The sequence below is a fragment of the Tachyglossus aculeatus genome, assembly GCF_015852505.1.
Source record: "Tachyglossus aculeatus isolate mTacAcu1 chromosome Y4 unlocalized genomic scaffold, mTacAcu1.pri scaffold_167_arrow_ctg1, whole genome shotgun sequence".
Classification (NCBI taxonomy): Eukaryota; Metazoa; Chordata; class Mammalia; order Monotremata; family Tachyglossidae; genus Tachyglossus; species Tachyglossus aculeatus.
The window spans coordinates 47,667-119,585 of NW_024044836.1; the positions used below are offsets into that span (position 1 = coordinate 47,667).

Below are 71,919 nucleotides of genomic sequence, written 5' to 3' on the forward strand. Positions count from 1 at the left end.
GGAATTGGTAGGCACGTTCTCTGCCCGCAAAGAGCTTACCGTCTAGGGGGGAAGACAGACATTAATATAAGAAACAAGTTATGAATACGTACATAATTGCTGTGGAGCCGAGGGAGGGGTGACTAAAGTGTACAAAGCCAAGTGCAAGGGTGACACAGACGGGATTGGCAGAAGAGGGAAAAAATTGCTTAGTGAAGGAAGGCCACCTGGAGGATAGGTGCCTTCATGGTCTTGGATAGGTCTTGAAGGTGGGGAGAGTGATCGACAATCAGATATGAAGAGGAAGGGAGTTCCAGGCCAGAGGCAGGGCGTGGGCGAGAGATCGGCAGCGAAATAGATGAGATCGTGGTAGGGTGAGGAGGTTGGCATTAGAGCAGCAAAGTGTAAGGCCCTCCCTTCTACTTAGAGTGGATAAGGACCACGCCCGACTTAACAATTTTGTACCTGTCTTGAGACAGGCATTAATATGAATACATAAACGGCAGGTATGTTCATAAGTGCTGGGAGACTGGGAGGGGAGATGAATAAAGGGACTAATAATAATAATGGCATTTGTTAAGCGCTTACTTTATGCAAAGCACTGTTCTAAGCGCTGGGGGTGGTTACAAGGTGATCAGGTTGTTCCACGTGGGGCTCACAGTCTTCATCCCCATTTTACAGATGAGGTAACTGAGGCACAGAAGTTAAGTGACTTGCCCAAAGTCACAGAGCGGACAATTGGCGGAGCTGGGATTTGAACTCATGATCTCTGACCCCCAAGCCCATGCTCTGAGCCACGCTGCTTCTCTGGGAACACATCAGGGCGATGCAGAGGGAGTGGCAGAAGGGGAAGGCTTAGTCAGGGAAGGCCTCTTGGAGGAGATGTGTCTTCAGTGATGTGTCCTGATCTCTCCCTGCTCTCTCTTCCTCTCCGTAGTCTCGCATTTCCTCTTGCCTTCAGGAGAACCTCGACTTGGATGTCCTCCTATCACCTCAAACTGAACATGGTTCCAGAACAGGACTCCTTATCTTCCCACCCAGACCCTGTCCTCCCCGTGACTTTCCCATCTCTGTAGCAGCGTGGCTCAGTGGAAAGAGACTGGACTTTGGAGTCAGAGGCCATGGGTTCAAATCCCAGCTCCACCAATTGTCAGCTGTGTGACTTTGGGCAAGTCACTTAACTCCTCTGGGCCTCAGTTACCTCATCTGTAAAATGGGGATTAAGACTGTGAGCCCCCCGTGGGACAACCTGATCACCTTGTAACCTCCCCAGCGCTTAGAACAGTGCTTTGCACACAGTAAGTGCTTAATAAATGTCATTATTATTATTATTATTATTATTATTATTTAGTATTATCATTATGGCACCACCTTCCTTCCCAACTCACAAGCCCATATCCTTGGAGTTATCCTGGGCAGCTCTCTGTCATTCAATCTACATATTCAATCCCACACTAAATCCTGTCGGTCCCATCTTCACGACATCGCTAAAATTCACCCTTTCCTCTCCATCCAAACTGCTGCCACATTCATCCAGTCACTTATCCCATCCCTCCTTGGTTACTATATCAGTCTCCTTGCTGACCTCCCAGTCCCCTGTCTCTCCCCAATCCAGTCCAAACTTCACTCTTGCTGCCCGGATCATTTTTCTCCCAAAGCGTTCAGGACATATCACTCCACTCCTCGAAACACTGCAATGGTTGCCCAACCACCTCCGCATCACAGCAAAACTCCAACCACCGGCTTCAAAGCACTCCTTTGCCTTGAGCCCTCCTGCCTCACCTTGTTACTCTCCTACTACAACCCAGCTGGCCCACTTCGCTCCTCCAGTGCTAACCTTCTCACTGTAGCTCATCTCGTCTACCTTGCCACCAACCTCTCGCCCACGTCCTGCCCCTGCCTTGGAATGCCCTCCCTCCTCAAATCCCTCAGACAGTGACTCCCCCACTTCCCTATCCGCTCTTCAAAGCCTTACTGAAGGCTTATCTCCTCCAAGAGGCCCTTCTGACTAAGCCCCCCCTTTCCTCTTCTTCCACTCCCTTCTTCGTCGCCCTGACTTGATCCCTTTATTCATCTGCCCTCCCAGCTCTGCTGCACTTGTGCACATATATGTTGCCAATTTGTACTTCCCAAGCGCTTAGTACAGTGCTCTGCACACAGTAAGCGCTCAATAAATACGATTGATGATGATGATGATATCTGCAATGTATCGGTTTATATTAGACTGTACTCGTTTACTCTAGACTGTAAGCTCGTTTTGGGCAGGGACTGTGACTACTGATTATTATGTTGTACTTCCCCGAGCGCTAAGCAGAGTGCTCTGCACACAGTAAGCGCTCAATAGATTCGATTGATTGAATGAGTGAGTGAGGGAAGGAGGGAGTGAGGAAGTGAGGGAGGGAGGGAGGGAATGACTGACTGAGTGAGAGAATGAGTGAATGAATGAACCAATGAAGGACTTCCTCACCGAGCCCCACCCTGAGACTTCTGTCCTCATGGACACAGGGGCACAGATCTCTGTGACCTCAAAGGGGGATCTCAAAGGGGACAATTTCAGTCAGTGGGGTCAGTGGAGGGACGGCTAAATATCCCCTGTTGCGTCTGGTGCTCTCCCTCCCTGGAGGGGCCTACCCCTCTGTCTCAGCTGTGGGCCTCCTGTCCCTTCTGGGTACGGATATTTTGAGCCACACCCGCTTAGAGAACTCCATGGGAAAGTGGATTTCCGCCCAGGGCAGAGGGTAAGAAGCGGAGTGGGGGTCGAGGCTGTTGGCCGGTGTTTTTACTCCAGACCGCCCCCGCGCTTCCCCCATCCCGGATCACCCACAGTAGACAGTGTACAGGATCCCACCGGCTGCCAGGGGGACAGTCACAGAGCTCTTGAGGGACCGTCAGGCCCGGGGAGTTATTCGTGCCGCTCAGTCGCCGTACAACTCCCTCGAGTGGCCCGTACAAGAGTCCAGTGGCGCCTGGCACCTAACGGTAGGCTTCCAGTCCCTAGGCAACCGTGTGGGACCCCGTCATACTTCTAGTTCCCTCCGTGCTAGTTGTCTGGCAGAAATTAGAGGCTCTTCCTTTGCCATGGATGGCTGCCAGCTATCTGAAGGACACGTTTTTCATGGTTTCCCTGCAACCAGAGGACCAGGATCAATTTTCCTCTACTCGGGAGGGCTGTCGTTAAGCTTTTACACGGCTGCCCAGGGTTACAAGCTTAGCTCCACGGTGGCTCATGCAGCCTTGGCTCGGGAATTGGACCAAGTCCCTTTGTCCCCGGGACTGGTTTTGTTTCAGTGCATTGATGACATCTTGATAGGCGGGCCAACTGAAACCGAGGTCAGCGAGACCCTGGCCCGGGCTACTGCCCTTCTGGAAGTCCCTGGTCTGGTACACCCCCCGCCCTTCACTGCCCTCTCCCCCCGCAAGGAAAAGATACAGTGTGCCGCCCAACGGGTCACCTTCCTAGGGATCACCTGGAAGGGAGGACGGGAGGTGGTCCCCGAGGCGAACCTGGGCACCTTGAGGTCACTGTCCAGCGCTGTCAATGAGGACGAGCTCCACTCCTGTTTGGGAATTCTGGGTTTCTGGAGGCACTAGGTCCCAGGGTTTGTATTACTCGCCTAACCCCTGTATTCACTGGTGAAAACGAGTGCCCAGGGGGGATGGGTGCCAACCTAGGAGACCACATTCCGGGAACTGGTAGAGGGCTTGCAACTTGCATCCCAGACGTTGGGACCCGTTGACCCAAGACAGCCGCTAAATCGCTAAAATCCTCCCTTCAAATAGGGGTGACCGCGTCGGGATGGCAATTCGTTCTGTGGCGGGGTGGCCACCAAGGCCGCCCACCTCTGTGCAGCTCGGGTCCTCGGGGTGGAAAGCCTTCATAAGTTCGGTACTCTCCTTGGGAGAAATCACTGTGTCCCAAGGTGACCCGGGGGTACCGGCCATCTCAAGGTCAAATGCTATCTCCTGACCAGGGATATCTCGTGGATATCCCTGATGACTCCTCTGCCGCCCGCCTTCTATCTCTCCTCGACGCTGCCAACCTCTTGCTCCACCCCACCTCACCCACTCACCAACTTGGTCATACCCTCGACCTCGTCATCTCCTATCGCTGCCCTGTGTCCACCCTCACCAACTCTGAAATCCCTCTCTCTGATCATAATCTTCTCACCTGCCTCCTCACTCACACTCCTGTCCCCGGAAAATCCGTATTAGTCCCTCACAGAGATCTCCGCTCTCTTGAGACCATCCATCTTTCTGAGTGCCTCATACCCCACCTCGCCTCCCTCTCCTCTCTACCCAGTCTTGATGATCAGATTACTGCTCTCAACTCTACCCTTTCTCCTCAGGTAGACTCACTCGCTCCCCTTTCCCTTCGCCGCTCTCGTACCACTAACCCACAGCCCTGGATCACTGCCACTGTCCACCTCCTTCGCTCTTACGCTCGAGCTGCCGAACGCTGCTGGCGAAACACTAAACACCATGCCAACCTCGTTCACTTCAAGTTTATCCTTTCCCGCCTTAACTCAGTCCTCACCTCTGCCAGACAAAACTATTTCTCCTCCCTTATTGACACCCAGGCCATCATCCTCGTCAGCTCTTCCGTACATTCAACTCCCTTCTCAGGCACCCGGTTCCTCCCCCCCACACCACCTCCTTCCCTCACCCCCAACAATCTGGCCTCCTACTTCATTAATAAAATTAAATCCATCAGGTCCGACCTCCCCAAAGTCTTTCCCCCTCCCCCCCCACCCCTTCTCCAAACCCCCGGCTCTCAACACTCTCTGCCATCCTTCCCAGCAGTATCCTCAGAGGAGCTCTCCTCCCTCCTCTCAAGTGCTACTCCGGCCACCTGTGCTTCTGACCCCATTCCCTCTCATCTCATGAAATCTCTCGCTCCATCCCTTCTCCCCTCCTTAACTTCCATCTTCAACCGCTCACTCTCCACTGGTTCCTTCCCCACTGCCTTCAAACATGCCCATGTCTCTCCCATCCTAAAGAAAACCCTCTCTTGACCCCACCTCACCTTCTAGTTATCGCCCCATCTTCCTCCTACCATTCCTTTCCAAAGTTCTTGAACGAGTTGTCTACACGCGCTGCCTTGAATTCCTCAACACCACCTCTCTCCTCGACCCCCTCCAGTCTGGCTTCCGTCCCCTACATGCCACAAAACTGACCTCTCAAAGATCACCAATGACCATCTGCTGGCCAAATCCAACGGCTCATACTCTATCCTAATCCTCCTCCACCTCTCAGCTGCCTTCGACACTGTGGACCACCCCCTTCTCCTCAACACGCTATCCGGCCTTGGCTTCACAGACTCCGTCCTCTCTTGGGTCTCCTCTTATCTCTCCGGTCGTTCATTCTCAGTCTCTTTTGAAGACTCCTCCTCCCCCTCCCATCCCCTTACTGTGGGCGTTCCCCAAGGTTCAGTGCTTGGTCCCCTTCTGTTCTCGATCGACACTCACTCCCTTGGTGACCTCATTCGCTCCCACGGCTTCAACTATCATCTCTGCGCTGATGACATCCAGATCTACATCTCTGCCCCTGCTCTCTCCCCCTCTCTCCAGGCTCGCATCTCCTCCTGCCTTCAGGACATCTCCATCTGGATGTCTGCCCGCCACCTAAAACTCAACATGTCCAAGACTGAACTCCTTGTCTTCCCTCCCACACCCTGCCCTCTCCCTGACTTTCCCATCTCTGTTGACGGCACTACCATCCTTCCCGTCTCACAGGCCCGCAACCTTGGTGTCATCCTTGACTCCGCTCTCTCATTCACCCCTCACATCCAAGCCGTCACCAAAACCTGCCGGTCTCAGCCCCGCAACGTTGCCAAGATCCGCCCTTTCCTCTCCATCCAAACCGCTACCCTGCTCGTTCAAGCTCTCATCCTATCCCGTCTGGACTACTGTATCAGCCTTCTCTCTGATCTCCCATCCTCGTGTCTCTCCCCACTTCAATCCATACTTCACGCTGCTGCCCGGATCGTCTCTGTCCAGAAACGTTCTGGGAATGTTACTCCCCTCCTCAAAAATCTCCAGTGGCTACCAATCAATCTGTGCACCAGGCAGAAACTCCTCACCCTGGGCTTCAAGGCTCTCCATCACCTCGCCCCCTCCTACCTCACCTCCCTTCTCTCTTTCTACAGCCCACCCCACACCCACTGCTCCTCTGCCACTAATCTCCTCACCGTGCCTCGTTCTCTCCTGTCCCGCCGTCGACCCCCGGCCCACATCATCCCCCGGGCCTGGAATGTCCTCCCTCTGCCCATCCACCAAGCTAGCTCTCTTCCTCCCTTCAAAGCCCTACTGAGAGCTCACCTCCTCCTGGAGGCCTTCCCAGACTGAGCCTTCTCCTTCCTCTCCCCCCCGCCCCCCCTCTCCAACCCGCCCCATCTTACCCCCTCCCCTTCCCCACAGCACCTGTATATATGTATACATATATACATATATGTATACATATGTATACATATGTATCTATATGTATAGATATATATATCTATGTACATATTTATTACTCTATTTATTTATTTATTTATTTATTTTACTTGTAGATATCTATTCTATTTATTTTATTTTGTTAGTATGTTTGGTTTTGTTCTCTGTCTCCCCCTTTTAGCCTGTGAGCCCACTGTTGGGTAGGGACTGTCTCTATACGTTGCCATCTTGTACTTCCCAAGCGCTTAGTACAGTGCTCTGCACACAGTAAGCACTCAATAAGTACCATTGATTGATTGATTGATTGATTGGCCACCTGAGCCAGCAGGCGGAACTCGGAAGTTGAGGGTGGGATACCGCCCCCACAACCAAAACTGCTAGATTGACAGCCCGAGCCGGGAATGCAGACGGTGTCCCTCACCCCCGTGCCAATCAAATTAGGTATGGAGGAGGGGGGAGGGCAGAGATTGGATAAACTGAAGCCGGAAGCTGGGATGGCCTAGGAGCACAGGTGATAAATGCCTGTCACCTCTGACGCTGACCCTCGGGGGCAGAACACCAGGACAGGCGGCAGCAGGAGGAGCAGCCGCCGCCGCCGCCGCAGTGGCCCACGTGTCTTTCTCTGCCCAAAAGGCCAGATGCCCGCTCTGCAACCAGAACCAACACACTGAGGCAAGGGCCGCGGGACGGGTGAGTGCCTCGTGGGTGGGACCCAGGTGCCTCGCTGCGGATGGGAATCATAAGTGGATTCCTCCTGCGTAGGGAGAGCACATGCTGAGAGCTAGCTGCCCACCACATGTGCGGGTAGTGGAATGGATTCATCCCGTGTGGGAAAGTAAGGGGATTCTTCCCGTGTGGGAAAGTAAGTGGCTTCGTTCCCGAGTGGGAAGTGCCCGTGGGTGAGAGCTAGCTGCCTCACCCACGTGCGATGAAGGTAGGATTGGGTTCCTCCCGTTAGGGAAGCTCGAATATTGCTAATTGATTACATTCCTCTTGAAAGGGAAGCTCAATCCATTGCGCCTAAACAACTGAGTAATTCAATTTGCCTCGTGGGATAAATTTTATATAAAACTCAGGCTTTCCGTCCCCGGCCTCTCTCTCTCTCTCTTTCTCGCCGCACAGATTACTGAACGAACCTCATCCTGGGATGACGGGTGACACACTGGTAGGGGTATTCGAGGCTCTGCAGGCTATGGAGAAGATCACGTGAAAGCGGCCCATCGAGATGCGCTTACCGCTGCTCATCCTAAATGAGTAGGGAATCTATGCCCCCTCCGCAGGGAGTCACTAATTCCTTCACTCTCCAGAAAATAATTAACGTATGTCGCCCATCTGGGTTGGAGGAAATAGCAGAGACAGTTCTGGGCCCTCCGTCCATTCTCAGACTCATTGTGACTCAGGTCATTGAGACATTCTCAGTCTCCTTCATGAGTTCCTCCTCTACCTCCATTCTCCCCTCGACCCCTCCCTCTCCCCCGCCCCTCCTTCCCCCTCCCCCCCCCCACCCCCGCCAACTGTGGGGATCCCTCAATGCTCGGTTCTCCACCTCCTTCTATTCTCCAATCTGCACTCAATCCCTTGGAGAACTTATTCGCCCCGATGGTTTTGTGGAAGCATAATGGTCAAGGTCCTGCATTTGCCCCGTCACTCCGAATCGTTTCAGCTCTAGGCCTGACTCTGGTTACCAAGGCATTCCAGTTCACAACACAGCTTCACTTCCTTCTCTAGGGGTTGCTGAAAACAAGATGAGGCTACTCCTTTAGTGGGGTTGAGTGGGTTTAAGCCACTCAACCACATGAGAACAAGGTGGAAAACCGTGCCCCAGGAGTGCTGTTGCCCATCCTGATGTATTTGTCCTGTGTTGCACTTCGATTCAATTAGATGCTGTACTGTAGGACAGAAGCTCTGGTTTACTCAGAACCGAGCTGGCCTTGACAAGCAGGAGAATCTCTGCCACTCAACTGCATCTCGCTACTAGTGTTGGGAGAAGGCAGAAGGGAAGGAAGAAGAGAGGGAGGAGGAGGAGGAGGAGGAGGAGGAGGAGGAGAAGGAGGAGGAGGAGGAGGAGGAGGAGGAGGAGGAGGAAAAGAGGAGGAGGAAAAGAGGACCTGAAGTGGAATGTTGGATTGAAGTGAGGCCCTCACAGAGGGATGCATGGTGGTCGGCAGTGGGCAGTTCTGTGGTGCAATTCCAGCTGACCTTGTTTTGGAAGTGGGCAGGAGCAGAGGCCTGGCGAAGTTTAGGTCATCCTGGGTTGGTAGGGGGAAATTGCCCGGTTGCCCCAGAAGCTTTATTTTCCTTCCTCTGGGCACTCAGTTCAGAACATAATATTCACTTGCTCCTTGGGTGGTGGGTGATTTCGGCACATCATCTGGGCCCTGCAGGAGAAGCAGGAAGAGGAAAAGGAGGAGAAGGGGGTGAAGAAAGAGAAGAAGAGGAGGAGGAAGAGGAGTTGTGAGGGGGAGGAGGAGGAGGAAGGAGAAGGTGGATTTGAATGCAGTCGAGGTGGAGACAGAAGAGAAGGAGGAAGAGGAGAAGGAAGATGAGCAATGCAGGAGCAGGAAGCTGTATTAAGCGATTGGGAAAGTACAAAAGAACTGGTAGGGTCAATCCCTGACCACGAGGACCTTTCAGCCTGCAATAGGGCGAAGGGGGGTAGGGGAGGAGGCGGGAGGTGGTGGCGGGGGGTTGACGGGGAGACACGCACTGAAATAAATTAACAGATGATAGGGAAATGAGTAGAGTATAAAGTTACACACCCAAGTACCGTGGATCTGGGGAGAGAATCGAAGTGTTTAAGGGGTACACAGCCGAGGGCATAGTCGACCCGGAGGCGATGGCAGCTGGGGTTAACGAGGGCTTGCTCAGGCAAGGCCTCCTGGAGGAGATGTGATTTTAAGAGAGTTTTGAAGGTGGGGAGAATGGAGGACTGTCAGGCACGAAGTAGGAGAGAGTTTCTGGCCCGAGGAAGGCTGTGGGCATAGGGTCAGGAGTGTGCTGGAACAGGTCGAGATGGAGGGGTTAGGTCCGCAGTAGAGGAGCGCAGTGTGAAGTTGGGGTTGTAGTAGGAGTTCAGTGCAGTAAGGTGGAGGTGGGGTGCCTTAAGGCTGATGGAAAGGAGTTTCTGTTTGATGGGGAGGAGGATGGAAAACGGTTGAAGGGTTCCTCATAAGTACACAGACAAAGAAGAACGTGCCCTCTTCACACATTATCTTCATCATAAATGCATGAAGGCCTGTCTGTCCTTATCCAAAGCCCTGACCACAAACACGTCCACGCAAACCAGGAGAACACAGCATTTTCTTTCGACCCATTAGTCACACCAGTAAAGAAGTGCATCTTCTCTGTACATCCATACCCCGAGCTTCTTGGCAAATAAATCCAGAGAGCACATTCAATCACTCAGTCACCTTGCCCCGTCCGTATCTTTCATTCATTCATTCAATCGTATTTACTGAGCGCTTACTGTGTGCAGAGCACTGTCCTAAGCACTTGGGAAGTACAAGTCGGCAACATATAGAGACGCTCCCTACCCCACAGTGGGCTCACAGTCGAGAAGGGGGAGGCAAACAACAAAACAAAACATGTAGGCAGATGTCAAAACCATCAGAATAAATAGAATTATAGCTATACGCACAGCATGGATAAAATAGAGTAGTAAATATGTACAAGTAAAATAAAGTGTTAAGTAGGTTTAAATATATGCAAGTGCTGAGAAGGGGATAGGCAGAGGGAGGAGAGAGGGCGATGGGGAGGGGAGGAGGAGAGGAAAAGGGGGGGCTCAGTCTGGGAAGGCCTCCTGGAGGAGGTGAGCTCTCAGTAGGCCTTCAAAGGGAGGAAGAGAGCTAGTTGGGCGGGTGTGTGGAGGGAGGGCATTCCAGGCCAGGGGTCGATGGCAGGACAGGCGAAAGTGAGGCACAGTGAGGAGGTTAGTGGCAGAGGAGCGGAAGGTGCAGGCTGGGCTGTAGAAGGAGAGAAGGGAGGTGAGGTGGGAGGGACCGAGGTGATGGAGGGCCTTGCAACGGCTCAGATGCCTTCGACACTGTGGACCATCGCCTTCTCCTGGAAACAGTACTTACCCTTGGTTTCACTAACACGACCCTCTTCTGGCTCTCCTCCAGCCTCTCTGACAGCTCCTTTTCATTCTCTTTCTCAGGATCCTCCTCTGTCTCCCATCCTCATCAGGCAGAAAGTCCTCACCCTCGGCTTCAAGGCTGTCCATCACCTCGCCCCCTCCTACCTCACCTCCCTTCTCTCCTTCTACAGCCCAGCCCGCACCCTCCGCTCCTCTGCCGCTGATCTCCTTACCGGGCCTCGTTCTCGCCTGTCCCGCCATCGACCCCCGGCCCACGTCATCTCCCTGGCCTGGAATGCCCTCCCTCCCCACATCCGCCAAGCTAGCTCTCTTCCTCTCTTCAAGGCCCTACTGAGAGCTCACCTCCTATCAGGAGGCCTTCCCAGACTGAGCCCCCTCCTTCCTCTCCTCCTCCTCCCCCTCTCCATCCCCCCGGCCTTACCTCCTTCCCTTCCCCACAGCACCTGTATATATGTATATATGCTTGTACGTATTTCTTACTCTATTTATTTATTTATTTATTTATTTTACTTGTACGTATCTATTCTATTTATTTCATTTTGTTAATATGTTTGGTTTTGTTCTCCGTCTCCCCCTTCTAGACTGTGAGCCCACTGTTGGGTAGGGACCGTATCTATATGTTGCCAACTTGTACTTCCCAAGCGCTTGGTACAGTGCTCTGCACACAGTAAGCGCTCAACAAATACGATTGATTGATTGATTGATTGATTGATTGAAGCCGAGAGTGAGGATTTTTTGCTTGATTTGTAAGTTGTCAGGCAACCACTGGAGATTTTGAGGAGGGAAGCGACATGCCCAGAGTGTTTCTGTGCAAAGATAATCCAGGCAGCAGAGTGAAGTATAGGCTGAAGCAGGGAGAGACAGGAGGATGGGAAATCAGAAAGGAGGCTGATGCAGTAATCCAGTCGGGCTAGGAAGAGAGATTGAACCAGCAATGCAACGGTTTGGATGGAGAGGAAATTGTGGATCTTGGCGATGGGGCGGATCTTTGTAATGTGAAAGGGGCAGGGGCATGGTCCAACCAGACCACCTGATTCAGAGGCTTGGGGTGCCAGCATCATCTGGGTAACGATGGGGACTTCAAGACCATAAAAACATTTGTCTCTGATGGATTGTTCTGTATAAAGGTTGGGATGATCTTTACTGATCATTGTAAACGGAGAGCCACAGAACACCTAGTGGGTAATAGAAGTAGAACATTAGAGTAGCAGCGTGGCTCAGTGGGAAGAGCATGGGCTCTGGAGTCAGAGGTCATTGGGTTCAAATCCCGGCTCTGCCAACTGTCAGCTGCGCAACTTTGGGCAAGTCACTTAACTTCTCTGGGCCTCAGTTATGTCATCTGTAAAATGGGGATTGAGATTGTGAGCCCCACGTGGGAAAACCTGATCACCTTTTATCCCCCGCAGTGCTTAGAACAGTGCTTTGTGCATAGTAAGCACTTAACAAATCCCATCATTATTAATAGAAGCAATATGTGTACCTGTTAGAAGCTCACATGTTGTCATTTTGGGCAAAGGTGTGGGGACTCTCCTCAGAAGAATAGCAATCTTCCTGACTTTCCTTCCCCTGGGCCTCCTGTGGGTCTCAGCTACAAAGGAGAGCCGAGGACAACTGATGGCAAAGGACATGATTAAAGTAAGCCCTGCATCCATTGCCATTCTATTGCTGCTGCAAGTGATTGCGGTGCTCTGTTCCTTGTTTCTTTGCCATTGGACAAATCACAAGATATGGATGTTTATGCGTGGGTGTACCCTTTGCAAAGAGGAAGACTTGTCAACAAGATTTAGGTGATTTAGGAAGTGAACACCATCACTTCGGCCCCTCTGTGATTGGCCAAGTACCAAGGATGGAGTGTAAGGGGGTTACCACGGAAGGATAGTGTGGAAGGAAGGATAGGGATACCTCTCATGCCCGTCCAAATATGACATTGGTTATAGGGCTGTCAAGAGCCCGATTGGGCCACAGAGTGGGGTGTCAGACTGGGAAGGTAGGCACTGACTTCATGCAAGAAAATGAAGGAGGAGGGCTTCATGACCCTCGAGGAGCATAACGCCTGTGCAGCTGACAATGGATTTGTTCTGCAAAATCAGGTGGCCTTGGACAAGCTCCTGGCCACCCAAGGGGGCACCCGCTCTGTCATAGGCAAAGAATGCTGTACATACATTCCCAGTAACACACACAACTTAACCAAAGTGGTCCCAGGTAGCTGGGGGCCTTGAGGAAGCCCAGAAGAACTCCAAGGCCAGGAGAGACTTCTGGGGATTTCTCTCTTCCTGGCTCCCCACTATGTAAGAATGATATGGGCATGTCTTGACTTTCCTCGCATAAGTCATGCACTGTTTTTCACTATATTGTTTTAAGTTAGCACTCTGCCTATTCTCAGAAAATTCGTGTGAATGTTCTCTTCCTAGAGCAACATGGGAGCTGACCTGTCGGATGCCTGTGGCCAGGGTGTGAAGTGTGAGACTGACCTGAGATATGTCCACAGCCGTCTGACCGGAGCTAGCCAAACTGACTCCATTGTGGAGAGGCCTGCCATCCCGTCTATCATCTGGGAATTGTTGCATGCTCTAAATTGTTTATGTATGGGTAACATAGGACTAATAGTTAGATTCCACAGCTTGAAGACATGGCCCAAGGCTGCACTTTAACAGGGACTAAACCTCTCACCCAAATTCCCGAAACCTTTCCCATCTACCATTTCCATGAAATATTGATATGTAGATTTCAGTCCATATAGAAGAAGCTCAATGCTATGGGTTACAGGCATGGCAGTGATGTGGTTTGTTTACCCGATTGGTCAGGGAATATGAACACTCAGCTTTTACATCAACGACCCCTCATAAAAGCCATATGCACCTGTGTAAGCAGCTGCTCCTTAAAACCAGAGGGGAGGCAAAGGCAGCCCGGAGAGAGAGAAAGGGGTTTAAGGATCTGTCCCTCCCTTTCTAGATTCTCTCCCCACTTCTAGACTATGAGCCAGTTGTTGGGTAGGGATTGTCTCTATTTGCTGCTGAATTGTACTGTCCAAGCGATTAGTACAGTGCTCTGCACACAGTAGGAGCTTAGTAAATACGAATGAACGAACGAACGAACGAACGAACGAACGAATGAATGAATGAATGAATGAATGAATGAATGAATGAATGAATGAATGAATGAATGAATGAATGAATAGAGGCTGGTGTATGCGCTCTAGGGGATGCAGTACCTTTTGTTCGAAGTTTGGGTATGTTTTGTGCATTAGATCCACAGTTGTTTTGTAGGCATATGCATTAAGGCCATAGTTTTTCATAGGTTTGCACATTAAAGCCATAGTTTCCGCAGCAAAACACAGTGAGTCCGTTTGTTTCATTCTTCTGCACCTGGATCTAGGTACCCACGGATGAACCCCTTCCTTCTGGGTGCATCTTGAAGGCAGGAGGCAATGTGAGACTGCCAAGAAAGAGAGATACCAGGGCAAGTCAAAGCAGCATGCCCTAGTTCAATCATATTTATTGAGCACTTACTGTGTACAAAACACTGTGCTAAGCATTTGGGAGAGTACAAAACAGCTTTTCTAGTGGGAAGCAGGAAAGGCCCCTCATCTCTCATCCGCTCCTGAATCCTGCCTGAACAATGGGCCATTCACATTCCATGTAGGTCTCCATTCGATACTGTATAACTTCTAGCAATATCTTGCTGGCATTTGAGATCAAGGAAATTGTATGATAATTGTCACATTTAGTTGAACCTCCTTTCTTTGGTATTGGAACATAAATTGAACTCTTCCAATCAGAGGGCTATTGAGTGGTCAGCCATATCTGTTGACATAATTTGGTAAGGACTTTAACTGATTCCTCTCCGACTGCCTGCAACGCCTCGGTAGGAGGCCTATCAAAGTCAGGTGCCTCTTTTTGGCAAGACAGGGCAAAGCTGATCTAACTTCGCTTTCCGTGTTGGCTCTAGTTCTTAAGGAACCTGTTCAAATACTTCTTGTATATTGCCATCCTTTTTGTACAGTTCCTGGGTGTGTTTCTTCCATCTCTGTTGATTTCCATTGGCATCATTTATCATCAGTCTATCTTTTCTTTTAACAAATCCAATCTGAGGATGATATGTTCCCCTAATTTCTCTAATCTTCTGAAGTAGTGATCTTGTCCATCCACATTTGTATTGATGCCCACCCTTTCACATGTGCTATTAGAGCAATCCTGTTTGTCATTCATTCATTCAATTGTATTTATTGCATGCTTACTGTGTGCAAAGCACTGTACTAAGCGCTTGGAAAGTACAACTCAGCAAAAAAGAGAGACAGTCCCTGCCCACAAATGATTTACAGTCTGGAGGAGGGGCAGAAAGATATCAAAACAAGTAATAATAATAATAATAACAACAATAATAATAGCATTTATTAAGCACTTACTATGTGCAAAGCACGGCTCTATACGCTGGGGAGGCTATAAGGTAATCAGGGTATCCCACAGGGGGCTCTCAGTCTCAATCCCCATTGTACAGATGAGGGAACTGAGGCCCAGAGAAGTTAAGTGACTTGCCCAAAGTCACACAGCTGACAACTGGCAGTGCTGGGATTCAAACCCATGATTTCTAACCCCAAAGCCTGTGCTTTTTCCACTGAGCCACGCTGCTTCTCTAGTAAGTAAACAGGCATCAATAGCATCAAGTTAAATAAAAGTAAATATAGATAAATACACATCGAAACAAGTAAACAGGCTTTAATATGAGTAAATAGACTTATAGATATGTACATATATAGACAAGGGCTGTGAGCAGGGAGGGGCATAGAGCAAAGGGAGTAAGTCGGGGCGGCGAGGGGAGGGAGAGCTGAGGAGAAGGGGGTTGGCCTCGTAGAGAGGTGAGCCTTCAGTAGGACTTTCAAGGTGGGGAGTGTGATTGCGTGGTGGATTTGGGGAGGGAGGGCATTCCAGGCCAGAGTTAGGAAGTGGGCCAGGGGTCGATGGCGGAGTGGGCAAAAAAGAGGTTCAGTGAGAAGGTTAGCGGCAGAGAACTGGAGTATGGGAGCTGGGCTCTAGAAGGATAGAAGGGAGGTGAGGTTGGAGGTTGCAAGGGGATGGAGTGCTTTGGAGCCAATAGTGAGGAGTGTTTGCTTGGTACAGAGGTTCACTCATTCACTCATTCACTCATTCAGTTGTACTTATTGCAAAGCACTGTACTAAGTGCTTGGAAAGTACTATTCAGCTACAGGTAGAGACAATCCCTGCCCACAACGGGTTTACAGTCCAGAAGAAGGGAGGCAGGTATCCAAGCAAGTAAACAGACATCAATAGTCTCAAAATAATTACTAGAATTATAGATATATACACATCAAAACAAGTAAACAGGCTTTAATATAAACAAGTAAAAATGTAGGTATGTACATATATGCACAGGGGCTGTGGGGCGGGAAGGGTATAGAGCAAAGGGAGGGAGTTGGGCGATGGGGAGGGGAGTGGGAGCTGAGGAAAAGGGGGGCTTAGTCCGGGAAAGCCTCTTGGAAGAGGTGAGCCTTCAGTAGGGCTTGGAAGGAGGGAAGTGTGATTGTTTGACAGATTTGAGGAAGGAGGGTATTCCAGGTCAGAGGTAGGATGTGGACCAGGGGTCAAGGGTGGGGCAGGTGAGAACGAGGCACAGTGAGAAGATTAGCACCAGAGGAGCAGAGTGTGTGGGCTGGGGTGTAGAAGGAGAGTAGGGAGGTGAGGTAGGAGGGGGCAAGGTGATGGAGAGCATTGGAACCAATAGTGAGGAGTTTTTGTTTGAGATGGAGGTTGATAGACAGCCACTGGAGATTTCTGAGGAGGTGGGTCACATGCCCAGAACATTTCCGTAGGAAGATAATCCGGGCAGCAGAGTGAAGTATAGATTGAAGTGAGGAGGTTGATAACCCCACTGGAGATTTCCTGGTAAAACATCAGAATTCTTGGCTCAGTCTTTTCATCAGATTCTTTTATCCTCTGATTTTTGCTTCCTTCCTTTTCCTGGCTACTTCCAGAGTTATGTTCCACATCCATTTTGGCTTCTTTTGCTTCCTGACCTTTTGCAAAACTGTGTCGCTTTCTTCCGGGATAACAGTTTTAATCTCCATCCACATTTTTTCTATTTCCCTGTCTGTAAGATTAAGTGCCTCAGATCGATTATTTACATGATCCTTAAATGCAGGGGCAGTATTCGTCAGGTCATACTTGGGCAGCTGTGAGGCATGATTGATCTTTCAAAGTTTTAGCCTGAGTTTACACATTAACAGCTTAAGATCTGTTCCGCAATCAGCAGGCCATGTTTTTGCTGCTGAAATAGAGCTCCTCCATCGAGTTTACACATTAACAGCTTAAGATCTGTTCCGCAATCAGCAGGCCATGTTTTTGCTGCTGAAATAGAGCTCCTCCATGCCTTTCTGTAAATAAAATAGTCTATTTGGTTTCTGTATCGTCTATCTGGTGAGGCCTAGGTATACAGTCTTTGTGTAGATTCATTAAAGAAAGTTTTGGCAGTAACAAAAAAATCATTCTCTTCACAGAAACCAGTAAGTTGGTCTCAAGCATGATTCCTATATCCAGAGCCATATTTTCCAACAACCTTCATTTCCATTCCATTAGCAATTCTGCCTTCGAATCTCCAGTGATAATCAACACATCTTCCTCGCAGCTTTTATCCGTCTCTCTCTGCACTTCATTGTATAACCTATCATCATCATCATCAATCGTATTTATTGAGCGCTTACTATGTGCAGAGCACTGTACTAAGCGCTTGGGAAGTACAAATTGGCAACCTATCAATTTCCTCTTGCTCTGCATCTGTTATTGGGGCATAAACCTGAAGTACTGACATTTGGAATAGGTTTTCTTCTGAATCTAATGGGTATCAATCAGTTATTGACAACATTATATCTGATTACTGTCCTGGTAATTCTCTTTGTCATAATTACCACTACACCGTTTCTTCATTTTTCAGCACGGGCAGAGGAATAGATGACATGCTCACTCAATAGGAAATGCCCCAAAACAGTCCAATTCAGTTGGCCTATTCCTAGGATGTCGCTGTTCAATCCGTCCATTTTATTCTTGATTATTTCCAGCTTTCCCTGGTTCCTGCTCCACACATTCCATCCTCCAGTATCTTTACAGCTTTGGATACTTGTTTCTCATATGGCAACATCAGCAGCCAGAGGGTCTGAACACTTTATTCCAGTCACATCGCAAGCACCCATGGTACTCTGAGGCAATCATCTGCTCATCCTCCCTAGCTTATTGAATGCCTTCTGATCTGAGGGGCTTATCTTCCAGCATTACATCTTTAGTCATTCAGGTGTGAGTATCCATAGAGCTTCTTTGTAAAAATACGAAGTGGTTTACCACTGACTTCTTCCATGCAGTGAACACTTGAGTCTCTGCTGTTGTCTTTGATCATCAATTTTGATCACTTGGATCATCTGTCGTTTGCTCTTTCCCATGCTGACAATGCCCAGCACAGGTGAATCACCTTTGTTTGACGCTTCAGGTTAGACTTTTCCATTATGGGTAATGCTAGTGAGACAATATCTTGCAATGGCGAGCTCTAAGCTTCAGTGGCACATGCAAACTCTACTACCATGGTAAGGTGTTGATTGATAGGAGAGCCATTGTTTGCTACCAGTTATAATACCTCCGCTCACGGCAGAGGACTTGTCACTGTTCCAGCCCATCAGACAGGCCATGGTCTGACGAGGAGTGATTCTGAAATGCCAGGGAAGCCTGGTGGGCAGCGACACAGTGCTGCATCTGTCCCAAATCAGTTCTGGTGTTGTTCTCATCTCCAGGAGACATGCGTGATTCTCAAGGTGGGTAAGATTTGGGGAGCACAGTATTTCATGAAACAGACCATGATAGAGGGCGACTATATTTTAGCATGCTTATTTGTGGGTGTTATTTATTCTGTGAATTGTCAAATAATAAAATAGCGGTTGTTTAAATAAGCGACTCGTCTGGACTTCTGTGCTCCTCTTCCTGGCCATATCCTGAACCCGTCTACCTGGTCAATGCACGGACCTCTGAGGGTGACAGCCCCCCGTGTGTTCAGCCTTATTAGCTTGTTTCTACTCCAGCACTTAGTTCAATGCCTGGCACATATAGTAAGTGCTGAACAAATACCACAGAGTTAAAAAAGCATAGGAGGAGAAATATTGTTATTGGGCAGTGGGGAGGACCAAATTGAAGCAGATAACAATTAATCACTCAATCAGTGGTATTTTTTGAGCACTTGCTAAGTGCCAAGCCCTGTGTGGGCAGAATGGCCTCTCTATTGCTGAATTGTACTTTCCAAGGGCTTAGTACAGTGCTGTACACAAAGTAAGCGCTCAATAAATATATTGATTGAATGAATGAATGAATGAATGAATGAATACCGCAGAAATGATGTCTATTTCTTCATCCCCCATGCTACTTAATGCAGTACCCCAAACACTGAACTGCCCAATCAGCACTACTGGTAGACAAAGGATTGTGAATATGTCACCAGTACACCCTATAGTTAGATATTGAGGGGATTCCTTTAGGTAACATCATGTGTGACATAGAGGGTTTCCATTTTCTACAGCATCTCACACAACATTTCATTTAAGCATGTGCAAAAATCTATCAGTTTGGGGATATTACTACCAGAGGTACTACTAATTACTACCAATTATTACCAATCTACAGATGAAATTTCCCTTCCCAGGTTAGTTACTATAGGACAAAGAGTGGACATATTAAATTTATTGTAGAACTAACTTAATACCCAACTTTGATTTTAAGAAGTCATATCTTTTCCCAAAAACATATGATGCATCTTTTACTGAAGTTGCTTATGTCCAAATTAGTTCCCAAAATATTCGTGATCAACCCTTTCCTAGAAAAAAAAAAAATCACTCTTCCAAAAAGAAGCATTTTCTGAAGTACTGTTCAGATTTGATAGATCTTCTTATTGTGGTGACTAAGGAATTTGACATGAAATTCTGTATCTTCTTCTCAGCTAGTGGATGATCTTTTCCTCCAACAGATTTTCAGGAGAGCAGTTTTTTTTTTCTAGGATAAAGCAATGAAAGCAACTCAATTTGTGATGACTGCCAAAATAATTTTGCAGATATAGCTACTTTGTCTCACACTACTCTGACCAAAGTTGTAATTCAAATGATAGTCATTTTTAATTCTCAAAATATATGAACATTCTGCGTCAGTCGTTTTCAGAAAAGATAACAGTGCACAACTACACAAATCCATTAATTAAATAGAAAATACATTTTTGTGTTTCCAAATCCTTAACGAGTCCATCAAATTTTTAACTATGCCAACTAAAATTTTGAAATAATCTTCGAATACCATGGCATTATCGAGAGCCCTATGTTAAAATATTGTTTTTCCAACTAGCCTCAAAATAGAAGACACCACCATTGTTCACATTTTTGAAATATGAACGTATTTTGGAAGTTCCTTTAAAATAACTCATTTTTAACCAGAACTGAAATTAGGGTAGACTTTTGTAATGACTAAAATCCATTATATTAGAAAGGACAAAGCAATACTTAGGGTACTTTTTTTCCTGGACAATGTCTTCGGAGGCACAAAATTAAAACTCTGAAAATAAAGTCACTGATAAATGAATGAATGAGTGAATAAATAAATAATAAATAAATAAACAGACAAACAAATAAATAAACACATAAATAAATGAGAGAGAAAGAGAGACCTGGCCCTTGGCTGAAAATAGGCAGGCTAGGGTATTGGCCAGAAAGTGGCCCTAGCCTAGAATGACATAGGGGTTAAGTGCCAATTGGTTTCTCAGGTACCCGAGTAATGGTTGCTGTTACAAACAACTCAGCTGGGAGATGTGGGCTTCATTTTTTAATACTTTAGACATCATATGTAATCTTGATGATCATGCACAGAGGTCAAATTAAAAACTTGAGCTACAAAAGTAAGGACAGTGGCCTCCGAAGCTATGAATGGATTATTCTGCTGGATTTAGGAGTACCTAGAGGAGACAAGGGAAAGCTGAATAATGCAGGTTAGAGTGTTACTCTGTTTCTTCAGTTGACTGGGTATTTTCCTTCAGTGAGTCCTAGTCTTCTTTTAACCTTCCTTTCCATCCCATACTCAACATTACCCTGTACCTACAACAAGCAGTCATGAAACTACTTCACTCCCAGAATTAGTAAGGCAAATTTACTATCTGGAGGATCCTCCTCCCCTGGCAACGAGGTTAGAATAGAAGTAGGAAGGAGGGAATGGACTTCAGAGCAACACAGGTGTAATTCACCCCCATGTCTTTTGAGTTTCCACAACTGGGCCGGTGCCATTCAGTACTGGGAAATTGAATGCACAGTGAGAGAAGCCGAACTGGATAAAGACAAATGGGGAGTAAAGATTAAGGAAAGGGCTACGAAGAAAATGAACCTTGGTTGTGCGGAGGATACTACCCCACTAGCAGAAAGTGAAGAAGATTTGAAGGGGTTATTATTAAAAGTTAAGGAGCACAGCATAAAGATGGGCCTGTATTTGAATGTCAAGGAAAAAAAAAAGATCATGACAATTGGAAGTTTTAACAGTTGAAAACAGCGGTTGGAGAGAAGATTGAAGTGGTTGAAATTCTTTTCCCTCCGGGGATCGATAGTCAATAACAAAAGAACTGGTAGTCAAGAATGTGAGCCCATTGGTGGGCAGGGACCCTCTCTATGTGTTGCCGATTTGTACTTCCCAAGCTCTTAGTACAGTGCTCTGCATGCAGTGAGCGCTCTATAAATACGATTGATTGAATGAATGAAATGAGCCGAAGATTAATGTTAGGAAGATTTGCTATGAAGAGGCTGGAAACAAATCATAAAATGTGCTGATGAAATGTGGCTTGCCACAAAAATACAAATTGTCAATTCTATGCGGTTTCTAGGGACAATGTATTGAGCCGAAAGCTGGACAGTGAAACAACAGACTAGAAAGAACATTGATTCTTTTGAAATCGAGTGTTGGAGAAGGCTTTTGCAAATACCGTGGACTGCCTAAAACACAAACAAATGGGTTCTGGAGCAAATTAAGCCAATGTGGTCTTTGGAAGGCCAAATGACTCATCTTAGATTAGCATAACTTGGGATACATCATCAGAAGGATTAATTTTCTGAAGAAGGAAGAGTCCAGGAAAAACGTGGAAGAGGCAGACCAGCAGCAAGATGGATAGAAACCATAACAGTGATAATGGAAGAACCCTTAACAAGGTTACAGATTATGGCAGAAAATAGGATTATCTGGAGAAAATATATCCCTAGAGTCGCTATGATCTGGAAACAACTTGACAGCATTTGATGATGATGATGATAATGATGATGATGATGATGATAATTAATAATAACAATGGTATTTGTTAAGTGCTCACTACGTGCCAAATAAGGTACTAAGTCGTGGAGTGGAAACAAGCAAAGAGGGTTGGACATGGTCCCTGTCCCATACAGGACTCACAGTGTTCATCCTCATTTTACAGATGAGATAACTGAGGCATAGAGAAGCAAAGTGACTTGCCCAAGGCCACACAGCCGATAAGTGCATGATGTGCATACAGCTATAATTCTATTTATTCTGATGGTTTTGACACCTGTCTACATGTTTTGTTTTGTTGTCTGTCTCCCCCTTCTAGGCTGCGAGCCCATTTTTGGGTCGGGACCATCTCTATATGTTGCCGACTTGTACTTCCCAAGCACTTAGTACAGTGCTCTGCGCACAGTAAGTGCTCAATAAATACGATTGAATGAATGAATGAAGTGGTGGAGCAGAATTAGAACCCATGACCTTCTGACTCCCAGGTCCATGCTCTATTTACTACATCATTGATGAGAATAATTACAGAAGAAATGAGATATTTGTTTGTTCCTAAATTTTTCCATTGCTTTTGCCAGAAGCCTTCATGATGGGCTGTGAGTGGGAGACACTGAGAAAGAGAAATACCCACCCAAATCTACACCTTGACCTCTGTTCTCTCTCTCTCTCTCTCTCTCTCTCTCTCTCTCTCTCTCTCTCTCTCTCTCTCTCTCTCTCTCTCTCTCTCTCTCTCTCTCTCTCTCTCTCTCTCTCTCTCTCCCTCCCTCCCTCCCTTCAGGATCATATCTCCTCTTGACTTCAGGACATCTCCACCTGGATGTCTGCCCGCCTTCCAAAACAACATGTCCAACAACATTTCCAAGACTGAGCTTCTTATCTTCCCTTCCAAACCCTCTCCTCTCCCTGACTTTCCCATCGCTGTAGGCAGCACTACCATCCTTACCGACTCACAAGCCCACAACCTTGGTGTCATCCTCTACTCCGCTCTCTCAGTCAACCCCTCACATCCAATCCGTCACCAAAACCTCCCGGTCTCACCTCCACGACACCGTCCAGATCTGCCCTTTCCTCTCCATCCAAACTGCTACCTTGCTCTTTCAATCTCTCATCCTATCCCGACTGGATTACTGCATCAGCCTCTTTTCTGATCTCCCAACCTCCTGCCTCTCCCCACTTCAGTCTATACTTCACTCTGCTGCCCAGATTATCTTTGTAGAGATCGGCTCTGGAAATGTCACGCCCCTGCTCAAATACCTCCAGTGGTTGCCTATCGACCTCCGAAGCAAGCAAAAACTCCTCACTCTCAGCTTCAAAGCTCTCCATCACCTCACCCCCTCCTACCTCACCTCGCTTCTCTCGTTCTACAACCCAGCCCTCACACTCCGCTCCTCTGCCGCTAACCTCCTCACTGTGGCTCGTTCTCACCCGTCCCGCTGTTGACCTCTGGCCCACGTCCTACTTCTGGCCTGGAATGCCTTCCCTCCACAAACCCACCAACGTATCTCTCTCCCTTCAAAGTCCTACTGAGCGCTCACCTCCTCCAGGAGGCCTTCAAAGACTGAGACCCCCTTTTCCTCTTCTCCCCCTCCCCTCCCTATCGCCCCTACTTCCTCCCTCTACCCTACCCCCTTCCCCTGCCCACAGCACTTGTGTATATTTGTACATATTTATTTACTCTGTTTACTTTATTAATGATGTATACATAGCTATAATTCTATTTATTCTGATGGCACTGACAACTGTTTACTAGTTTTGTTGTCTGTCTCCCCCTTCTAGACTCTGAGCCCGTTGTTGTGTAGGGATCATCTCTATGTGTTGCCGATTTGTACTTCCCAAGCGATTAGTGTAGTGTGCTGCATACAGTAAGCACTCAATAAATACGACTGCATGAATGAATGAATGAATGAATGAAGACAGTGGGATTTTGAGGTAGGGGTCGGAAGAGGATTCACAGATAATGCTAGTATCAAGTGGTACCTCCGTACTTCACTGTCAGAGAGGCCTGATAATAATAATAATAATGATGGCATTTATTAAGTGCTTACTATGTGCAAAGCACTGTTCTAAGCGCTGGGGAGGTTACAAGGTGATCAGGGTGTCCCATTGGAGGCTCACAGCCTTAATCCCCATTTTACAGAGGAGGTAACTGAGGCCCAGAGGAGTTAAGTGACCTGCCCAAAGTCACACAGCTGACAAGTGGTGGAGCAGGGATTTGAACCCATGACCTCAGACTCCAAAGACTGGGCTCTTTTCCACTGAGCCACATTGCTTCTCTATCATCATCATCATCATCAATCGTATTTATTGAGCGCTTACTATGTGCAGAGCACTGTGCTAAGCGCTTGGGAAGTGCAAATTGGCAACATATAGAGACAGTCCCTACCCAACAGTGGGCTCACAGTCTAAAAGTCTCTATCCATTTGTTTGGTTGAAAAAGGTTGATGCAGGACTGACACTTGTTGTGCCCATGGGTTTCCCCCAAATATGGAGTATCTCATTTTTTACAGAGCTTGGCCTATGCAGGAGACATTTCTTACTGCAGCTGGCTTATGTGGTCTTCCAGCAGTGCAAAACTGCTTGGCACTGATTGAGACTATATTTCATTCCCTTCTAAATTGCTGCATATGTATATTTACATATATATGTCATAGATGTAAACATATATAGTATGTAGGTATGTAGGTAGGTACGTGTACGTGTACGTGTACGTGTGTGTGTGTGTGTGTATGTGTGTGTGTGTGTGTGTGTGTGTGATCTAAGAGACTATTTCCCTGCTGCAGCAAAGCTGCTGCTGTTTGATTCTAACAGGCCTTACCTTTTGCTTAGCTGCTTCTATTTAGGATTGTTCTGGAAGTTGCTTGCTGCATTGAGCCACATGTAGGAAGGTTGGCTTCCATGTGTTGACCACTGGGACATTTTGGCTAATGAAGTTCTGGCTGTCCATGACTCTTGAGGCACAGGTAAATTTGGTTCCTACCATGCAAGTTTGTTTTGAAAGTCAGAACAACCGCATAGAGAATAAAGTCTGCCTTTTCTTCTTACAGATTCCAAGTTGGCTGATTGTGCCTGGGTTGGGCTGTGGCCAAACCAACTCCACCTTTGTGAGCCTCCCCCAGTAGCTAGAAGCAGGTATGCACACAGCTGTTTACAACAATGCACATCCCCAGAGTGCATTAACAGGAAAATTAACAGGTCGTACAGATTCATTCATTCATTCAATCATATTCATTGAGCTCTTACTGTGTGCAGAGCAGTGTACTAGGCACTTGGGAAGCACAAATCAGCAACAGATAGAGACAATCCCTACCCAACAACGGGCTCACAGTCTAGAAGGGGGAGACAGACAACAAAACAAAACACGTAGACAGGCATCACTAGCATCAAAATGGTCAGTCAGAGATGGGAAGTTCGGCCTCTACTTTGGATTCTTCAAACAAACACAAAGGACCAGTCAATCAATCAACCAATTGTATTTGTTGAGTGCTTACTGTGTGCAGAGCACTGTACTAAGCGCTTGGGAAGTACAAGTTGACAACATATAGAGACAGTCCCTACCCAACAGTGGGCTCACAGTCTAAAAGGGGGAGACAGAGAACAAAACCAAACATACTAACAAAATAAAATAAATAGAATAGTTATGTACAAGTAAAATAAATAAATAGAGTAATAAATATGTACAAACATATATACATATATACAGGTGCTGTGGGGAAGGGAAGGAGGTAAGATGAGGGGGATGGAGAGGGGGACAAGGGACCAGTGCAAACACCAACTCCGGCTCCTTTCCTTGACGGTCTGGAGAGAGACGAGAGGAGATGGAGAACAAAATGACAATGGAATACTGAATGGGAGGAAAGTTTCATTCCGATCGGTCTCGGCCAGCACTGAAGCATGAGAGAGAGACATGGTCCTGGTCAGCTTGACCTTCCTTCTGATGGGAGGTGAACTCTTTAAGTCGCTCATCTTCTGAAAGGGTTTGGCTGTGTAGGGAGCAAGAGTCGTCATCGGACTGGCTGCCTCTTCGACAAATGACCCGATAGATGCCAGAGTCCAGGACGCTGAAACTTTTGTGCGATGAAATGGAGCTGTTTCTGCTGCTGCAGGCAGAACCTAGAGGTTCCAGCTTGGAAATCGTTCTGTCCAGTTGAGCGATGAGATCACCTTGGGTGGAGGAGTCGAGTTGGGATTTCAAATGCTCCAGCTTGTCGATGGGTAAAGTTTTCCATTCTCTGCTGGGAAGGATGGAATTCTGGAAGAGCCAGCAGACTCAGGTGGCCAAGCCCCAGAAGCCTCTCCTGAGCAGGTGGTCCGCACACCACTCCACAGGCAGCAATGACAAATGCAACATTTTCCCAGTTGTGTGCAGGCAGAACAGCTTGTTCCTGGGGACGTCCACATCTCGAATATCTTTGACTTCGTTCCACAGCAGAACGTGGACGCTCTGAGGCATGTAGATGTAAATGCCCCTTCCCATCCAAATCATCACACAGTGCTCACTCAAGTACAAGAGTTTGGCAAAGGACAGAGACTGGGGTGATCCGGGCACTTTGTAATACTGAAGGTCAGTCCTGAGTGAAACCATGGGAAGAGGAGGGGACACGAGCAGCTGCTTGAACTGATGCGTCCTGAGAACCTCGCCCTCCAGGTTCACCTCCCACATGCGCGAGCCAGGGTGGGAGCAGTAGATGAGTGGCACCTGGCCCGCGCTACTCCGACCCGGGAAGAAACATGCTCCGTAGTCACCGTCTCGCTCCTTGTTCCTGATTTTCCAGAACTTTTCCCTCTCGGTATCGCATAAGAAGGGGCAAGTGACCATAGCAGCAGTCTCCCCTCCAAATAATCGAGCTGCACGATTCACGAGTCAACTGTGGTTATAACCTGGCCCGGCAACATCACAAAGGCAGCCGCGGCCTTTCCTTGTTTGGTTGTGTTGATCTTCATGGCGGACATTTTCCCCACGTGATCGCCCGCGAAGACTCGGAAAGTGGCCATGTCCCAACAGAGGGCCGGAACGGTCCACCCTCTGTGTTCGGATGACATGCACATCCGTTCAGACTTCCCCCGACGTTCCCGATTCAGCTCCCAGGCTACCACGAGGCCCTGGCTGGTCGCCACAGCGATGTAATCTCCATCATGGGGGCACCAGGCAACCTGAGAAATGGCACCTTCCTTATGGGTCAGATAGAGCCTCTGTTTCCAGCCTTCTCTCTGGACGAGGTGGAGGCCTCCTCCCGCGCTTCCCAGAGCCAGCCATTTCCGTGAGACAGCTAAGCATGTGCACTTCAGGCGACTGGAATCCAACCTGAGAGCAGATAACAAGGGGTCCAGGGACTCTAACTCTGCCAACACATGGCTGAAGGATTCGGAAATGACTGTCAACGCCATCATTGGATGAGAAAGGTGTGATGGTGCTGAATATCTCTTCTCCCCCCAGAGCTCTACCTGGCCTGAAGATTGAGAAGTTTAGAGAGTGTCCCTCTGATGGAGTGTTTCTGTGGTGATGTTCTTCTGGGGCAATGGCAGAAAGCCGTTCCTTTTGCAAGAACAGGCAGTGAGGAACTTCCTTTATTCTGACAATAAAAGCTTTTTCGTTTCTTACATCTTCACAGCTTGCGGAACAAGATCCCCCGGAGTCCCAGGCTCAGGCCTGGATCCAGCCCAGCTTTCCTCACCACGGTATAACGGGGTGTTCCCAACACAACAGTTCGTGTGAGCATGGAGAAGTCGAGAGGTCAGCAAGAACTCTAACCCCTCGGACACTTCCTCTCTCGCCCAGCGGGGTGATCGCGACCCTTCTCCACTCTGGGACCCCAATCCATTGCCTCCCCTTGCCTATGCTATCTCCTCTTTGGGGTGACCCGGGATAGGAAGCAGTGAAGCAGTGTGGCTCAGTGGAAAGAGCCCGGGCTTTGGAGTCAGAGGCCATGGGTTCAAATCTCGGCTCCGCCAACCATCAGCTGTGTGACTTTGGGCAAGTCACTTCACTTCTCTGGGCCTCAGTTCCCTCATCGCTGCCGGGGCCGGGCCGGGGGGGCGTCGTAGCCGCCTCCACCGCTGGGCCTCAGAGGTACACCGAAAGCACATAACTGGAAATAAGGCCCGAGCCAAAGAGGTCCCAGAAACAATGCTGAAGCATCTGTTGGATCCCGCCACACAATTCCCCTACCTGAAAGGCATTGCAACTACCACTGACCTGTTGCCAGCACAGAGGGAGGGGAACTAGGAAATAGGAGGGAAGTAGGAAATAGGAATTAGGAACTAGGAAATAGCTGGAGGGAAGCCTCCATGAACTCTTTGTAGTAGATTGGAACACTGACACACTGAGGTGGTAAGCTGGTTAACCCAGAGTCGGATATCATCAGAGTCAATATCCAAAGGATGTCCCCGGTCTCCACTGCCCACCTCCTCTCTCTTCCCTACCCTGATCATCATCATCATCATCAACCGTATTTATTGAGCGCTTACTATGTGCAGAGCACTGTACTAAGCGCTTGGGAAGTACAAATTGGCAACATATAGAGACAGTCCCTACCCAACAGTGGGCTCACAGTCTAAAAGGGGGAGACAGAGAACAAAATCAAACATACTAACAAAATAAAATGAATAGAATAGACATGTACAAGTAAAGTAAATAAATAAATAAATAGAGTAATAAATATGTACACACATATATACATATATACAGGTGCTGTGGGGAAGGGAAGGAGGTAAGATGGGGGGATGGAGAGGGGGACGAGGAGGAGAGGAAGGAAGGGGCTCAGTCTGGGAAGGCCTCCTGGAGGAGGTGAGCTCTCAGTAGGGCCTTGAAGGGAGGAAGAGAGCTAGCTTGGCGGAGGGGCAGAGGGAGGGCATTCCAGGCCCGGGGGATGACGTGGGCTGGGGGTCGATGTCGGGACAGGTGAGAACGAGGTACAGTGAGGAGATTAGCGGCGGAGGAGCAGAGGGTGTGGGCTGGGCTGTAGAAGGAGAGAAGGGAGGTGAGGTAGGAGGAGGCGAGGTGATGGAGAGCCTTGAAGCCCAGGGTGAGGAGTTTCAGCCTGATGCGCAGATTGATTGGTAGCCACTGGAGAGTTTTGAGGAGGGGAGTAATATGCCCAGAGCATTTCTGGACAAAGATAATCTGGGCAGCAGCATGAAGTATGGATTTAAGTGGGGAGAGACACGAGGATGGGAGATCAGAGAGAAGGCTGATGCGGTAGTCCAGACGGGATAGGATGAGAGCTTGAATGAGTAGGGTAGCAGTATGGATGGAGAGGAAAGAGCGGATCTTGGCAATGTTGCGGAGCTGAGACCGGCAGGTTTTGGTGACGGCTTGGATGTGAGGGGTGAACGAGAGAGCTGAGTCGAGGATGACACCAAGGTTGTGGGCTTGTGAGACGGGAAGGATGGTAGTGCCGTCAACAGAGATGGGAAAGTCAGGGAGAGGGCAAGGTTTGGGAGGGAAGACAAGGAGTTCAGTCTTCGACATGTTGCGCTTTAGGTGGCAGGCAGACATCCAGATGGAGATGTCCTGAAGGCAGGAGGAGATTCGAGCCTGGAGAGAGGGGGAGAGAGCACGGGCAGAGATGTAGATCTGGGTGTCATCAGCGTAGAGATGATAGTTGAAGCCGTGGGAGCGAATGAGGTCACCAAGGGAGTGAGTGTAGATCGAGAACAGAAGGGGACCAAGCACTGAACCTTGGGGAACCCCCACAGTAAGAGGATGGGAGGGGGAGGAGGAGCCTGCAAAAGAGACTGAGAATGAACGACCGGAGAGGTAAGAGGAGAACCAGGAGAGGACGGAGTCTGTGAAGCCAAGGTCAGATAGTGTGTTGAGGAGAAGGGGGTGGTCCACAGTGTCGAAGGCAGCTGCGAGGTCGAGGAGGATTAGGACAGAGTATGAGCAGTTGGATTTGGCAAGCAGGAGGTCATTGGTGACCTTTGAGAGGGCAGTTTCCATGGAATGTAGGGGACGGAAGCCAGACTGGAGGGGGTCGAGGAGAGAGTTGTTGTTGAGGAATTCTAGGCAGCGCATGTAGACAACTCATTCAAGTTGACCTCCTGCTCCAGCCCACCTCACTCACTCACCAATTTAGGCACATACTTGATCATCTCTAGTCACGGCTTCTCCAAGAAGTCTTCCATGACTAAAACACCCTCTCCTCTTCTCCCCACTTCCTTCTGTGTTGCCCTGACTTGCACCCTTCCTTTGTCCTCCCTCCCAGCCCCACAGCACAAGCACATTTATCTACCCATCCGTCTATCATCTGTCAGTCTGTTTATGTATGTATGTATGTAGGTAGGTAGGTAGGTAGGTAGGAATGTCTATTAGTTCGGTCTCCCCTTCTAGACAGTGAGCTCGTGCTGGGCAGGGAATGGGACTGTTGTTGTATTGTACTCTCCCAAGGGCTTAGTATAGTGATTTGCACAAAGTAAGTGTTCAATAAATACGATTGAATGAACGAATGAATAGGCACCAAATAATCTCTACCCTCAGCAGTTCTGAAATTCCCCTATCACACCACAACGTCCTCATCTGCTCTCTCTCTCTCCCTCTCTCTCTCTCTCTCTCTCACAGATATCAGGCTTCCCACAGATATCACACCCTCCCCTCCCCCTTCCCTCCTTCCTTCCTTAACTTCCATATTCAACCGCTCACTTTCCAAGGACTTCTTGCCCTCTGCCTCCAAACATGCCCACGTCTCCCCCATCCAAAAAAAATAAAACCCAAAACTCTCCCGTGACCGTACTACCCCCTCCAGTTATCCACAACCTTCACACACATCTCCCTCCTACCCACTCCTTTCCAAACTCCTGGAGTGAGTCTTCTACACTCTCTGCCTCTAATTCCACTCCTCTGACTCTCTCCTGGACCCTCTCCAATCTGGTTTCCATACCCTCCATTCCACTGAAATGGCCCTCTCAAAGGTCACCTCCTTCTTGCCAAATCCAACGGCTTCTACTCAATCTTAATCCTCTTCGACCTCTCAGCTGCCTTTGACATGGTTGACCATCCCCTTCTCCTCAAACCATCCCCTTCTCCTCAACACGTTATCCAACCTTGGCTTCTCTGACTCCTCCCTCTCCTGGTTCTCCTCTTATCTCTCTGGCTGTTCATTCTCAGTCTCCTTCTCGGGCTCCTCCTGCCCTTCCCATCTCCTAACTTTTCGGGTTCCTTAAGGGTCACCTTCTGATCCCCATTTATTCTCACTCCCTTGGTGAACTCATTCACTCCAACAGCTCCAGCTATCATCTCTAGCCGGATGATACCCAAATCTATATCCCCCCCCCCAGCCCCACCCACCCTGTTCTTTCTCCCTTCCTCCAGGGTCGCATCTCCTCCTGCCTTCAGGACATTTCCACCTGGATGTCCTCCGCCACCTAAAACTCAACATATTCAAGATTGAGCTCCTTATCTTCTGTCCCAAGCCCAGCCCTTTCCCCGACTTTCCTGTCACTGTGGATGGCACTACCATCCTTCCTGTCTCACAAGCCCACAACCTTGGTGTCATCCTTGACACCGATCTCTCATTAACCCCACATATCCAATCTGCCACCAAAACCTGTCAGTCTCATCTTCACAACATCATCAAGATCCACCATATCCTCTCCATTCAAACTGCTACCACGTAAGTCCAATCACTCATCTTATCCGGACTGTATTACAGCATCAGAATCCTTTCTGTTCTTCCAACATCCTGTCTCTCCCCACTGCAGTCTGTACTTCACTCTGCTGCCTGGATTATCGTTCTACAGAAACGATCTGGGCATGTCATCCCATTCCTCAAATACCCCCCTTTCAAGCAAAAACTCCTCACTGATGCCTTCAAAGCTCTCCATCACTTTAGCCCTTCTTACCTCACCTCGCTTCTCTCCTTCTACAGCCCAGCCCTCACACTCCGCTCCTCTGCCACTAACCTTCTCAATGGGCCACCTTTTCCCCTGTCCCACTGCCGATCCCTGGCTCATGTCCGAACTCTGACCTGGAATGCCTTCCCACCTCACATCTGCCCAACTAGCACACCTCTCCCTTCAAAGCCCTACTGAAGGCACACCTCCTCCATGAGGCCTTCCTACGCTAAGCCCTAGTTATCCTCAGTTGGCAACATATAGATACAGTCCCTACCCAACAGTGGGCTCACAGTCTAGAAGGGGGAGACGGAGAACAAAACCAAACATATTAACAAAATAAAATAAATAGAATAGATATGTACAAGTAAAATAAATAAATAAATAAATAGAGTAAGAAATACGTACAAGCATATATACATATATACAGGTGCTGTGGGGAAGGGAAGGAGGTAAGGCCGGGGGGATGGAGAGGGGGAGGAGGAGGAGAGGAAGGAGGGGGCTCAGTCTGGGAAGGCCTCCTGATAGGAGGTGAGCTCTCAGTAGGGCCTTGAAGAGAGGAAGAGAGCTAGCTTGGCGGATGTGGGGAGGGAGGGCATTCCAGGCCAGGGAGATGACGTGGGCCGGGGGTCGATGGCGGGACAGGCGAGAACGAGGCCCGGTAAGGAGATCAGCGGCAGAGGAGCGGAGGGTGCGGGCTGGGCTGTAGAAGGAGAGAAGGGAGGTGAGGTAGGAGGGGGCGAGGTGATGGACAGCCTTGAAGCCGAGGGTGAGGACTTTCTGCCTGATGAGGATGGGAGACAGAGGAGGATCCTGAGAAAGAGAATGAAAAGGAGCTGTCAGAGAGGCTGGAGGAGAGCCAGAAGAGGGTCGTGTTAGTGAAACCAAGGGTAAGTACTGTTTCCAGGAGAAGGCGATGGTCCACAGTGTCGAAGGCATCTGAGCCGTTGCAAGGCCCTCCATCACCTCGGTCCCTCCCACCTCACCTCCCTTCTCTCCTTCTACAGCCCAGCCTGCACCTTCCGCTCCTCTGCCACTAACCTCCTCACTGTGCCTCACTTTCGCCTGTCCTGCCATCGACCCCTGGCCTGGAATGCCCTCCCTCCACACACCCGCCCAACTAGCTCTCTTCCTCCCTTTGAAGGCCTACTGAGAGCTCACCTCCTCCAGGAGGCCTTCCCAGACTGAGCCCCCCCTTTTCCTCTCCTCCTCCCCTCCCCATCGCCCTCTCTCCTCCCTCTGCCTATCCCCTTCTCAGCACTTGCATATATTTAAACCTACTTAACACTTTATTTTACTTGTACATATTTACTACTCTATTTTATCCATGCTGTGCGTATAGCTATAATTCTATTTATTCTGATGGTTTTGACATCTGCCTACATGTTTTGTTTTGTTGTTTGCCTCCCCCTTCTCGACTGTGAGCCCACTGTGGGGTAGGGAGCGTCTCTATATGTTGCCGACTTGTACTTCCCAAGTGCTTAGGACAGTGCTCTGCACACAGTAAGCGCTCAGTAAATACGATTGAATGAATGAATGAAAGATACGGACGGGGCAAGGTGACTGAGTGATTGAATGTGCTCTCTGGATTTATTTGCCAAGAAGCTCGGGGTATGGATGTACAGAGAAGATGCACTTCTTTACTGGTGTGACTAATGGGTCGAAAGAAAATGCTGTGTTCTCCTGGTTTGCGTGGACGTGTTTGTGGTCAGGGCTTTGGATAAGGACAGACAGGCCTTCATGCATTTATGATGAAGATAATGTGTGAAGAGGGCACGTTCTTCTTTGTCTGTGTACTTATGAGGAACCCTTCAACCGTTTTCCATCCTCCTCCCCATCAAACAGAAACTCCTTTCCATCAGCCTTAAGGCACCCCACCTCCACCTTACTGCACTGAACTCCTACTACAACCCCAACTTCACACTGCGCTCCTCTACTGCGGACCTAACCCCTCCATCTCGACCTGTTCCAGCACACTCCTGACCCTATGCCCACAGCCTTCCTCGGGCCAGAAACTCTCTCCTACTTCGTGCCTGACAGTCCTCCATTCTCCCCACCTTCAAAACTCTCTTAAAATCACATCTCCTCCAGGAGGCCTTGCCTGAGCAAGCCCTCGTTAACCCCAGCTGCCATCGCCTCCGGGTCGACTATGCCCTCGGCTGTGTACCCCTTAAACACTTCGATTCTCTCCCCAGATCCACGGTACTTGGGTGTGTAACTTTATACTCTACTCATTTCCCTATCATCTGTTAATTTATTTCAGTGCGTGTCTCCCCGTCAACCCCCCCGCCACCACCTCCCGCCTCCTCCCCTACCCCCCTTCGCCCTATTGCAGGCTGAAAGGTCCTCGTGGTCAGGGATTGACCCTACCAGTTCTTTTGTACTTTCCCAATCGCTTAATACAGCTTCCTGCTCCTGCATTGCTCATCTTCCTTCTCCTCTTCCTCCTTCTCTTCTGTCTCCACCTCGACTGCATTCAAATCCACCTTCTCCTTCCTCCTCCTCCTCCCCCTCACAACTCCTCTTCCTCCTCCTCTTCTTCTCTTTCTTCACCCCCTTCTCCTCCTTTTCCTCTTCCTGCTTCTCCTGCAGGGCCCAGATGATGTGCCGAAATCACCCACCACCCAAGGAGCAAGTGAATATTATGTTCTGAACTGAGTGCCCAGAGGAAGGAAAATAAAGCTTCTGGGGCAACCGGGCAATTTCCCCCTACCAACCCAGGATGACCTAAACTTCGCCAGGCCTCTGCTCCTGCCCACTTCCAAAACAAGGTCAGCTGGAATTGCACCACAGAACTGCCCACTGCCGACCACCATGCATCCCTCTGTGAGGGCCTCACTTCAATCCAACATTCCACTTCAGGTCCTCTTTTCCTCCTCCTCTTTTCCTCCTCCTCCTCCTCCTCCTCCTCCTCCTCCTCCTTCTCCTCCTCCTCCTCCTCCTCCTCCTCCTCCTCCCTCTCTTCTTCCTTCCCTTCTGCCTTCTCCCAACACTAGTAGCGAGATGCAGTTGAGTGGCAGAGATTCTCCTGCTTGTCAAGGCCAGCTCGGTTCTGAGTAAACCAGAGCTTCTGTCCTACAGTACAGCATCTAATTGAATCGAAGTGCAACACAGGACAAATACATCAGGATGGGCAACAGCACTCCTGGGGCACGGTTTTCCACCTTGTTCTCATGTGGTTGAGTGGCTTAAACCCACTCAACCCCACTAAAGGAGTAGCCTCATCTTGTTTTCAGCAACCCCTAGAGAAGGAAGTGAAGCTGTGTTGTGAACTGGAATGCCTTGGTAACCAGAGTCAGGCCTAGAGCTGAAACGATTCGGAGTGACGGGGCAAATGCAGGACCTTGACCATTATGCTTCCACAAAACCATCGGGGCGAATAAGTTCTCCAAGGGATTGAGTGCAGATTGGAGAATAGAAGGAGGTGGAGAACCGAGCATTGAGGGATCCCCACAGTTGGCGGGGGTGGGGGGGGGAGGGGGAAGGAGGGGCGGGGGAGAGGGAGGGGTCGAGGGGAGAATGGAGGTAGAGGAGGAACTCATGAAGGAGACTGAGAATGTCTCAATGACCTGAGTCACAATGAGTCTGAGAATGGACGGAGGGCCCAGAACTGTCTCTGCTATTTCCTCCAACCCAGATGGGCGACATACGTTAATTATTTTCTGGAGAGTGAAGGAATTAGTGACTCCCTGCGGAGGGGGCATAGATTCCCTACTCATTTAGGATGAGCAGCGGTAAGCGCATCTCGATGGGCCGCTTTCACGTGATCTTCTCCATAGCCTGCAGAGCCTCGAATACCCCTACCAGTGTGTCACCCGTCATCCCAGGATGAGGTTCGTTCAGTAATCTGTGCGGCGAGAAAGAGAGAGAGAGAGAGGCCGGGGACGGAAAGCCTGAGTTTTATATAAAATTTATCCCACGAGGCAAATTGAATTACTCAGTTGTTTAGGCGCAATGGATTGAGCTTCCCTTTCAAGAGGAATGTAATCAATTAGCAATATTCGAGCTTCCCTAACGGGAGGAACCCAATCCTACCTTCATCGCACGTGGGTGAGGCAGCTAGCTCTCACCCACGGGCACTTCCCACTCGGGAACGAAGCCACTTACTTTCCCACACGGGAAGAATCCCCTTACTTTCCCACACGGGATGAATCCATTCCACTACCCGCACATGTGGTGGGCAGCTAGCTCTCAGCATGTGCTCTCCCTACGCAGGAGGAATCCACTTATGATTCCCATCCGCAGCGAGGCACCTGGGTCCCACCCACGAGGCACTCACCCGTCCCGCGGCCCTTGCCTCAGTGTGTTGGTTCTGGTTGCAGAGCGGGCATCTGGCCTTTTGGGCAGAGAAAGACACGTGGGCCACTGCGGCGGCGGCGGCGGCTGCTCCTCCTGCTGCCGCCTGTCCTGGTGTTCTGCCCCCGAGGGTCAGCGTCAGAGGTGACAGGCATTTATCACCTGTGCTCCTAGGCCATCCCAGCTTCCGGCTTCAGTTTATCCAATCTCTGCCCTCCCCCCTCCTCCATACCTAATTTGATTGGCACGGGGGTGAGGGACACCGTCTGCATTCCCGGCTCGGGCTGTCAATCTAGCAGTTTTGGTTGTGGGGGGCGGTATCCCACCCTCAACTTCCGAGTTCCGCCTGCTGGCTCAGGTGGCCAATCAATCAATCAATCAATCAATGGTACTTATTGAGTGCTTACTGTGTGCAGAGCACTGTACTAAGCGCTTGGGAAGTACAAGATGGCAACGTATAGAGACAGTCCCTACCCAACAGTGGGCTCACAGGCTAAAAGGGGGAGACAGAGAACAAAACCAAACATACTAACAAAATAAAATAAATAGAATAGATATCTACAAGTAAAATAAATAAATAAATAAATAAATAGAGTAATAAATATGTACATAGATATATATATCTATACATATAGATACATATGTATACATATGTATACATATATGTATATATGTATACATATATACAGGTGCTGTGGGGAAGGGGAGGGGGTAAGATGGGGCGGGTTGGAGAGGGGGGCGAGGGGGAGAGGAAGGAGAAGGCTCAGTCTGGGAAGGCCTCCAGGAGGAGGTGAGCTCTCAGTAGGGCTTTGAAGGGAGGAAGAGAGCTAGCTTGGTGGATGGGCAGAGGGAGGACATTCCAGGCCCGGGGGATGATGTGGGCCGGGGGTCGACGGCGGGACAGGAGAGAACGAGGCACGGTGAGGAGATTAGTGGCAGAGGAGCAGTGGGTGTGGGGTGGGCTGTAGAAAGAGAGAAGGGAGGTGAGGTAGGAGGGGGCGAGGTGATGGAGAGCCTTGAAGCCCAGGGTGAGGAGTTTCTGCCTGGTGCACAGATTGATTGGTAGCCACTGGAGATTTTTGAGGAGGGGAGTAACATTCCCAGAACGTTTCTGGACAGAGACGATCCGGGCAGCAGCGTGAAGTATGGATTGAAGTGGGGAGAGACACGAGGATGGGAGATCAGAGAGAAGGCTGATACAGTAGTCCAGACGGGATAGGATGAGAGCTTGAACGAGCAGGGTAGCGGTTTGGATGGAGAGGAAAGGGCGGATCTTGGCAACGTTGCGGGGCTGAGACCGGCAGGTTTTGGTGACGGCTTGGATGTGAGGGGTGAATGAGAGAGCGGAGTCAAGGATGACACCAAGGTTGCGGGCCTGTGAGACGGGAAGGATGGTAGTGCCGTCAACAGAGATGGGAAAGTCAGGGAGAGGGCAGGGTGTGGGAGGGAAGACAAGGAGTTCAGTCTTGGACATGTTGAGTTTTAGGTGGCGGGCAGACATCCAGATGGAGATGTCCTGAAGGCAGGAGGAGATGCGAGCCTGGAGAGAGGGGGAGAGAGCAGGGGCAGAGATGTAGATCTGGATGTCATCAGCGCAGAGATGATAGTTGAAGCCGTGGGAGCGAATGAGGTCACCAAGGGAGTGAGTGTCGATCGAGAACAGAAGGGGACCAAGCACTGAACCTTGGGGAACGCCCACAGTAAGGGGATGGGAGGGGGAGGAGGAGTCTTCAAAAGAGACTGAGAATGAACGACCGGAGAGATAAGAGGAGACCCAAGAGAGGACGGAGTCTGTGAAGCCAAGGCCGGATAGCGTGTTGAGGAGAAGGGGGTGGTCCACAGTGTCGAAGGCAGCTGAGAGGTGGAGGAGGATTAGGATAGAGTATGAGCCGTTGGATTTGGCCAGCAGATGGTCATTGGTGATCTTTGAGAGGTCAGTTTTGTGGCATGTAGGGGACGGAAGCCAGACTGGAGGGGGTCGAGGAGAGAGGTGGTGTTGAGGAATTCAAGGCAGCGCGTGTAGACAACTCGTTCAAGAACTTTGGAAAGGAATGGTAGGAGGAAGATGGGGCGATAACTAGAAGGTGAGGTGGGGTCAAGAGAGGGTTTTCTTTAGGATGGGAGAGACATGGGCATGTTTGAAGGCAGTGGGGAAGGAACCAGTGGAGAGTGAGCGGTTGAAGATGGAAGTTAAGGAGGGGAGAAGGGATGGAGCGAGAGATTTCATGAGATGAGAGGGAATGGGGTCAGAAGCACAGGTGGCCGGAGTAGCACTTGAGAGGAGGGAGGAGAGCTCCTCTGAGGATACTGCTGGGAAGGATGGCAGAGAGTGTTGAGAGCCGGGGGTTTGGAGAAGGGGTGGGGGGGGAGGGGGAAAGACTTTGGGGAGGTCGGACCTGATGGATTTAATTTTATTAATGAAGTAGGAGGCCAGATTGTTGGGGGTGAGGGAAGGAGGTGGTGTGGGGGGGAGGAACCGGGTGCCTGAGAAGGGAGTTGAATGTACGGAAGAGCTGACGAGGATGATGGCCTGGGTGTCAATAAGGGAGGAGAAATAGTTTTGTCTGGCAGAGGTGAGGACTGAGTTAAGGCGGGAAAGGATAAACTTGAAGTGAACGAGGTTGGCATGGTGTTTAGTGTTTCGCCAGCAGCGTTCGGCAGCTCGAGCGTAAGAGCGAAGGAGGTGGACAGTGGCAGTGATCCAGGGCTGTGGGTTAGTGGTACGAGAGCGGCGAAGGGAAAGGGGAGCGAGTGAGTCTACCTGAGGAGAAAGGGTAGAGTTGAGAGCAGTAATCTGATCATCAAGACTGGGTAGAGAGGAGAGGGAGGCGAGGTGGGGTATGAGGCACTCAGAAAGATGGATGGTCTCAAGAGAGCGGAGATCTCTGTGAGGGACTAATATGGATTTTCAGGGGAAAGGAGTGTGAGTGAGGAGGCAGGTGAGAAGATTATGATCAGAGAGAGGGATTTCAGAGTTGGTGAGGGTGGACACAGTGCAGCGATAGGAGATGACGAGGTCGAGGGTATGACCAAGTTGGTGAGTGGGTGAGGTGCGGTGGAGCAAGAGGTTGGCAGCGTCGAGGAGAGATAGAAGGCGGGCGGCAGAGGAGTCATCAAGGATATCCACGAGATATCCCTGGTCAGGAGATAGCATTTGACCTTGAGATGGCCGGTACCCCCGGGTCACCTTGGGACACAGTGATTTCTCCCAAGGAGAGTACCGAACTTATGAAGGCTTTCCACCCCGAGGACCCGAGCTGCACAGAGGTGGGGCGGCCTTGGTGGCCACCCCGCCACAGAACGAATTGCCATCCCGACGCGGTCACCCCTATTTGAAGGGAGGATTTTAGCGATTTAGCGGCTGTCTTGGGTCAACGGGTCCCAACGTCTGGGATGCAAGTTGCAAGCCCTCTACCAGTTCCCGGAATGTGGTCTCCTAGGTTGGCACCCATCCCCCCTGGGCACTCGTTTTCACCAGTGAATACAGGGGTTAGGCGAGTAATACAAACCCTGGGACCTAGTGCCTCCAGAAACCCAGAATTCCCAAACAGGAGTGGAGCTCGTCCTCATTGACAGCGCTGGACAGTGACCTCAAGGTGCCCAGGTTCGCCTCGGGGGACCACCTCCCGTCCTCCCTTCCAGGTGATCCCTAGGAAGGTGACCCGTTGGGCGGCACACTGTATCTTTTCCTTGCGGGGGGAGAGGGCAGTGAAGGGCGGGGGGTGTACCAGACCAGGGACTTCCAGAAGGGCAGTAGCCCGGGCCAGGGTCTCGCTGACCTCGGTTTCAGTTGGCCCGCCTATCAAGATGTCATCAATGCACTGAAACAAAACCAGTCCCGGGGACAAAGGGACTTGGTCCAATTCCCGAGCCAAGGCTGCATGAGCCACCGTGGAGCTAAGCTTGTAACCCTGGGCAGCCGTGTAAAAGCTTAACGACAGCCCTCCCGAGTAGAGGAAAATTGATCCTGGTCCTCTGGTTGCAGGGAAACCATGAAAAACGTGTCCTTCAGATAGCTGGCAGCCATCCATGGCAAAGGAAGAGCCTCTAATTTCTGCCAGACAACTAGCACGGAGGGAACTAGAAGTATGACGGGGTCCCACACGGTTGCCTAGGGACTGGAAGCCTACCGTTAGGTGCCAGGCGCCACTGGACTCTTGTACGGGCCACTCGAGGGAGTTGTACGGCGACTGAGCGGCACGAATAACTCCCCGGGCCTGACGGTCCCTCAAGAGCTCTGTGACTGTCCCCCTGGCAGCCGGTGGGATCCTGTACACTGTCTACTGTGGGTGATCCGGGATGGGGGAAGCGCGGGGGCGGTCTGGAGTAAAAACACCGGCCAACAGCCTCGACCCCCACTCCGCTTCTTACCCTCTGCCCTGGGCGGAAATCCACTTTCCCATGGAGTTCTCTAAGCGGGTGTGGCTCAAAATATCCGTACCCAGAAGGGACAGGAGGCCCACAGCTGAGACAGAGGGGTAGGCCCCTCCAGGGAGGGAGAGCACCAGACGCAACAGGGGATATTTAGCCGTCCCTCCACTGACCCCACTGACTGAAATTGTCCCCTTTGAGATCCCCCTTTGAGGTCACAGAGATCTGTGCCCCTGTGTCCATGAGGACAGAAGTCTCAGGGTGGGGCTCGGTGAGGAAGTCCTTCATTGGTTCATTCATTCACTCATTCTCTCACTCAGTCAGTCATTCCCTCCCTCCCTCCCTCACTTCCTCACTCCCTCCTTCCCTCACTCACTCATTCAATCAATCGAATCTATTGAGCGCTTACTGTGTGCAGAGCACTCTGCTTAGCGCTCGGGGAAGTACAACATAATAATCAGTAGTCACAGTCCCTGCCCAAAACGAGCTTACAGTCTAGAGTAAACGAGTACAGTCTAATATAAACCGATACATTGCAGATATCATCATCATCATCAATCGTATTTATTGAGCGCTTACTGTGTGCAGAGCACTGTACTAAGCGCTTGGGAAGTACAAATTGGCAACATATATGTGCACAAGTGCAGCAGAGCTGGGAGGGCAGATGAATAAAGGGATCAAGTCAGGGCGACGAAGAAGGGAGTGGAAGAAGAGGAAAGGGGGGCTTAGTCAGAAGGGCCTCTTGGAGGAGATAAGCCTTCAGTAAGGCTTTGAAGAGCGGATAGGGAAGTGGGGGAGTCACTGTCTGAGGGATTTGAGGAGGGAGGGCATTCCAAGGCAGGGGCAGGACGTGGGCGAGAGGTTGGTGGCAAGGTAGACGAGATGAGCTACAGTGAGAAGGTTAGCACTGGAGGAGCGAAGTGGGCCAGCTGGGTTGTAGTAGGAGAGTAACAAGGTGAGGCAGGAGGGCTCAAGGCAAAGGAGTGCTTTGAAGCCGGTGGTTGGAGTTTTGCTGTGATGCGGAGGTGGTTGGGCAACCATTGCAGTGTTTCGAGGAGTGGAGTGATATGTCCTGAACGCTTTGGGAGAAAAATGATCCGGGCAGCAAGAGTGAAGTTTGGACTGGATTGGGGAGAGACAGGGGACTGGGAGGTCAGCAAGGAGACTGATATAGTAACCAAGGAGGGATGGGATAAGTGACTGGATGAATGTGGCAGCAGTTTGGATGGAGAGGAAAGGGTGAATTTTAGCGATGTCGTGAAGATGGGACCGACAGGATTTAGTGTGGGATTGAATATGTAGATTGAATGACAGAGAGCTGCCCAGGATAACTCCAAGGATATGGGCTTGTGAGTTGGGAAGGAAGGTGGTGCCATAATGATAATACTAAATAATAATAATAATAATAATAATAATAATGACATTTATTAAGCACTTACTGTGTGCAAAGCACTGTTCTAAGCGCTGGGGAGGTTACAAGGTGATCAGGTTGTCCCACGGGGGGCTCACAGTCTTAATCCCCATTTTACAGATGAGGTAACTGAGGCCCAGAGGAGTTAAGTGACTTGCCCAAAGTCACACAGCTGACAATTGGTGGAGCTGGGATTTGAACCCATGGCCTCTGACTCCAAAGTCCAGTCTCTTTCCACTGAGCCACGCTGCTACAGAGATGGGAAAGTCACGGGGAGGACAGGGTCTGGGTGGGAAGATAAGGAGTCCTGTTCTGGAACCATGTTCAGTTTGAGGTGATAGGAGGACATCCAAGTCGAGGTTCTCCTGAAGGCAAGAGGAAATGCGAGACTACGGAGAGGAAGAGAGAGCAGGGAGAGATCAGGACACATCACTGAAGACACATCTCCTCCAAGAGGCCTTCCCTGACTAAGCCTTCCCCTTCTGCCACTCCCTCTGCATCGCCCTGATGTGTTCCCAGAGAAGCAGCGTGGCTCAGAGCATGGGCTTGGGGGTCAGAGATCATGAGTTCAAATCCCAGCTCCGCCAATTGTCCGCTCTGTGACTTTGGGCAAGTCACTTAACTTCTGTGCCTCAGTTACCTCATCTGTAAAATGGGGATGAAGACTGTGAGCCCCACGTGGAACAACCTGATCACCTTGTAACCACCCCAGCGCTTAGAACAGTGCTTTGCATAAAGTAAGCGCTTAACAAATGCCATTATTATTATTAGTCCCTTTATTCATCTCCCCTCCCAGTCTCCCAGCACTTATGAACATACCTGCCGTTTATGTATTCATATTAATGCCTGTCTCAAGACAGGTACAAAATTGTTAAGTCGGGCGTGGTCCTTATCCACTCTAAGTAGAAGGGAGGGCCTTACACTTTGCTGCTCTAATGCCAACCTCCTCACCCTACCACGATCTCATCTATTTCGCTGCCGATCTCTCGCCCACGCCCTGCCTCTGGCCTGGAACTCCCTTCCTCTTCATATCTGATTGTCGATCACTCTCCCCACCTTCAAGACCTATCCAAGACCATGAAGGCACCTATCCTCCAGGTGGCCTTCCTTCACTAAGCAATTTTTCCCTCTTCTGCCAATCCCGTCTGTGTCACCCTTGCACTTGGCTTTGTACACTTTAGTCACCCCTCCCTCGGCTCCACAGCAATTATGTACGTATTCATAACTTGTTTCTTATATTAATGTCTGTCTTCCCCCCTAGACGGTAAGCTCTTTGCGGGCAGAGAACGTGCCTACCAATTCCGTTATCATTTACTCTCCCAAGCGCTTAGAACAATGCTCTGCACAAAATAAGCATTCAATAATTACAAATGATTGACTGCTTAATTGATTGATTGACCGGCATCGAATCTCCCCGCCCCTCCAGCAACCCGCTGGCCCAATGGAGACCTCTCCATTATATATTATACTTTTATATGGCATATTATTGTATGAAAATAGCATTATATAACTCTTTCATACAACAGGAATAGGATTGCTATTGTTCCAGAATAGTCTTATATATTTTATTTTATAGCATCACTTATTTGTTTGTTTGATTATCATTATTATTATCATTGTTATTATGACCAATAGGGCTCAGGAGGTGGACCGGAACATGCTTGTCTGAGCCCCGGGCTGGAAAGGAAGGGGTGTAGGAAGGGGAGGAGAGTGTGTGGGGCGGGGCGGGCGGGGAGTTTCTTCGTTGGTCTGGCATTCTGGAAGCACTCTCTCCGTCAGGGGCCCTCCTGGGGGAGGTGTCGCCCTTAAATGACATCACAACTAGCGTTGGTTTTGACAGAGACTGGGTGGCAGCTCTCTGCTCCACCCCGTTTGATGTCTCCCACCACCAAGGAACCAGAGTTGTTTAGTGGAAAGCTACTCTGCCACTTGTTTGCTGTTTGTTACCCTGGGTAAGGCACTTCATTTCTCTGTGCCTCAGTTACCCCATCTGTAAAATGAGGATTAAAAGATTTGGAGCCTCACGTGGGACACGGACTGTGTCCAACCTGATTCCCTTTTATCAACTCCAGTGCTTAAAACAGTGCCTGGCCCCGAGCAACCCCTAGCAAACACATTAAAAATAAAAAAGAAAACAATCCCACCGAAGACAAAGCAAGAGTCTGTGCTGCCCCTGATTGTCCAGACTGAACATCGACGGAAGGATGGCCTCCTGAATGGGGGGAGAGGGAGAGGGAAGGAGACACAGGGAAAGAATGGAAGACAATCCATAGCCTTTTTTACCCTTCAGGCCAAACGGAATCTCTCCCTTTCCCCTTCTTCAGGGCCCTACTGATTAGACTCAACTCTGATTACTGTGGTGAACACCATTCATGAGGGAAATTAAAAGCTGCAAGGAAAGGGAGAAACGAGATGTGAATACACACATAAAGGCACTTACGAACACTTAGAACTTAGAACATCAAAGCCCTTCACAGAGGCCCAGTTACCCACGCAAACAGTCGGGGAAATCACTGACCTGATATTCCCAGACAGAATCCCAGACTGAGCCCCCTCCTTCCTCTCCCCCGCCCCCACCCCCCCCCCACGCCCTACCACCTTCCCCTCCCCACCGCACCTGTATATATGTTTATAGAGATTTATTACTCAATTTATTTTACTTGTACATATTTGCTACTCTATTTTATTTTGTTATATGTTTTGTTTTGTTGTCTGTCTCCCCCTTCTAGACCGTGAGCCCGTTGTTGGTTAGGGACTGTCTCTATATATTGCCAACTTGTACTTCCCAAACGCTAGGTACAGTGCTCTGCGCACAGTAAGAGCTCAATAAATACGATTGAATGAATGAATGAATGAATGAATGAATGTATGAATGAATGAATGTAGGAATGAGCATTTCTCATAGTACTGGGCATACACGTGGTCGAGCATCCTGAGAAGTCCTCATTCCTACACCGTTAGGAACGTGGATGTAAGCTCGCAACAGTAATTTGTCACTATTTTCACACATCAAGATACATGGATTTAGCATACAGTGCTCTGCACGCAGCATGGGCTCAGTGCCATTAATGGATTGATGATTGATTAATTGATGGCATTTGTCAAGTGTTAACTATGTGTCACGCCACTGTTCCAAATCCTGATACTACGGATGGCCTTGCTCCGGTGAATGTTCACACACACCTCTGAACTGAGATACCTGTTCAGTTACGTAGTACTCATCCCCAAGACCCCCCATACAATTCATTCAGATCTCCACCTTCACACATACATTGCCAAGATCCGCCCTTTCCTCTCCATCCAAACCGCTACCCTGCTAATTCAAGCTCTCATCCTATCCCGTCTGGACTACTGCACTAGCCTTCTCTCTGATCTCCCATCCTCGTGTCTCTCTCCACTTCAATCCATACTTCATGCTGCTGCCCGGATTATCTTTGTCCAGAAACGCTCTGGACATATTACTCCCCTCCTCAAAAACCTCCAATGGCTACCGGTCAATCTGTGCATCAAGCAGAAACTCCTCACCCTGGGCTTCAAGGCTCTCCATCACCTCGCCCCCTCCTACCTCACCTCCCTTCTCTCCTTCTACTGCCCAGCCCGCACCCTCCGCTCCTCCACCACTAATCTCCTCACTGTACCTCGCTCTCGCCTGTCCCGCCATCGACCCCCGGCCCACGTCATCCCCCGGGCCTGGAATGCCCTCCCTCTGCCCATCCGCCGCGCTAGCTCTCTTCCTCCCTTCAAGGCCCTGCTGAGAGCTCACCTCCTCCAGGAGGCCTTCCCAGACTGAGCCCCTTCTTTCCTCTCCCCCTCGTCCCCCTCTCCATCCCCCCGTCTTACCTCCTTCCCTTCCCCACAGCACCTGTATATATGTATATATGGTTGTACATATTTATTACTCTATTTATTTATTTATTTATTTATTTATTTATTTTACTTGTACATTTCTATCCTACTTATTTTATTTTGTTGGTATGTTTGGTTCTGTTCTCTGTCTCCCCCTTTTAGACTGTGAGCCCACTGTTGGGTAGGGACTGTCTCTATGTGATGCCAATTTGTACTTCCCAAGCGCTTAGTACAGTGCTCTGCACATAGTAAGCGCTCAATAAATACGATTGATTGATACAGTAACGTCTGCAGCCCACCCAACCCCGCCACGTAAGGTCCCCCCTGACACAAATGTATCTACCTGCAATTTATTTATTTGCTTACTTACTTATTTATTTATTTATCTACCTATTTTTTATGTATTTATGTATGTATTTTTTATTATTTATGTATGTATGTATGTATGTTACTGTTTGTCTCCCCTGCTAGACTATGAGCTCGTCCTGGGCAGGGAATGAGTCTGATGCTATATTGTCCTCTCTCAAGCGCTTAGTTCAGAACTTTGCACACCGTAAGCGCTCAATAAATATGATAATAATAACAATAAACAATAAACACAATACAGTGATTCATGTCTTGATAAAAAGCCACCAATCCCAGGATGAGCTCAGATTCTGTGTTAGTTTCTTGTCCCCTTCTCACAAGAAGCATTGAGCAAGCACTCCATATTCAGCACAAGCAGCCAGGAGCTACCTAACCTATTCCCCTAGGCAAAATTGGGAAACTGAGGCACGGGCAGCTGAAGCCATTCTTAAAAGGAGGCTTAGCTCAGTGCTGATTCCCATCGATGTGGGTTTGTATGGGCTCAGAATCAATAAATCAATCGGTAATATTTACTGAGCACTTTGTGCAGAGTTTGGGAGAGTACAATATGTCACAGTTATAGATTTGTTCCCTGCCCACAGTGTGCTTACCGCCTAGAGCGGAAGAGGGACATTAATCTAAATGAATAAATTACGGCTTTGTACATAAGTACTGAGGGGAGAGGGTGGGGTGAATACAGGGTGGAAATCCAAGGACCAAGGGTGATGCAGAAGGGAGTGGGAGAAGAGGACATCAGGGTCCGGACAGGGAAGTCCTCTTGGAGGAGAAGTGATTTTAGTAAGGCTTTGAAGGCGGAGAGAGTGGTCGTCATCGGATATGAAGAGGAAGGGTGTTCCAGGCCAGAGGCAGGACATGGGGGAGAGGTCGATGACGAGATGGATGAAATCGAGGAAGAGTAAGTAGGCTGGCTTTAGAGGAATGAAGTGTGTGAGGGGGTTGGCTCATGGTAGGGAATCAGGGAGGTAAGGTAGGAGAGGGCAAGGTGATCAAGTCAGTGATAAGGCGTTTCCGTTTGCTGCGGAGGTGGAAGGGCAACCACTGGCGGTCTTGAGGAGTGGGGAAACATGGCCCTGAACATTTTTGTAGGAAAATGACCCAGGCAGCAAAACGAAGCAGAAGGGACTGGAGTGGGGAGAGACAGGAGGCAGGGAGGTGAGCGAAGAGGCTGATGCAGTTATCCTTCTAGACTGTGAGCCCACTGTTGGGTAGGGACTGTCTCTATATGTTGCCAACTTGTACTTCCCAAGCGCTTAATACAGTGCTCTGCACACAGTAAGCGCTCAATAAATACGATTGATTGATTGATTGATTCAAGGTGGGATAAGATCAAGTACTTGGATTAACGTGGTAGCAGTTTGGCTGGAGAGGAAAGGGCAGGTTTTAATGGTGTCGCGAAGGTTAAACTGACAGTATTTGGTGACCCTGAAAATGTGGGTTGAATGAGGGAGGTGAGTGGAAGAAAATTCCAAGGCTACTGGCCATGAGAGTAATTGTGAGGCTGCAGAGAAGGAGAGCGATCAGGGCTGGAGATGTAGATTTGGGGACCATCCGCCCAGAGATGGTCACTAAAGCTATGGAAGCGAATGAGCGAATAAGCAGAGCATTCACTCATGTGTCGCTCTGTGTATGTGTGAATCTGTTGGCAGATTTCCCGGTGTGAGGGATGTGATGTATTTTTTTCAGTGTTTGTTCTCGGGGATGTATCTGGGCACAGGGTCAGTGGGCCTGTTGAACGTATTTCCAGATGCCCTCGGTCCTTCCGTAACACATCAGTCAGTCAAGGTGTTTGGTGAGGTGTTTGTTGCTTACATGTTCTCCTTACCCGTTTTGGCTAGAATGCCCTTAGGGAGCATTCTTCCGACAGCGCACATATGTCTGGATAGAACACGCCTCAGGTGTCGGGAGAAACGGTGGTGTGCCTCTGCTCGGTACCCATTCAGACACGCATACTGTAGTGGAAGTTTCCTATCATGTGGGGTTTTCCAGGTACTTTGCCCCACAGTGTAGGGGAACTGACTGTGAGCTCGTTGTGGGCAGGGATGTGTCTGTCTGTTTGTTGTTATATTGCACTCTCCCAAACGCTTAGTACTGCGCTTTGCGCTCAGTAATATGAATAAATGAAAGCCCGTCTGTGTGTTTTCAAGCATACATGCAATGGGGTAGCCAAATGCTGTGTGAGTGTGCTTGTGTGCCAGCATAGTGGTGGGGAAATGTGTCGGGTGTCTATCCAAACATTGATCGGGCAGGGGTGGAATGGGGGAAAGGGAAAGGGCATGGGGAGTGGGGAGATTGTGTCAGTTGTGTATCTCTGTGTGGTTATGTACCTGCATTCTGATAGTGTTATGTGTCAGCACTTGGGGAGAAGCAGCGCGGCCTAGTAGTTAGAGCATGGGCCTGGAAGTCTGAGGGACTCCACCACCTGCCTGCTGTTGGCCATGGGCAACTCAGTCTCCTTCTCTGTGTCTCAATTACCCCATCTGTAAAATGGGGACCAAGACTGTGAGCCCAATGTGGGACGTGGACTGCAACCAAATTGATAAGCTTGCATCTACCCCAACACTTACAACTGTGCTTGATACATAGGACGAGCTCAACAAATACCCCAGAACCCCCGATACACCACTGACACATCTTCAGATGTAGGTTTAGGCCATCTGTGAAGCCAAATACTGATGTGAGCATGGGTGTCAGTTGTGTGCCCATGGGTTGGTGTGAGCATGAGAGTCAGTTAGTTGTATGTATGTGGGTTGGTGTGATCGTGATTGTTGGTTGGGCATCTATGAGTAGGGGTGAGCTCATCGTGGATGAGCTGAAGCAGGAAGTCATCGGCACCAGCAGCAAAGCGGAGCCAGTGCATTTCCCAGAGGGGGCTGGAGTGATGAGGAGCTCTAATACGCCATCCGAGATGCCCCTGGAGAGAACAAGAGGCTGCTTCAGAGCTTCGCCCCCAAAGCCCAGGGCGGGGCCCAGTTCTCAGGGCGGGCTTGATGGAGTCAGGAAGCAGGTGTTCCCACCACCCTCCAAGTCATGGCGCATGGAGGGGGTCTCTGCGAGCGGACTGGCCAGAGGATTCAGCAAGCGGGAAGGCAGCGATGTGGGAGCTGTGTTTACTTCTTCCTGTCCTGCCCTTCAGCCATCAGCTTGCCCCTCTACACCCCGCCCCCGTCACCGCCCCCGATCACCAGACTGGGCTGTCTCCCATCTTCTCAAAGCGCTAGCCCTTACCCGCCTTCCCTCTCCCAACCCCTGCTGCACCCCCCATCTCGATACTGGCCTACGGTCTAACTGTCTCCCCCACAGACCCTGTTTGCCGGCTACTACACGGACAACCTGGTGCGTGTATGGCAGATGATCATCTGCACCCGATAAGGAGGGGCCTGGATGGAGCATCCTCCCCTACGTCCCCCTCCTCCCCCCACCCCCCCACCCCCCCCCCCCAAAATCGTGCTGGGCATAAAGACCTTTATTTTTGTTCTCTGGAACAGGTTGCATTTTCTCCCTCGGGGACTGGGAGGGCAGATAGCCCGTGGGTTTGGGGGCTTGAGAGGTGTGTGTGTGGGTGTGGGTGTGTGTGTGTGGGTGTGTGGGGGTGTGGGTGTGGGTGTGGGTGTGGGTGGTGTGTGTGTGTGTGCGTGCGGGGGGGAGCCTCCGCCCCAGGCTTGTGTGTCGCGGGCCCGAAGTGGAGTGATGGAATGGAGATGTGAGGCCAGGTCTGCAGAGTTTGGAATGGAGATGTGAGGCCAGGTCTGCAGGTTTGGAGGAGTGAGGAGACAGCGAGAGCAAGGGAGCCCAGGTTTTCTGGAGCCGCCCCTGCCACGAACCAATGCTGGCTGTCCTTCAGCACCTGAGGGCACTGGGGGAGCTATATCACGAGGGAGTGGGGTTAGATATAACTGGTGCTGGAGAACAGCCCTCGGTCTCCAGAAGTTCGATCCTCCTGCCCCTAAGCATGCTCCTCATCTTAGGATCCTCCCGCCCCTAAGTATGCTCCTCGTCTTAGGATCCTCCCGCCCCTAAGTATGCTCCTCATTTTAGGATCCTCCCGCCCCTAAGTATGCTCCTCGTCTTAGGCTTCTCAGATTCCCCTCGGGCTCTTGAGCAATGGCTCCACTACTGGTCCCTCGTATTTGTGCAGCGTTTTTGTTACACGGCCGAAGGTGTTGATCTAATAATAATAGTAATAATGATGGCATTTGTTTAGCGCTTACTATGTGCAAAGCACTGTTCTAAGCCCTGGGGAGTATACAAGGTGATCAGGTTTTCCCACTTGGGGCTCACAGTCTTAATCCCCATTTTGCAGATGAGGTGACTGAGGCCCAGAGAAGTTAAGTGACTTGCCCAAAGTCACACAGCTGATAATTGGCAGAGCCGGGATTTGAACCCATGACCTCATTTTAGAGTCCGACAATGCTGGGTCTCATGAAGGATCAGTAATGTCGCTCCTTCTAGACTGTGAGGTCGCCTCGGCCAGAGAACGTGCCTGCTAATTCCGCTGAGCTGTACTTAATGCTTAATGTGTCAAGTGCTTAATTTGGTTCTCTGCAAATGATAAGTGCTCAGAAAATAGACTTGATTGACTGGCTGACTGATGGATTCCCAGTTTGTCGCCTGGCTCCCGGCCCTGTGCTCTTTCCACCAGCCAACCATGGACCCTCCACCTTCGGCCGCCTTCCCCACCTTCTCCGCCCCTCTCCTCCCTCCCGCCCCCTTCCATCCACCTCCCTCCTTCCCCCCCCCCCCCAGCCCGTCCGATCCTTAAATAAAGAAGGAGCTGGATTTAGCCATTTGGTTAAGCACTGGGAACATCGCAAGATAAGCAAGCCAGGTGGGACACACAGCCCATGACCCACACGGGTCTCACAGTAGGAGGTGAGGAAAGGTAATGAATCTCCAATTTACCGAAGAAGCTGAGGCACAGGAAATGAAGTGACAGCGGACAAGTGGCAGAGTCAGAATTGGAACCCAGGTCGCCCGGTGGGATGCTCGGAGGGGTGACCAGCGGAGGGGTGGAGATTGGCAAAGTTGTGAAATGAAAAAGGCGGGGTCCTGCCCCCTGCTGGGTGAAACCAGCCTTCGTCTCCTCGATTGGCAGTGGAAGATGAGAGTGCAGGATGCTGCTCCTTGCAACAAAATCTGTTGGAGCCTAGCCGGGAGAGAAGGAAGGAAGAAACACCTCTTGACGTTCAGGAAGCTCTTGAAATGCCCGTTACCATGATATCGGTTAAACACTATTTACCAGTCCCAGAGACATGTAGCACAAAGAACACAGAGACAACAGCTCACTCCAAAAGCACCCTTGAATCCTACTCCTTCACAGAAGGAACTGAGCATCGGTCCGGCTACTGAGCTGCGGCCAGCTCACCAGGATGAGGATTTAACACATACGTCCATTTGCATAAGCCTGCACCTAAGTGACGCAGTCAGTTCCCCTTGGCCCTCCCCAAAGGTGCTCCCTCGGAACGAACCGTCCTTTGTCCCCGCTGACAAAGGGGATACTTTGTCGGTGGCTGAGCTGCAGCAGGGCCCCTAGCCCTGACTCCAGCCATGAGCGCTCCATCTTCGAAATGTTGGAAATGGCCATCTGTCTCCGCATCGAGGCCCAAGGAACTCCCGAGGCTTCAACTTCCATCTCTATGCAGATGGGACCCAAATCTACATCTCCTCCCCGGGTCTCGCTCCCTCTCTCCAGGCTCGCATCTCCTCCTGCCTTCAGGACATCTCCATCTGAATGTCTGCCCGCCATCTAAAACTCAACATGTCTAAGACTGAGCTCCTCATCTTCCCTCCCAAACCCTGTCCTCTCCCTGACCTTCCCATCACTGTAGACGGCACAGCCATCCTTCCCGTCTCACAAGCCCATAACCTTGACAGTATCCTTGATTCCTCTGTCTCATTCAACCCACAGATTCAATCCATCACCAAATGCTTCACAACATGGGTAAAATATGCCCTTTCCTCCCCATCCATACTGCTAACCATGTTCATCCAATCACTCATCCTATCCCGCCTGGATTACTACATCAGCCTCCTTACTGACCTCCCAGCCTGCCCACTCCAGTCCACACTTGACACCACCTCCCGGATCATCTTTCTACAAACATGCTCTGGACACCCCACCTTGCTCCTCAGAGAACTGCATTGGTTGCCCAAACACCTCCGTATCAAACAAAAACTGCTCACCCTTGGCTTTAAAGCACTCTATCACCTTGCCCCCTCCTATCTCACCTCGCTTCTCTCCTTCTACAAACCCAGCCCACACAGTTCGATCCACTAGTGCTATCCTTCTCTCTGTGCTTCCATCTCACTTGTCTTGCCGCCGACCCCTGGCCCACATCCTGCCTCTGGCCTGGAATGCCCTCCTTCCTCACATCCGACAGACAACCACTCTCCTCCGCTTCAAAGCCTTATCGAGGAGCACATCTCCTCCAAGAGGCCTTCCCAGACTAGGCCCCACATTTTTTCATCTCCCAGTCCCTTCTGCGCCACTCTGGTTTGCTCCCTTTGCTCTTCCCGCCCCTCCCAGCCCCACAGCACTTAAGAACATTTCTGTAATTTTATTTATTTGGATCGATGCTTGTCTCCCCCAACTCTAGACTGTAAGCTCGTTATGGTCAGGAAATGTGTCTGTTTATTGTTTTATTGTGCTTTCCCAAGAGCTTAGTACAATGACCTGCACACAGTAAGCGCTCAATAAATATGGCAGAATGTGTGCATGAATGAATGAATGAATGAGCAAGTTTTAAATCCCCAGTTTGCAGATGCGGAAACCGAGGCCCAGAGACACAAAGTGACTTGCCAAAGATCTTTCATTCAATCATGCAACCGCTCATATTCATTGAGTGCTTACTCCATGCAGGCCACTCTCTTAAGCGCTCGGGAGGGTATGCAACAGTGGTGGAACTGACTAGTAGACCTGGGCCCTTTCCACTTGGCCTCCCTGGGTTCTGCTCATTCCAAGCTAAACTGTTCCAGAAGCCCAGAGGAAGTCAGTCGATCTTAGTCTCACCCACGCAGTTCCCAGTGGCAAATCAGTCCCAAGCTCCCGTCCTCCTCCAGGAAAGGATCACAGCAAGCCCCTCCCTGAAAGCAGTGGGGCCAAGCAGACAGTGCACAGGACTCAGGGGCAGGAGGCACAGAGGTTAATAATCCTGAGTCTCACAGGAATGGGGTGAGGGTAAAATGAGATAACTGATGGGAATGCACTTAAGATGCATACTGAAAGGGCTCGTCAAACCACTGGAGCAGGGTGGCCTGCAGGAAAGATCATTCTCCTAGGTGTCCGTTGACCCAGGGTTCTCATGCCAGGTGTCTGCTGTATGACCTTAGGCATGTCACTTCGTTTCTCTGGGCCTCAGTTTCTTCATCTGTAAAATGGGGATCAAATCCTCCCCCGTCCCCCACGCCGCCCTCCTCCAATTGAGCTCCATACTCGTTCATTCACTCGTTCATTGAACTGTATTTATTGAGAGCTTTCTCTGTGCAAAGCACCGTACAAAGCGCTTAGGAGAGTACAACACAGTAACACACACACTCCTTGCTCACAACCAGTTCTAAAGGGAGAGATAGACATTAATAACCATGCATGCATACAGGGAGGAAGGAAGGAAGGAAGGAAGGAAGGAAGGAAAGAAGGAAGGAAGGAAGGGAGGAAGGAAGGAAGGAAGGAAGGAAGGAAGGAAGGAAGGAAGGAAGGAAGGAAGGAAGGAAGGAAGGAAGGAAGGAAGGAAGGAAGGAAGGAAGGAAGGAAGCAAGGAAGGAAGGAAGGAAGGAAGGAAGGAAGGAAGGAAGGAAGGAAGGAAGGAGGGAAGGAGGGAGGGAGGGAGGGAGGGAGGGAGGGAGGGAGGGAGGGAGGGAGGGAGGCAGGCAGGCAGGCAGGCAGGCAGGCAGGAAGGCAGGCAGGCAGGAAGGAAGGAAGACAGGCATGCAGGCAGGCATGCAGGCAGGCAGGCAGGCAGGCAGGCAGGCAGGCAGGCAGGCAGGAAGGAAGGAAGGCAGGAAGGAAGGAAGGCAGGAAGGAAGGAAGGAAGGAAGGAAGGAAGGAAGGAAGGAAGGAAGGAAGGAAGGAAGGAAGGAAGGAAGGAAGGAAGGAAGGAAGGAAGGAAGGAAGGAAGGAAGGAAGCAAGGAAGGAAGGAAGGAAATTACAAGTGGAACAAATCACATGTGTCTGAACTGAGTAAACTGTACCTACATCCTTGCTTGGCACATAGGGTGGTAATCCTCACCTTCCTCAGGTTCGGGCAACGGGGCAGAAAGGTGAACCCCGGGTTGTTTCCACCAAAGAGGCCCGCGCGTTGAACCTCTGCTGCCGCTGGGTGTCCCCGGGCTTTTCCGGCCCATTACATCTTCAACCCCCACCCCTTCGCAGTTCGGGATTCTCCCTAGTTCCCTCTGTTTCCCCAACGCCTTGGTATTTTGGGGGTGTTTGCCCCCTGCTCCCTCTGCTCCTTATTTCCCCTCCTCCCACCCTCCCAGCCCCAGGCCTTTGGAGGAGGGACTGAGCAATGAATGGGTACCAATGGAGTCCGAGGGAGGCCGGCTTCCTGCTCAACCGCCAACGGGATAGACCTGGAACCCGACTAGACAGTACGGAGACTAAAGACGGTTCGCTCCCATAGGAGCATTTTTGGGAGAGCTAGGGGACCTGACTGAGTCTGCTAGGGGCAGGCTTGGCATCTAGCCTTCCTATCCACTCTACCCACTCTTGATAACCAAGTAGGTGCTCCCAACTCCACCCTCTTTACTCAACTCAACTCACTCCCTTATCCCTTCGTCACTCTCACACCACTAACTCACAGCCCTGGATCACCACCTCCACTGCCCACCTCCTTCACTCTTCTGCTCGAGACGCTCAACAATGCTGGCAGAAATCTAAACACCGGACCAATCTTGTCCACTTTGTTTGTCCTTTCTTGCCTTAACTCTGCCCTCTCCTCTGCCCGACAAAACTATTTCTCTTCTCTTATTGATACCCATGACCATGACGTCAGCTGCTCCAGACTTCCTCATCAGGTCCCCTGTTCCTCCCCCTCCCTCATCCCTGACCCCCAACGATCTGGCCACCTACTTCATCAGGAAAATCAACACGATCAGGTCTGTGCTCCCCAACCTCACCCCTCCCCTTCCTCCAGTTCCCCTCTGTTTGACCCCCTCTTCTACTTTCCCTTCCTTCCCAGCAGTAACTTCAGAGGAGATCTTCTCCCTCCTCTCAAGTGCCAACCCCTCCACATGTGCATCAGAACCCATTCCCTCCCACCTTATAAAAACTCTGTCCCCTTCCCTCCGCCCCTCCTTAACGTCCATCTTCAACCGCTCACTCTCCCAATGCTTTCTTCCCCTCTGCCTTCAAACATCCCCACGTCTCCCCACCCCAAAGAAACCCTCCCATGACACACACAGCCCCCCCCCCGGACCCCTCGAGTTATCGCCACATCTCCCTCCTAGCCTTTCTTTCCAAACTCCTGGAGCCAGCCGCCTACACATGCTGTCTCGAATTCCACTCCTCCAATTCTCTGCTGCACCCCCCTCCAATCTGGCTTCCATCCCCTCCACTCCACTGAAACCACCCTCTCAAAATTCCCCTCCTTTTTGCCAAATCCAATGGCTCCTATGCCATCCTAATCCTTCTTGACCTCTCAGCTGCCTTTGACACTGTCCACCATCCCCTCCTCCTCATCATGGTATCTAACCTTGGCTTCACAATCATTTGTTCTCATCGGAATATTGACTATTGGGAATGATGGGCCTGGACATGGGGACACTGGGAACACGGAGGAGGCACACCGTTCAAAGAGGGCAGGAAGAGAGTTATAAGAGAGTCGCGAGCTTAATCTCAGAGGACCTGACAGCAGTGCTATTTTCCCCTAACTTGCATTTCTTTCACGCTGATCAGAAGGTACAATGACACCCTAATATAAGGCATACAGACATCACAGCAGGAAACACCCGAAAATGCTCAATTATATAGTTGTCTTCTCTCTGATCTCCCATCCTCGTGTCTCTCTCCACTTCAATCCATACTTCATGCTGCTGCCCGGATTATCTTTGTCCAGAAACGCTCTGGGCATATTACTCCCCTCCTCAAAAACCTCTAATGGCTACCAATCAATCTGCGCATCTGGCAGAAACTCCTCCCCCTGGGCTACAAGGCTGTCCATCACCTCGCCCCCTCCTACCTCACCTCCCTTCTCTCCTTCTACTGCCCAGCCCACACCCTCCGCTCCTCCACCGCTAATCTCCTCACTGTACCTCGTTCTCACCTGTCCCGCCATCGACCCCCTGGCCCACGTCATCCCCCGGGCCTGGAATGCCCTCCCTCTGCCCCTCCGCCAAGCTAGCTCTCTTCCTCCCTTCAAGGCCCTGCTGAGAGCTCACCTACTCCAGGAGGCCTTCCCAGACTGAGCCCCTTCCTTCCTCTCCCCCGCGTGCCCCCCTCCATCCCCCCATCTTACCTCCTTCCCTTCCCCACAGCACCTGTATATATGTATATATGGTTGCACATATTTATTACTCTATTTATTTATTTATTTATTGATTTTACTTGTACATTTCTATCCTATTTATTTTATTTTGTTGGTATGTTTGGTTTTGTTCTCTGTCTCCCCCTTTTAGACTGTGAGCCCACTGTTGGGTAGGGACTGTCTCTATGTGTTGCCAATTTGTACTTCCCAAGCGCTTAGTACAGTGCTCTGCACATAGTAAGCGCTCAATAAATACGATTGATTGATTGATAGATTGACTGATTGATTGTCTTGGAGGATTTCTCCTGATTTTGTTTCATAGTGCAAAACACTCCAATTCGTTGTGGAACTATCTCCGCTCTCATTTCCAAATTCTCATCTGAATATCTGCTTCAGTTTGACCAGACGTATTCTCCACATTCTTTACTGTGCACCGGTTGCAAATATATGTGACAGGATGAGGAGGATGAGGTGGAGGAGGAGAGGGAAGATAAGGAAGAGAAAAAGGAAGTGAAGGAAGTACAGGAATAAGTGAAGAAAAAGGGGGGGGGGGGCGGGAATCCGAGGAAAATGGAGAAGTGGAGGATGAGGAGAAGGTGACAGTGGAGAAGGAGGAGGAGGAGAAGGAGGAGAAAAGGAGGAGGAGGAGGAGGAAGGGGAGAAGGAGGAAGAGGAGGCGGAGAATAAGACACTGAAAGCAGTTTTTTTTGGCAGTCACTGAGAATGAAGGTCGTGGCCAGGATAGGCTGAGTGGCCAGAGGCATTTATTTATTCATTCATTCATTCATTCATTCATTCATTCATTCATTCATTCATTCATTCATTCATTCATTCATTCATTCAATCATATTTATTGAGCGCTTACTGTGTGCAGAGAACTGTACTAAGCGCTTGGGGAGTACAAGTCGGCAACAGATCGAGACGCTCCCTACCCAACTACGGGCCCACAGTCTAGAACGGGGAGACAGACAACAAAACAAAACAAGTAGACAGGTGGCAAAATCGTCAGAACAAATAGAGTTATAGTTATATGTACACAGTTAACAAAATAAATAGAATAGTAATTATGTACAAGTAAAATAAATAGAGTACTAAATCTGTGCAAATATATACAAGTGCTGTGGGGAGGGGAAGGAGGTAGGGTGGGGGGGGTGGGGAGGAGGAGAGGGAAAAGGGGACTCAGTCTGGGAAGGCCTCCTGGAGGTGGTGAGCTCTCAGTAGGGCTTTGAAGTGGGGAAGAGAGCTAGCTTGGAGGATATGTGGAGGGAGGGCATTCTGGGCCAGGGGAAGGACGTGAGCCGGCGGTCGACGGCAGGACAGGCGAGAACGAGGCACGGTGAGGGGATTAGCGGCAGAGGAGCGGAGGGTGCGGGCTGGACTGCAGAAGGAGAGGAAGGAGGTGAGGTAGGAGGGGGCGAGGTGATGGAAGAACCTCGAAGCCGAGAGTGAGGAGATTTTCTGCCTGATTCGTAGGTTGGCAGGCAACCACTGGAGATTTTTGAGGAGGGCAGTGACAAACCCAGAGTGTTTCTGTACAAAGGTAAACCGGGCAGCAGAGTGAAGTGTAGACAGAAGCGGGGAGAGACAGGAAGATGGGAGATCGGAGAGGAGGCTGATGCAGTAATCCAGTCGGGATAGGATGAGATAGTAAGCGCTTCAAAAATGCCATCGTTATTATTATCATTATTGTTATCGTTATATTGTGCATATGGTGTTACCTCACCATTATTTTGTATTGTTAGCATGTTTTTACGATTCCTACCAAAGCAATTACTAGAGAATTGCAAGTACCTTCATTAATGTACCTTCCTCTTACTGCATCAGCCTCCCCTCTGATCTCCCATGCTCCTGTCTCGCCCCACTTCAATCTATACTTCATGCTGCTGCCCAGATCGTCTCTGTGCAGAAACGCTCTGGGCATGTTACTCCCCTCCTCAAAAGTCTCCAGTGGCTACCAATCAACCTACGCATCAGGCAAAAAGTCCACACTCTCGGCTTCAAGGCTCTCCATCACCTCGCCCTCTCTTACCTCACCTCCCTCCTTTCCTTCTACAGCCCAGCCCGCACCCTCGGCTCCTCTGCCGCTAACCTCCTCACCGTGCCCCGTTCTCGCCTGTCCCACCATCAACCCCTGGCCCACGTCCTCCCCCTGGCCTGGAATGCCCTCCCTCCACACATCCGCCAAGCTAGCTCTCTTCCCTTCCTCCCTTCAAAGCCCTACTGAGAGCTCACCTCCTCCAGGAGGCCTTCCCAGACTGAGCCCCCTCCTTCCTCTCCCCCTCCTCCCCTTCCCCACCCCCCCCGCCTTACCTCCTTACCCTCCCCACAGCACCTGTATATTTGTATATATGTTTGTACATTACTCTATTCATTTATTTATTTTACTTGTACCTATTTACTATTCTATTTATTTTATTTTGTTAATGTGTTTTGTTTTGTTTTCTGTCTTCCCCTTCTAGACTGTGAGCCCGCTGTTGGGTAGGGACCGTCTCTGTATATTGCCAACTTGTACTTCCCAAGCGCTTAGTACAATGCTCTGCACACAGTAAGTGCTCAATAAATACGATTGAATGAATGAATGAATGAATGAGCGAATGAATGGATGAATGAATGAATGAATGAGAGATTGAACCAGCAAGGTAGCGGTTTTGGATGGAGAGGAAAGGGCGGATCTTGACGATGTTGTGGAAGTGAGACCCGCAGGTTTCGGTGGTGGATTGCATGTGTGGGGTGAATGAGAGAGCGGAGTTGAGGATGACTGCAAGGTTGCAGGCTTGTGAGACGGGAAGGACGGTAGTGTCATCTACAGGGACGGGAAAGTCGGGGAGAGGACAGGCTTGAGGAAGGGAAGATAAGGAGCTCAGTCTTGGAAATGTTGTGTTTTAGATGGCGGGCAGACATCCAGGTGGAGATGTCCTGAAGACGGGAGGAGATACGAGCCTCGACGGAGGGAAAGAAAGGAGGAGCGAAGATGTACATTTGGGTGTCATCAGTGTAGAGGTGATAGTTGAAGGTAGCGGGAGAGAATGAGTTCACCAAGGGAGTAAGTGTAGATAGAGTACAGAAGGGGACAAGATATGCTTCTTTACTGGTGTGAATGATGGGTGGAAAGAAAATGCTGTGTTCTCCTGGTTTGTGTGGACGTGTTTGTGGTCAGGGCTTTGGATAAGGACAGACGGGCCTTCATACATTGATGATGAAGATAACGTGTGAAGAAGGCACGTTCTTCTTTGTCTGTGTACTCACGAGGAACCCTTCAACGGTTTCCCATCCTCCTCCCCATCAAACAGAAACTCCTTTCCATCAGCCTTAAGACACCCCACCTCCACCTTACTGCGCTGAACTGCTACTACAACCCCAACAGCACACCGCGCTCCTCTACTGCTGACCTAACTCCTCCATCTCGGCCTGTTCCAGCACACTCCTGACCCCATGCCCACAGCCTTCCTCGGGCCAGAAACTCTCTCCTACTTCATGCCTGACAGTCCTCCATTCTCCCCACCTTCAATAATAATTAATAATAATAATAATAATAATAATAATAATGATAATAATGATGGCATTTATTAAGCACTTACTATGTGCAAAGGACTGTTCTAAGCTCTTCCAAACCCTCTTAAAATCACATCTCCTCCAGAAGGCCTTCCCTGAGCAAGCCCTCGTTAACCCCAGCTGCCCTCTCCTCCGGGTCGACTATGCCCTCGGCTGTGTACCCCTTAAACACTTTGATTCTCTCCCCAGATCCACAGTGCTTGGGTGCGTAACTTTATACTCTACTCATTCCCCTATCTGTTAATTTATTTCAGTGCGCGTCTCCCCGTCAACCCCCGGCCACCGCCTCCCGCCTCCTCCCCTACCCCACTTCGCCCTTTTGCAGACTGAAAGGTCCTTATGGGCAGGGATTGAACCTACCAACTCTTTTGTACTTTCCCAATCGCTTAATCCAGCTTCCCGCTCCTGCATTGCTCATCTTCCTTCTCCTCTTCCTCCTTCTCTTCTGTCTCCACCTCGACTGCATTCACATCCACCTTCTCCTTCCTCCTCCTCCTCCCCCCTCACAACTCCTCTTCCTCCTCCTCTTCTTCTCTTTCTTCACCCCTTTCTCCCCCTTTTCCTCTTCCTGCTTCTCCCGCAGGGCCCAGCTGATGTGCCGAAATCACCCACCACCCATGCAGCAAGTGAATATTATGTTCTGAACTGAGTGCCCAGAGGAAGGAAAATAAAGGTTCTGGGGCAACGGGGCCATTTCCCCCTACCAACCCAGGATGACCTAAACTTCGCCAGGCCTCTGCTCCTGCCCACTTCCAATCCAAAGTCAGCTGGAATTGCACCACAGAACTGCCCACTGCTGACCACCACGCATCCCTCTGTGAGGGCCTCACTGCAATCCAACATTCCACTTCAGGTCGTGCCTGCTCCAGAGTACCTCTCCTGGCCCAGCTTCTCTTCCTCCTCCTCCCTCTCTTCTTCCTTCCCTGCCTCCTCCTCCTTCCTCTCCCACCCCTCAGGGTTCAGGCCCACTTTCTCAGTTGTATACTTCTGGAGGTTTGGACTGTCTCCCTCCTGGTGGGATGTGTGCCAGCACCACTGTCGGTGGGGTCTATGGGTGATATGCAATGGGCAAGGCTGCATGGAGAGAAATCAAGGTTCTGGGCTGGTCCGTCAAATGTGGACCCCCCCCCCCCCCCCCAATTCAACTGATCCCCCGTGACATCACTACAGGGCCTCCATCCAGACAGGGCCGGAAGCTGTGGCCAGCCTCGGCAGGCAGGGCTGGAGCCTTTTTCTCTGGGGGCCTGGAGGGTGGGGCACAGCTGCAAGGGCTACCGGGTAGTGGCCGTTTTAAAATGACACCACTTCCTCCCATGCTGAGCAGTGGCAACGACCCCCAGGTAGGGAAAGCATCTGATTAGCATTGGCCGAGATCCCTGGAAATGGGGAGGGGGGGCGGGCGAGAGGAGGGGTGGGGTACAGAAGGGATGGGGCTCCCAGGGTGCAGGTGTTGGAGTGGGAGGGGATGGGGGGGGAGGCAGGGTAGCGAGGAGTGTATGGAAGACGGGCTCGAGGGACCCCTTAGCTGACGTCCCCAGTGTGCATTTGAAGTACAGCAAAATGGGTGCCTTTGCGACCCAGAAAGGCCCTCCCTGGGACCTCCTTTAGAAGGACTGGCCCTTCGACGGTGACCGTGAGGATGCCTATGACAAGGATTTAGGGCTGAGAACTCCCAGTACTGTCACTCAAGATCACACAGCGGGCCTGTGGCATAGTCATTATGAGCACCCAGGCCTCCTAACGACTTCCAGCCCCTTTGCTCTTTCTACTAAGCCAAACTGCTTCTGCAGGACAATAAACCTGGAAAGGGAATTTCCCAAATAGTAACTATGGCAATCGTTATGAGCTTACTATGTGCCAGGCACTATACCAAGCGCTGGGGTGGATACCAGAGCACATCGGGTTGGAAACAGTCCCTGTCCCACATGGGGCTCAGTCTCAATCCCCATTTTACAGAAAAGGTAACTGAGGCCCAGAGAAGTTTAGTGGCTGGCCCAGGGTCACACAGCAGACAAGGGATGGAGTCGGCATTAGAACTCATGACCTTCTGACTCCCAGGCCCATGCTTTATCCACTATGCCACGCTGCTTCCCAATGGAGGGATAATGTCATATTATACTCACCATGGTCTACTCATTCAATCGTATTTATTGAGGGCTTATTGTGTGCAGAGCACTGTACTAAGTCTATCATGGCACAGGCAACCCCATCAGCTGCTGATGCTGCCAGGAAGCTTTTATTGAACTCTGGAGCCAAGGGGGTGAGGCAGGGACAGAGAGGAGCAAGTACCCTGGGCAGATTTTTTTTTCTTAAAGACTAAGAGCAGGATGAAAAGAACTAATGGAATAAGTGAAGCTTTTAATTCATTCATTCAGTCAATCGTATTTACTGAGTGCTGTGTGCAGAACACTGCACTAAGCGTTTGGGAGAGTAGAATGCAACAATTAACAGACCACACTCCCCACCCACACGAGTTTAGAGTCTACGGGGGAGGGAGACATTAACATAAATAAATTAATTTCACATACATATACGGGTGCTGTGGGGCTGGGAGAGGGGATGAATACACTGAATTAACTGAAGACTCAAAAGCAACATTTATTGTGAACGTCTGAAAATAGTTCCAAACTCAACATACATTACTTGTTTCAGAGAACATCTCACGTGTCTCATAACCGGGACACACACCAATCGGTTTGACAGGAAAGATGTATTTTGTTTCTTCGGACCTTCTCCCGGAACTCCACCATGTTAACTAGGAATCCCTGGAAAACAAAAACTGGACTCTGACTTCAATCTATGCCTTGTACAATCCTCAAAACCTCACACCATTTTAGCTAAAACTAGGTGGAGAAAGACCCCTGCCCTTCCCGGGGTGAATGCAGTAAGATTCAAGAGTCACACACTCTTGGGGTCAAAGAGTCCCAGGGAAAGACAGGTTCAAGAATGTGGAGCCCGTCTAATATTGGAAGTGGTAGCTGTGAATTTCAGTGTACTCAGAGAGAAGCAGCGTGGCTCAGTGGAAAGAGCACGGGTGTTGGAGTCAGAGGTCAGGGGTTCAAATCTCGGCTCCACCAATCGTCAACTGTGTGACTTTGGGCAAGTCACTTAACTTCTTTGGGCCTCAGTTACTTCATCTGCAAAATGGGGGGTAAGACTGTGAGCCCCCCCGTGGGACAGCCAAATCAATCAATCAGTCAATCAATCAATCAATCAATCAATCAATCAATCAATCATATTTATTGAGCACTTACTGTGTGCAGAGCACTGTACTATGCGCTTGGGAAGTACAAGTTGGCAACATATAGAGACAGTCCCTACCCAACAGTGGGCTCACAGTCTAGAAGGGGGAGACGGAGAACAAAACCAAACATATTAACAAAATAAAATAAATAGAATAGATATGTACAAGTTACATAAATAAATGAATAGAGTAATAAATACGTACAAACATATATACATATATACAGGTGCTGTGGGGAAGGGAAGCAGGTAAGACGGTGGGGACGAGGAGGAGAGGAAGGAGGGGGCTCAGTCTGGGAAGGCCTCCTGGAGGAAGTGAGCTCTCAGTAGGGCCTTGAAGGGAGGAAGAGAGCTAGCTCGGCGGATGTGGGGAGGGAGGGCATTCCAGGCCAGGGGGATGACGTGGGCCAGGCGTCGACAGCGGGACAGGCGAGAACGAGGCCCGGGGAGGAGATTAGCGGCAGAGGAGCGGAGGGTGCGGGCTGGGCTGGAGAAGGAGAGAAGGGAGGTGAGGTAGGAGGGGGCGAGGTGATGGACAGCCTTGAAGCTGAGAGCGAGGAGTTTCTGCCTGATGCGCAGATTGATTGGTAGCCACTGGAGATTTTTGAGGAGGGGAGTAACATGCCCAGAGCGTTTCTGGACAAAGACAATCCGGGCAGCAGCATGAAGTATGGATTGAAGTGGGGAGAGACACGAGGATGGGAGATCAGAGCGGAGGCTGATGCAGTAGTCCAGGCGGGATAGGATGAGAGCTTGAACGAGCAGGGTAGTGGTTTGGATGGAGAGCAAAGGGCGGATCTTGGCAATGTTGCGGAGCTGAGACCGGCAGGTCTCTGATCACCTTGTAACCTCCCCAGCGCTTAGAACAGTGCTTTGCACGTGCTAAGTGCTTAATAAATGCCATTACTGTTGTTGTTATTATTATTATTATTATTATTATTATCATTATTAGAGTGGTTCTCATAGGAAGCACGCATGCCACTGACCACCTGAAGCACGTAAGGAAACTCCAGGTGGAGTGAGGAAACTAGGGGAGGCATTATACAGCCTGAATGAGTACGCAGGGCCCAGTGAAGGGCTCTAAGTGCGTTCATTCATTCTACATCTTGCTGCTATGGGAAAGGGAAGTCGCTAGAGAGCCTCAATTTTGAAACCCAATACCGTACCTCAGGCTCCCCATGAACCTCAAGCTTTTACTTGTCCAACAGTGCCTTTGGCCTATACTCAGTGCGCCAGCTGAGGACCCTGCCTCTACAATGTAAGCTTGTTGTGGGGCAGGGGATGTGTCCACCAACTCTTTTGCATTGTACTTTGCCAAACGCCTAGTACACTCGGCACACGGTAAGTACTCAATCAACACCACTGATTGATTGACTGACTGCTGGACTGATTGCCACTGATCCTGTTCCATTTGCTCAGAATGTTCTGACTGGCAACAGCCTACCAACTGGCTTCCAGAACAGCAGTGATGTCCTGGCTCTGCACCCTCCACTTGGCCCTCCCCACGATTACCCCACCCACCCCATGCCCTCCCCAAACCCCCACACCAAATCAAAGATGATTGTTCTAACCCTAGCAGCACACAGCCAGAGGCAGTAATGCCTAGGGCCTGCTTAACCATGGGGGGAAATGGGATCTGCATTTTTATTTGTGGCATCAACTAGTCACATTTATTGCACCCTTACGATGGGCAGAGCACCGTACTAAGTGCTTGGGAGAGTACAGTACAACAGAATTAGCAGACACACTGCCTTCCCATAACAAGCTTACAGTCTAGAGGGTATTTAAGTTGACCATGACCACAGCTGGGATGCCGGTGGGGTGCGGGGCGGCGGGGGGGAGGAGTGGGGAAGGGGTTTAAGTGCTTTGTTAAGCACTTACTATATACTCGGCATTGGGGTTGACACAAGACAACCCCAATGTTGACTTAAACAATGAAAAACTTTTTTTTCCCTGAAATCTCTCAAATATATTCGCTTCTGAATCTTTAAGAAATAAATAAATAATTGTAAAAAAAAAATAAAAACTGCTAACTAAAGGTTGGGTACAGCCCCTGTCCCACAGGGGGTTTCCAGTCTTACTCCCTATGTTACAGATGTGGTTACTGAGGCACAGAAGTTAAGTGGCAGAGAAGTTTAAGTGGCTTGCCCAAGATCATACTGCAGACAAGTGTCAGAGCCAACCAGGATTAGAAGCCAGGGCCCCTGATTCCTAAACCTGGGCTTCATCCAATAGGCCACGGTGCTGTCCTTTTTTCCTTTCCTCTCTCTCTTATTTTTTGTTTTGAAACCTATTATGTCAAACGTCGACATGAACTTGGCCACATTCAGGGAAAGGTTTGGGGTCCACCTTTTGCCCAAGCATGGCAAGATCTGTAATCTGCACCAAGGAAAAGTTTAACCTTCAGACAAGAGGTCAAGTTAAATGTCTTTGGACACACAAACCGGTTTGCTGGAATTTGAGCAATCCAGGCGGAGGGACTCCATTAGAGGCCACTGGTTGATAGGGGGAATAGACATTAAACATACTTACATTACTCATCTAGATCTGCAAGTCCCATATCGACCAATGGCCTATAAACTGGGTTTCGTTCATCGTCATATAAAACCACCATGGGCTCAGGTGTCCGAATCTACGGGTGAGAAAACAAAGTCCATGTTTCAGAATTTTGACTATCTTCACAGCACAGCTGGAGTGTGTGGAATGAGCTTTCTTGCTTGCCTCCTCAAAATACACGATGCCTAACAGGCTATAATAGATGTATACTGGGCAGGCCCACAGAGTACAGGTTGGAGCGCCCTGCCCTCAGAGAACTGGAAATTTAATTAGGAAGGCAAGGCCAACATGCAGACACCATAAGTAGAGAAGTAGAGAAGCAGCGTGGCTCAGTGGAAAGAGCCCAGGCTTGGGAGTCAGAGGTCATGGGTCCTAATCCCGGCTCCTCCACATGTCTGCTGTGTGACCTTGGGCAAGGCAGTTAACTTCTCTGAGCCTCAGTTACCTCATCTGTAAAATGGGGATTAAGACTGTGAGCCCCACGTGGGACAAACTGATCACCTTGCATCCCCGCCCCCCCACGACCACCCCAGCGCTTAGAACAGTGCTTCGTACATAGTAAGCGCTTAACAGATGCCCTCATTATTACTACTGTAAATATGGCTGTGTATGTTCAATTTCTCCAATATTCAAGCGGGACAAGAATCAGTTGATAGAGCGTGGTTGGCCGTCTTTCAGAAGAGTGAGTTGTGTGAGCCGAGGAAAGCCCATGGATGGCAGGGGCCTGGAGGTGTGGCCTAAAGCTGGCAATACATGAAGGTGCAGTGAACAGCAAATGCAATGGTATTCATTGAGCACTTGCAGGCTGCAGAGCAATATGTACTCCTAAGTGCTCAGAAACATAAGTGCGCTGTAATGGATGGTGGGGGAGGGCTTGGGAAGGAAGGACAAGAACACTCCGGTCTGTCATAAAGCCTGCTTTCTGGAAAAGGTTTGGGGTACAATGCCCCTGGGGAAATCAGGGAGCAACCTGCATCAGGACAGGATGTGATCTGGTACGGGGGGAAAAGGTCATGCACTGGCAAGGAGCACCAACGGTCATGAGGGGTAAGTTTTCCTCAACATGGGGCTCAGCGAAGAAGAAATTCAGTCCGGTGTGAGAGAAGCACTGATTGTGGTCCTATTTACAGAGGGCCTCCCGATTTTGATACACTTCCCTACGGCAGGCCCTCCATGGGGAATAATGATAATTATGTCAATGATGTAATAACTGTTAAGCACTTACTGTATGCCAAGCACTGTACTTCGCCCTAGGGTAGATAGGAGATCATAACAATCCCTATCCCACACGGGGCTCATAGTCTAAGGGACAGGGAGAACAGTCATTTAATCCCCCTTTACCGGTGAGGAAACAGAGGCACTTACAGTATACTTAAAGTATCTTTCCCAATTTCACAGAGAAGGTGGGAGATGGAGCCAAGGTTAGAACTCAGGTGCCCCAACATCCAGGCCCGGGCTCTTTCTACTGGGCCCCACTGCTTCAATGGGGAATGCGCAGTTCAGCTGCAGCCACACCCTGGCTCACCTGATGTTGTTTCAACACAGATGGGGTTATGTGGAGCTGTTGCAGTGCATCCCGGTTCCCAACTCATCTCCCCAGAGCAGGACGGAACATGCCCAGAGACTGAGCACTGATCTTTGTTCGTTAAGAAATGCTTCAACTCCAGAACATTTCCTTTATTTCCTTATGTCCCATTAGATTTGCTAATCGTTTTTTGTTTTGTTTTGTTTTGGGGTTTTTCTTTCTTTCTTGTAAAGGAAACATGTTCCAGTTCGAAAATTCGATGGCACAACTGTCGTGTCGAGTCTTGACGGCTTCCTACTTGGTTATGAAAACCAGGAACTAGCAACACTCTGGAACTGTTGCCAACTTTCACACCCAAAACGAATTCTTAATTTAAGACAACTACCATAAACTGCTTGAAGATTGGAATGTCAAAATGGGAGGGACAGATCCCATGGGGAAGGGGAAGAGGGGAAACAGAAACACACCAGGAGAAAGAAGACAGTGCCTTGCCCCCAAAGCCAGGCAGGAGAGTCAAGCGCCTTCTCTCCCGCCGGTCAGGAAATCTCAGTGAGTGATACAAATGCATCCCTTCAGGATCAGATTGCAGTTGCCACTTTAACACAGAAAGCTAAGGGGGCATCAAAGTACCACAGGTCACTGACAGAAACACACACACACACAATGCCAATTATGGAATACTGTGTCATTCTGGGAGCTGAACCAAACCCCAGGGTCTTACCAAAGTGAGAGCCTGAAGTCGTTTGCCCTGAAGACGGTCTACCATAGCCCACACTGCTTCCATGCTCCAGCTGGGGCAGTAAGGAATTCTTACTTTTTCTAAATCACTTTTAGGAGGTTTAAACCCAGTTAAAGTAACTTTGACAGCCTGGGCTGGATAGCGCATGAGGCCATCAGGAATCTGACGTAACCTGGAGGAGGCGGGGAAGAAGAAACACAGCAACAACGAACAGCAACAACTCACCAAAAACACTTGTCGAACAGTTAAATCAACACCATCCGTCTAAAACAGAACCTTAAGCTCCTAAATATTTAAAGGCCCTGTAAACTAGAAAATCGTGTAGACAGGAACAAGGGACCGGTGACACGCACTAACTGACCAAAAATTCAAACTTCACAAGGACAATTACTTTACTTACCTGCCTGTTGACAATTTTTGCCGAGTCCCATAGTCAACAAATTGTACCAACACTGCGAGAGGATCAAATTCAGTAGCAGAAATAATTCTTCCTCTATACCACAAGCCATCACTGTATTGTGCCAGGCAAGGCATGTCTGCAACAAAGTGGGGGGTTGAAGGGGAAATGTCAAATTATGCTGCTGTTCTCAACTTTCTGCAGTTCAGAATGTCAAATTATACTGCAGTTCACCTTTCTGCAGAGGTGAGGGCCTCTTTCTGCCAGGTGCCACCTATGCTGAACACCCAAGGCAAAGAGATCCAAAACTATGGCTTGTAAAGAGATAGGGGTTAGGGAAGTCGGTATTTCCTTTATCAACAACACACTGAGCCTTTGGATGTGCAGCACTGAATGAGGAGCTTGGGAACATTAGCAACTGAAAAAGGCATTCCCCGATTAATCTCTACGTTCCCACTGATGTCACCTGACCTGTCACCTGCTGACACCTTAGCACTCATGAATATATTGAATATATTTTCCATAGACTGAGAGACGTGGGCCCATTCAAATCTATTTTTTCACACAACTACGTTTACATTCCTCAATTTATTCCCATTTCTCTCCCACTGCATAGACATTTACTTCTTTTACATTCTGCACCAGGCACAGAGTCCAGTAGCCCCCTCAATATTCGTGGAGTCTGTGTTCACAGTTTTGCTTCCTGACAGCCGAGAATGTATTAATAGAAGATGGGGCTGTGGGTGTGGAGGGCAACCCGTGACCTTTGGGTTATCATTTTAGCGTCAGGAGCCAGAGTGGCGGCAGAGATGTAGGAGAGCTGCGGGCTGCCTCAGCATCCAGGGCCTGAAGGCATTTTTATCCTTGTCATCATCAACATCAACGGTATTTACTGAGCTCTTACTATGTGCAGAACACTGTACAGTGCACTTGGGAGAGTAAAAAACAACAGAGTTGGCAGATATGTGCTCTACCCACAATGAGCTTACAGTCTAGAGGGGGAGGCAAACATTCATATAAACCATTTATAATACCTAAATTTCAAGATGTGTACTTGTCTTTTATCTGGAAGGGGTGGTGGGGGTGGTGAGAGGAGTGATGGAGGAGAAAGGAGGGAGGGAGCAGAATAGGGAGGGCTCACTGAGGCTGAAATGGGACATTTTTAATGCGACTCCTGGGAATATGCAGACTCGTCCCTCCCTTTTTTCCCCTCCCTCCCTCCCTCCTCCCCTCCTTCCCTCCCTCTCTTCCTCTCTCCCTCCCTCCCTCCATCCCTCCTTCCTTTATTCCATCCTCCGTCCCTCCTTCCTACTATCTCTCCCTCCTTCCTTCCTTCCCTTTCCATTCATCTGTCCCTCCTTCCTACCCTCTCTCCCTCCTTCCTTCCCCCCCCTCCACCCTCCTTCTCTCTCTCCCCTGACCATGACTGCCCACCCCAGCCTGAATGCCTATGGTTATGGCTACAGCAGCAGTGGTTCAAAAACCCCACAGGGGCCATCATGGAATCCCAGCTCCAGGAAACTGGGAGAAACTTGCAGGAGGCACCATGGGAGTGGAAACTGTCGGTGGTAACAACAGGCTTCGGAGAGAGATGGGAAGTGAAGGTGGAAGGAGGAAGGTGATGGTGGAAGTACGAGTGATAATGGCACCACCTATAGCCATGCTTTAGGGTATCCTCCTTGCAGTTATAATATAAGGGTGCAGGGGCAGGGGGTGGTCAGTCACCTCTAGGCCCTCTTGAGCCCGGAGCCCGGGGCTATAAACACCGTCGATGTTGATGATGATGAGCCCTGGGTGAAATCCGGCCCCGCTCACAGTCCTGGTGCTAACCCCGGCTGTCTTGTGACCTTTTTGGTCTCCAGTATTAATAACAATAATAATAATAATAATGCCGTTTGTTAAGCACTTATTACGCGCAAAGCACTGTTCTAAGCACTGAGGGTGGGGGGAGATACAAGGTGGTCAGCTTGTCCCACGTGGGGCTCACAGTCTTAATCCCCATTTTACAGATGAGGTAACTGAGGCCCAGAGAAGTTAAGTGACTAGCCCAAAGTCACACGGCTGACAAGTGGCAGAGCCGGGATTAGAACCCATGACCTCTGGCTCCCAAGCCCGTGCTCTTTCCACTGAGCCACGCTGCTTCTCTGTAGCCAGAGCCCTGCCTTGTCTGCGGCTGGCTGGCCACCACCCTCTTCCCCACAGATGGCTGTGAGTCGTAGGCTAAAATTTCCAGTGTCTTAAGTGCGGGTTACCATCAGGCATGGACAGTAATTGTGGTTTCACCTCATTTGCAGGGGTTTCTCTAACGAGGCCCTGGGAATACCGAAGGACGACTGTATTCCCTAGCTAATATCTTACCTCTCCACTTATTACCCTCCCTCTCACGTCACATACGCACTTGGCTCGGTCTCACAAAGTACTTAGTTACTTACCTGTTTCCTCCTCCAGGACTTTTTTACATACCCTTATAGCTCTTTTGCCTCCCTTACTTGCAATTTATTTTAATGTTTGTCTCCCCAACTAGACTGTAAGATCTCTGGAGGCAGGGATCATACCTACTTACTCTATCATTACCCTCCCCAATACTTAGTACACTGCTCTAGTCATAGTAAGTGCTCAATAAAAAACAAGGATTGATTTGATTTATTGCCCCTTACCACCCTACTGCTTAAGTATTTCTACGTTAATTTTTTTTTCCTCTCCATTCTCGCAGAATAATATGCATTCCTTTAGTTTTCATATTCCCATATTCAGAGCTGAGTCTGTGCTGGGAAATAACTCTCTGAGCCTGAAGATTTGGATGTGGAAACCAACAGGCCCTGTCACACCAGGGGTGGTTGGAAAAATCCTGGCGTTATTCTCAGCATCACCGGGGTGAGATGTCTTTGCTTTCCTTTCCTTGGGCTGTATGCCAGGTTGATCTGATACCCAGTTGGGCTGCAGTGCTGGAGATGGTGTTCTGCTGGCAACCCTCATACGGGTTTCCTATCTGCTGGCCTACTCTACCCTTCTGAAGGGCCCACCGTCAGAGTGGCCCTTTCCAGGTGAATTCTGCTCTGGAGGCCTGGGACACTTTTAGAGGACCCTAGGGCACTCGAAGATCACAAAGAGACACCGTGCGATGTTGGGCAGCCTTGACGACTTCTGCTCTGCGCACACAGCGCACAGTTCTCTTAAGAAGGGGATCTTAAAGGTGTTAAGGATGAGTTTTGCCTCAGCATATTCACAGTGATCCTAAGTGTGACCCTACGGCAAAAGCTGCTGGGAACAAGAGGCATAAAACCTTTGAAATGTATGCTCAGGCCAAAACAGTGAACATAATCTAACCTTGGCTTCACTGACACCGTTCTCTCCTGTTCTCTTCCTACCTCTCAGGCTCTTCGTTCTCAGGCTTTCTCACTGGCTCCCCACTTGCTGCCCACCCTCTAGCTCTGGGGATCCCTCAAGACTAGATTCTGGGTCTTCTATTCTCCACCTCCGCCCACTCCCTTGGAGAACGCTTTCACTCCC

General features: G+C 49.8%; 1 protein-coding gene and 1 pseudogene across 1 annotated transcript in view; both read right to left on the reverse strand.

The window, feature by feature from the left end:
* Positions 1-18,514: 18,514 nt before the first annotated feature.
* LOC119921746 lies at positions 18,515-27,209 on the reverse strand (annotated as a pseudogene).
* A 35,313-nt stretch (positions 27,210-62,522) lies between these two features.
* Positions 62,523-71,919, reverse strand: part of LOC119921747 (RING finger protein 17-like) — a 93,474-nt gene continuing 84,077 nt past the window's right edge. The window contains exons 16-19 of the mRNA XM_038741806.1: positions 68,413-68,548; positions 67,995-68,184; positions 65,725-65,824; positions 62,523-62,714 (exon numbers count right to left, since the gene is read on the reverse strand). Coding sequence (XP_038597734.1) covers positions 65,726-65,824; positions 67,995-68,184; positions 68,413-68,548 — 425 coding nt within the window. The 3' untranslated portion in view covers positions 62,523-62,714; position 65,725. The remainder of the gene's footprint in view (positions 62,715-65,724; positions 65,825-67,994; positions 68,185-68,412; positions 68,549-71,919) is intronic.